General features: G+C 39.5%; 1 protein-coding gene across 1 annotated transcript; it reads left to right on the top strand.

Moving 5' to 3' along the window:
• The first annotated feature begins 18,246 nt into the window (after positions 1-18,246).
• Positions 18,247-39,849, top strand: LOC123750732 (uncharacterized). The gene is made up of 3 exons (XM_069313234.1): positions 18,247-18,356; positions 32,540-32,649; positions 33,684-39,849. The coding sequence occupies exons 1-3, from the start codon at positions 18,300-18,302 to the stop codon at positions 34,030-34,032; spliced, it is 516 nt and encodes a 171-aa protein (XP_069169335.1). The 5' UTR covers positions 18,247-18,299; the 3' UTR covers positions 34,033-39,849.
• Positions 39,850-72,089: the final 32,240 nt, after the last annotated feature.

Below are 72,089 nucleotides of genomic sequence, written 5' to 3'. Positions count from 1 at the left end.
AAATATTTATAGGAGAGCAATACTGTTTTTATTGCATATTTCGACGTTTCAGCCGCGGGAAAAGAGCAGTTTACGTGTACATCTTCTCCCGGTAATATTAATGGAAAACCACGAACATTTTCGTTAGTTCTAATGAAAACACGTGATTTTATAATATGTACTGAGAACAACATTTTCATATGCCCTTTAATACTCTATATAACACGAAACCTCGCTGTATGATTTGAAGTAAAAATCCCCGAATATGGTAATATAGTTACTTTTTTCACGTTTTCATGTTTTGTGAATTTAAGCAAATATATTCGAATTTACTAATAATTCGATACTACTTCATGTTTCTCGTGATATGTGATTTAGCAAAATATTGCTAAATTCGATGATTTTTAGCACAAAACAAAATGTGAGAAAACTACTTTAAAAAACGCAATATTTACGAAATTCTGAGATTTGTAGGCCAACTCACATATCGCGAGAAAAACGTGAAGTAGTATTAAAATATTTGGAAATTAGAATATTTTTACCTAAAATCACTCCACATAAATAACGTGAAAAATGTCACTATATAACCAAATTCGAGGATTTTTACTTCAATTCAGCGAGCGAGGTTGCATATTTTTCTGAGCATGTGATCAAACCCCCTTAAACGTCATATTTCGACGTTTAAGCCGGATTAGAGCGGATTTACATGTACGTCTTTTTGCGGTAATAAACGGAAGTTCAGGAATTTTTTTACAAATTCAGGATAAAAGATGTAACCTTAAAACTGCTTTAATCCGACTGTAACGTCGAAATATGCAATAGAGAGCAGAAATTCTCTCCTAATCATTTTTTTACTCACTATTTTAACGAGGTAGAAATAGCTGATAGAAAATTAAGTATTTAAAGTTTATTAGCAATCAATTACGTGTTTGCATTATATATATCATATTTATAATGAATTATTGACAATAGACTAAAAATGCTTAAAATCGTGGAAAAACTGCAAAATATTGCCTAAAACGTTGATACTTAGTTTAAATCTCATTAAGGAAAAGGGGTGATTTACGTCAAAATATTGCTAAGTTTGATGATTTTCAGTATAAAACAAAATGTGAGAAAAATGATTTAGAAACGCAATATTTTGCGAAAATTAACCTTAAATACTTGATTATCAGTCAACTATTTACACCTCGTTAAAATAGTGAGAAAAAATTGATTAGGAGAGAATTTCTGCTTTATATTTGCATATTTGATATTTCAGCCTGATTAGAGCGGTTTTACGTGAACATCTTCTATCAGTAATATAAATGGAAAATCATCAACTTTTTAGGTATTTCTAATGAAAACACATTGATTTTTATCGTTTGCATTGGAAACAACATTTTTATGTGCCTTTTTAATGATCAGAATATATGCAACCTCCCTCTATGATTTGAAGTAAAAATCCTCGAATTTGGTTATATAGTAACATTTTTCACGTTTTTCATGTGGAGTGATTTTAGGTTAAAATATTCAAATTTACTAATATTTTGATACTACTTCATGTTTTCTCGCGGTAAGTGATTTGGCCTACAAATCTCAGAATTTCCCAAAATATTGCGTTTTTAAACAATTTTTCTCACATTTTGTTTTATACTAAAAATCATCAAATTTAGCAATATTTTGACGGAAATCACCCCTTTTCCTTAATGAGATTTAAACTAAGTATCAACGTTTTAGGCAATATTTTGCAGTTTTTCCACGTTTTTAAGCAGTTTATTGTCATTAATTCATTAAAAATACGAAATATATAATGCAAACACGTAATTGATTGCAAATTAACCTTAAATACTTGATTTTCAATCGACTATTTGTACCTCGTTAAAATAGTGAGTAAAAAATTGATTAGAAGAGAATTATTGTTTTTATTGCATCTTTCGTCGTTACAGTCGGATTAGAGCATAATATATAATATGAGGTTAAAGTTACATCTTTTGTCCTGAATTTGTAAAATGTTCCTGAATTTCCATTATATATTACCGCAAAAAGATGTACACGTAAATCCGCTCTAATCAGGCTGAAACGTCGAAATATGCAAATAAAAAGCAGAAATTCTCTCCTAATCAATTTTTTCTCACTTTTTTAACGAGGTGTAGATAGTTGAATGATAATCAAGTATTTTAGGTTAATTTGCAATCAATTACGTGTTTGAATCATATATATCGTATTTTTAATGAATTAATGACAATAAACTGAAAATGTTTAATAACGTAGAAAAACGGCAAAATATTGTCTAAATCGTTGATATTTACTTTAAATCTCATTAAGGAAAAGGGATGATAAACGTTCAAAATATTGCTAAATTCGATGATTTTTAGTACAAAACAAAATGTGAGATAACTTGTTTAAAAACGCAATGTTTTGCGATTTTCTGAGATTTGTAGGCTAAATCACATATCGCGAGAAAACATGAAGTAGTATCCAAATATTAGTAAATTCGAATATTTTTACCTATTATCACTCCAGATGAAAAACGTGAAATATGTCACTATATAACCAAATTCCAGGATTTTTACTTCAAATCATAGAGCGAGGTTGCATATTATTCTGATCATTAAAAAGGCACATAAAAATGTTGTTTCCAATGCAAATGATTGATATCAATGTAATTTCTTTAGAAATAACTAAAATGTTCCTGAATTTCCATTTATATTATCGAAAAAAGATGTACACGTAAAACCGCTCTGAACCGGCTCAAACGTCGAAATATGCAATAAAAACAAAAATTCGTTCCTAATCATTTTTACTCACTATTTAAACGAGGTACAAATAGTTGATTGAAAATCAAGTTTTTAAGGTAAATGTGCAATCAATTACGTGTTTGTTTCAAATTTATAGTTTTTTAATGAATTATTGACAATAAACTGAAAATTTAAAAAAATAGGAAAAACGGCAAAATACTGCCTAAACCGTTGATATTTGGTTTAAATCTCATTAGGAAAAGGGATGATAAACGTCAAAATATTGCTAAATTCGATGATTTTTTGTATAAAATAAAATGTGAGAAAAATTGTTTAAAAACCGCAATATTTTGCGAAATTCTGAGATTTGTAGGTCAAAACACATACCACGAGAACAAATCTAGTAGTATCAAAATATTATTATATATATATATGAATATTTTTACCTAAAATCACTCCATATGAAAAACGTGATAAATTATACTATATAACCAAATTCGAGGATTTTTACTTTAAATCTTAGAGCGAGGTTGCATATTATTATGATCATTAAAAAGATATAAAAATGTTGTTTCCAATACAAATAATCGAACTCAATGTGTTTTCATTAGAAATACCTAAAAAGTTCCTGATTTTCCATTTATATTACCGAAAAAAGATGTACACATAAAACCGCTCTTATCAGGCTGAAACGTCGAAATATGCAATAACAACAGTAATTTTCTTCTAATCCATTTTTTTCTAACTATTTTAATGAGGTTCAAATAGTTGATTGAAAATCAAGAATATAAGGTTAATTTGCAATCAATTACGTGTTTCCATCATATATATCGTAATTTTTAATGAATTAATGACAATAAACTGATAATGCATAAAAAGTAGAAAAACAGCAAAATATTGCCTAAATCGTTGATATTTGCTTTAAATCTCATTAAGGAAAAAGGATGATAAACGTCAAAATATTGCTAAATCGATGATTTTTAGCACAAAACAGAATGTGAGAAAACTAATTTAAAAACGTAATATTTTGCTAAATTCTGAGATTTGTAGGCCAAATCACATATCGCGAGAAAACATGAAGTAGTATTAAAATATTTGGAAATTAGAATATTTTTACCTAAAATCACTCCACATCAGTAACGTGAAAAATGTCACTATATAACCAAATTCGAGGATTTTTAGTTCAATTCAGCGAGCGAGGTTGCATATTTTTCTGAGCATGTGATCAAATCCGGCTTAAACGTCATATTTCGACGTTTAAGCCGGATTAGAGCGGATTTACGTGTACGTCTTTTTGCGGTAATATAAATGGAAATTCAGGAAAATTTTTACAAATTCAGGATAAAAGATGTAACCTTAAAACTGCTCTAATCTGACTGTAACGTCGTAATATGCAATAGGGAGCAGAAATTCTCTCCTAATCATTTTTTTACTCACTATTTTAACAAGGTAGAAATAGTTGATAGAAAATTAAGTAATTAAGGTTTGTATTCAATCAATTTCGTGTTTGCATTATATATATCGTATTTATAATGAATTAGTGACAATAGACTAAAAATGCTTAAAAACGTGGAAAAACTGCAAAATATTGCCTAAAACGTTGATACTTATTTTAAATCTCATTAAGGAAAAGGGGTGATTTACGTCAAAATATTGCAAAATTTGATGATTTTTAGTATAAAACAAAATGTGAATTTTTTTTTTTTAAACGCAATATTTTGCGGAAATTAGCCTTAAATACTTGATTATCAGTCAACTATTTAAACCTCGTTAAAATAGTAAGAAAAAATTGATTAGGAGAGAATTTCTGCTTTTTATTTGCATATTTCGACATTTCAGCCTGATTTACGTGAACATCTTCTTTCAGTAATATATATGGAAAATCATTAACTTTTTAGGTATTTCTAATGAAAACACATTGATTTTTTATCATTTGCATTGGAAACAACATTTGTATGTGCCTTTTTAATGATCAGAATAATATGCAACCTCGCTCTATGATTTGAAGTAAAAATCCTCGAATTTGGTTATATAGTAAAATTTTTCACGTTTTTTATGTGGAGTGATTTTAGGTTAAAATATTCAAATTTACTAATATTTTGATACTACTTCATGTTTTCTTGCGGTATGTGATTTGGCCTACAAATCTCAGAATTTCGCAAAATATTGCGTTTTTAAACAATTTTTCTCACATTTTGTTTTTTACTAAAAATCATCAAATTATCAATATTTTGACGGAAATCACCGTTTTTCCTTTTGAGATTTAAACTAAGTATCAACGTTTTAGGCAACATTTTGCAGTTTTTCCACGTTTTTAAGCAGTTTAAGTTTATTGTCATTAATTCATTAAAAATACGATATATACAATGCAAACACGTAATTGATTGCAAATTAACCTTAAGTACTTGATTTTCAATCGACTATTTGTATCTCGTTAAAATAGTGAGTAAAAAATTGATTAGAAGAGAATTACTCTTTTTATTCGACGTTACAGTTGGATTAGAGCACTTTTAAAGTTACATCTTTTGTCCTGAATTTGTAAAATGTTCCTGAATTTCCATTATATATTACCCCAAAAAGATGTACACGTAAATCCGCTCTAATCCGGCTGAAACGTCGAAATATGCAACAGAAACAGAAATTCTCTCCTAAACATTTTTTTGCTAACTATTTTAACGAGGTAAAAATAGTTGATTGAAAATCAAGTATTTAAGGTTAATTTGCAATCAATTACGTGTTTGCATCATATTTATAGCATTTTTAATGAACTATTGACAATAACTGAAAATGCTTGAAAACGTGGAAAAACGGCAAAATATTGCCTAAATCGTTGATATTTGGTTTAAATCTCATAAAGGAAAAGGGATGATAAACGTCAAAATATTGCTAAATTCGACGATTTTTAGTATAAAAAAATGTAAGATAACGTGTTTAAAAAAACAATATTTTGCGAAATTCTTAGATTTGTAGGCCACACCGCGAGAAAACATGAAGTAATATCAAAATATTAGTATATTTGAATATTTTTACCTAAAATCACTCCACATGAAAAACGTGAAAAATATCACTATATAACCAAATTCGAAGATTTTAACTTCAAATCATAGAGCGAGGTTGCATATTATTCAGATCATTAAAAAACACATAAAAATGTTGTTTCCAATGAAAATGATTGAAATCAATGTGTTTTCATTAGAAATACCTAAAAAGTTCCTAATTTACCATTTATATTACCGAAAGAAGATGTACACGTAAAACCGCCCTAATCAGGCTGAAACGTCGAAATATGCAATAAAAAAGTAATTCTCTTCTAATCAATTTTTTACTCACTACTTTAACAAGGTAAAAATAGTTGATTGTAAATCAGGAATTTAACGTTAATTTGCAATCAATTACGTGTTTGCATCATATATATATCGTATTAATAATGAATTAATGACAATAAACTAAAAATGCTTAAAAACGTAGAAAGACGGCCAAATATTGTCTAAATCGTTGATATTTGCTTTAAATCTCATTAATGAAAAACGATGATACACATCAAAATATTGTGAAATTCGATGATTTTTAGTACAAAGCAAAATGTGAGATAACTTGTTTAAAAACGCAATATTTGGCGAAATTCTGAGATTTGTAGGCCAAATTACATTCCGCGAGAAAACATGAAGTAGTATCCAAATATTAGTGAATTCGAATATTTTTACCTAAAATCACTCAACATGAAAAACGTGAAAAATGTCACTTTATAACCAAATTCGAAGAATTTTTACTTCAATTCAGAGAGCGAGGTTGCGTTATATTTTAATCATTAAAAAGACACATTAAAATGTTGTTTCCAATGCAAATGATAAAAACAAAGTGTTTTTTTAGAAATAACTAAAATGTTCCTGAATTTCTATTTATATTACCGATAAAAGATGTGCACGTAAAACCGCTCTAATCAGGCTGAAACGTCGATATATGCAATAAAAACAGAAATTACACACAAAGATCACACTAACGTGATGCATCAAATGAACAAATCCACAATGGCCGTGACGAGGATTTGAACCTGCGTCCGGAAGCATCCCAGACACTGCCTTAATCGACTGAGCTACGACAGGGTTGAAAAAAAGAAATTCTCTCCTAATCAATTTTTACTCACTATTTCAACGAGGTACAAATAGTTGATTGAAAATGAAGTATTTAAGGTTAATTTGCAATCAATTACGTGTTTGCATCATATATATCGTATTTTTAAGGAAGTAATGACAATAAACTGAAAATGCTTAAAAACCTAGAAAAACGGCAAAATATTTTTAGTACAAAACAAAATGTGAGAAAACTTGTTTAAAACCCGCAATTTTTTGCGAAATTCCGAGATTTGTAGGCCAAATCACATATCGCGAGAAAACATGGAGAAGTATCAAAATATTAGTAAATTCAAATATTTTTACCTAAAATGAATGAAAACACATGAAAACCTGAAAAATGTCACTATATAACCATATTCGAGGATTTTTACGTCAAATCATAGAGTAAGGTTGCGTAGTATTTTGATCATTAAAAAGACACTTAAATATGTTGTTTCAAATGCAAATGATAAAAATCAATGTGTTTCATTAGAAATACGTAAAAAGTTCTTGATTTTCCATATATATTACCGAAAGAAGATGTATACGTAAAACCGCTCTAATCCGGCTGAAACGTCGAAATATGCAATAAAAAGCTGAAATTCTCTCGTAATCAATTTTTACTCACTATTTTAGCGAGGTGCAAATAGTTGATTGAAAATCAAGTATTTAAGGTTAATTTGCAATCAATTACGTGTTTGCATCATATTTAACGTATTTTTAATGTATTATTGACAATAAACTAAAAATGATTAAGAAACGTGGAAGAACGGCAAAAATATTGCCTAAATCGTTGATATTTGGTTTAAATCTCATTTGGGAAAAGGGGATGATAATCGTCAAAATATTCCTAAATTCGATGATTTTTGGTATAAAACAAAATGTGAGAAAACGTGTTTAAAAACGCAATATTTTGCGAAATTCTGAGATTTGGAGGCCTACCCCATCAACTTCTGCCAGAAAAACAAACTGCCGGTCAACAGTATCATGGAGTGAGGATCTATGTGGGCAACTCTGTTCTCAATGTATTTAATCTATATGCTCCAGCAGGAAAGTTAAATTATATTGATCTTCCGGCCTGCGCTCAAGCAGAGCCAACCATCATTCTTGGTGATTACAATGCTAGGCACAAGGAATTTGGTGGCTCTCGCTTCAGTAACGGTAATGGGAATCAACTGCTGTCGCTACTAAATAGTCACCAAGATGTGCAGATTGTGGGTGACCTTGAACCCACGCATATTTGTGGAGGCATTCTAGACCTCTGTGTTGGTTTCAACGTCTCTCACGTCTGGTGCACATCATCTATTGTAACAGATTTGTTGTCAGATCATCACCCTAGATTGACTACTCTATGTATAGGAAATACCATCCTGCCCGGTGGGACTTTCAAACGCAAACGGCTCAGTGTTCCTCCTGCTCTACGTGAAGACTTTGTTGCTCATGTGTCAGAGTGGTACAGCACTTATGATCCCACAGTCCAGACATTCAACGACGATCTAGTACAGAGCATTCAGATGTTTACTGACCCTTTAGGTCGGCCCCCTGCACCATGCAATAGTCGGAACGATATGAAAGGTAATAAACGCCATGCCTATTACAATGACGCCAAACTGCGTACTTTGAAACGCACTGCCAGACGAGTTGGGCTTGCATATAGGGAAACATGTACGCCAGCAATGCTCAAGCTCTTTCAGAAAGCCCTAGCCAAGGCGAGGGAGCGCATGACAGAGCTCAGGCAAGATAACTGGGAAACTTTTGGTAGCAGTCTCAACTCTCACACCCCCCTCAGCCAGGCATGGAAGGATATTAAAAGAATTAAAGGCGATAAGATCGGCCAAGTAGCACACCCTCACCCTCTACACAGAGCAAACGAGTTAGTCGATGCTTGGGCAACCTTCTCTAGCTTCAATAATCTTCCCCCAGACATACAGTTCAGATTAAATGCTGGTTACGGAGATCGAGAAAGGCTCGTTGACTTCATGCTCCACAAGAAAGATGAATGCAACGTGCCATTTACTGAGTTTGAATTACTCGCGGCCCTAAACAAAGGCAAAGCCACATCCCCGGGTGAAGATGGTATCACTTATGACACATTGCGTCTGCTCCCTTTAGTACCAAGGAATCACCTGCTTGAGCTGTATAATATGAGCTATGTTACTGGGGAACTTCCTATCTCTTGGACCAACAATATAATCATTCCAATACCCAAGCCAAATCAAGAGAATGCTTTCCGCCCAATTTCCCTTACTAGCTGCATTTGCAAAACGTTCGAGAGAATGGTCCTAAACTGTCTCCTCCATAGAATAAGAACCATGCTATTCCCCCAGATATATGGCTTCATGCATGGAAGGAGTGTGCATCATTGCATCACCACCTTTCTTACCCTGCACACTGAAAAGTCATATACCACCTTCCTAGATCTTAAGCCTGCCTTTGATATTGCAAATAGACATGTTATCTTGAGTGAGCTTGCAAGAATGAATTTGGTGGTCGGCTTCTTTGTTGGATTCAGGGGTTACTTATCCAACAGGAAGTCATCTGTATTTTTCCAGGGGCATAGGAGTGTAACAAGAGACTTCGAACTAGGTACCCCGCAGGGTGTGTCCTCAGTCCTACCTTATTTAATATCCTAATAAACACGCTGTTTAACTCTATACCGAGCAAACCCAACGTCCACATCATTAGCTATGCTGATGATATAATGATACACACCACTGGGTATGCTAACACGCAGAACACTCTTAACTCTGTATTAGACTCATGTCAGGACCTAGGTTTAATTATCTCAGCAGAGAAAACAAAGATACTAAATCGGCGCCCACCCAGGCAGGGAGGAGCTGTTCGCAAGATGCACATATCTGATGGCTCCCAGCTTGACTATGTAAACAGATTCAAATACCTTGGCCTTGAGGTGCCACTGTATGGTCCTGTTGTATTCAGACTCTGTCGTCAGTATAAAGAGAGGCTCCGGGCTCTCAAGGCTGTTGCAGGTTATCACTTAGGCTATGGTGCCAATGTCAGAATTGTCAAAATGATGTACCTTGCATACATCAGATCTTTAGTGGATTATGCTGCACCTCTGCTTTTTTTGATGCCTGAAAGAAAGCTTGGAGGGCTTGAAAAATTGCAGAACGAAGCCTTGAGGATAATCCTTGGGTGCCCTCGTACCACAAAGATACTTAATATGAGAAAGGAACTTAATATTCCGAGCGTTGTTGATCGTGTTACTGAAATTAACTGTCAAATTGGTATAAAAATGCTTTGGATAACTCATTCTAATCCTTGCACAGAAGCCCTACAGAATTTCTTTGTTGAAGATCAGCACTGTTCCAAGTGGATAACAAAACTGGAACGCGACTCAGAATGTATCAGGTTCATGATTTGTACCAAGAGAAACAACAACGGCACTTTCCTGCACCGTGGGAGGTTACACCCTTTCCAGTTTTAATCCCTCCCTTTCCACCCAAGAAGCAAATTAGAGATCAGCCCAAGCTTCGCCTTGAGGCAAAGCTCAACGCCTTAAGCCATACCGATGCTCTGTCCACAGAACATTCTCTCTCTCAAATCATATACACTGATGGTTCCCTACACCGCACCACGGGTGCAGCTGGAAGTGCAATTGTTCTGACAATGGGCGATGACTTGTACTTTGAGTGGGGAGTCCGTATAAACAACTGGGCCTCTACCCTTCAGACTGAACTATTGCCTTGCTCCTGCACTGAAATGTGTACAAGTCTCCATATTTGATACATTAATTGTAAGTGACTCCTTATCATCCTTAAATGCTCTCAACTCTTTAAGACATGTAACATGCTCGTGTCCGAAGCTAGACACAAATACAACAAAATTATTAAGGATGGTAACAGAGTCCATTTCATGTGATCTCCATCTCATGTTGGCCTCCGAATGCATGATAGAGCTGATAAGTTAGCCAAAGAATCTGCCTTTAAAAGAGCCGTTGAGTGTAAACCTTGGATTGTCAATGAGCAATCTGAGAGCAGCAGTACACCGAGAACTTCAACAATATCTTGTAGATCTTAGGCAAGTGAAATTGACACCAGTAATTCCATCTATCATCATACTATCATGCAAGAGGAGCCACCCATCTATGGATCATCCAATAAAATCAGCAAACTTCCAGATGTTACTACTGCTCGGCTTAGACTCGGTTACAAGTATCTCTGGGAATTCTCATTATCTGCTGATGTAGACCTGACCAATGTAAACTGTGTCAACAAAATTATTCGCGCACCCTCCGTCACTATGTGATGGAGTGCGAAAGATACGTGAATTTAGAGACAATTCTATAGTTCAACTTCAACTTCAAGTATGTTTATTGAGATAAGCAATAAATACATCTCAAAGGGATAGAGTAGCTTAGGCTATTTCTACCCCCCTCTACTTCAAGTCCCTCAAGGGGCGCACAAATTCAGTGAGTACAAATAGACATATAACATACAAGAATCCCATTTAACATTGCATACAGTAAGTACAGCATATAATTGTTACATTCTTGGGGCAAAATTCTTGTAGCTCCTAAGTATACTGTCTATTATACCATTATCACACATCCAAACAATTTGATGTGGTACACTATTTATTTCCTTATTTCTATATTTTTCAATAAGGTGACACTCTAATACATAATGTTCTAAGGTGTGGGCGTGGGCATACTACATAATTTACACTCCTTATCTTTTTCACTGACATCAACACCGTATTGCCAGATATATTTATATCCTAATCGTAATCTCATGTAAATTGAATCCTTCCAAGTAGACTTTCCTTTACCATAAGTGAAGGACGAATTTGTATTTATTATTGAATAATTCTTAAGTGTGTTACTACTGTCCACCATTGCCATTCTCTTTATCATTTCTTCACCCTCCTGAATCACCTTGATTCTTGTTTTTATTTGTTTCAAGGTTAACTGACATACAACATCAACAAGAGTTTTTCAGTGGCTCTCTTCGCTATGTCATCAACTACCTCATTCAACACTATTCCCACATGTGAAGGGATCCACATGAATCTTACTTTATACCTAGTTTTTTCTAATTTCTTAATATTCTCTTACACTCTATTACAATATTCTGATATACTGGGCGTCTGCTATTTAAAGACTCTAACGCTCCCCTGCTGTCAATAAAGAAGCAAGCATTTTTACCATATTTGACTACTTCCTGTAATCCTGCTAATACACCTTGGAGTTCAGCCTGCGTTGAAGAGACATTGTCAGTTAAGCGGCGTCCAATAACAGTATCTACAGTGCCGATGTCAGTGTACTCCCTGATCAAGACTCCACATCCAGCCTTCCCATCCCTAGCTACTGACCCATTACAATATACATGTAGAGTGTTTTCATTAGGCAGTTTTCTAATTATACAATCATATGTTGCCCTCAGCTCTCCTATTTCATACATACTTTTTTCTTTTGCAAGGGAGTAATTACTACATCTACATTACAATCCTCCATGGTGGTGTGAATTTTCTCTTGGGCACAGCAATACACTCTGTAATAACATCATACTTTATGGTATTAGAACATAAGTTATTCATATAAACTCTTTTCTTCATCATACACTGTTCACTACTTCCCACCTTTTGAAACCGAGAGGATTAATTCATTAGCTCCCCACCTCTCATTAATCTAATGGCAGAGGCTACATTTATCTCTACAATTCTATCCCCAATACTCTGCAGATTCAACTTCATCCTCATTATCTCAATCATAGCATTTCTTGGGCATCCTAAGATAATTCTCATGGCTTCATTTTGTACCTTCTCCAACTGGCCCATCCTACCTTTACCAAAACAAGAAATGACAGGTGCAGCATAATCAATAAGAGATCTTACAGTACTCAAGTATATCATTCATAGCACAGGGACTCCCACTCCCCTTTCCACAGCATGCCAAGGCCTTCAGAGGTTGTAATCTCTTCCGATATTAACCCAACAGTCTGTTCATCTCAGCTTCCAAACTCTCATGGGTATATCCATCATATATGCCTAAATATTTATATATATTAACTCTCTCTATATTTTTACGGTTTATTTTCAATACAATGGGCCTCCGACTTCTACATTCAACTTAGTTTTGTTTTCATTAACCACCAGTCCCAGATGGTGACACAGGTTTCCGAAATTGTCCAACACTGTTTGAACCTTTGAAATATCTTTGGCCTGAAACAAAATATCCTCGGCATATATGATCGGAGTTACCCAATTTGAGTATCTCTCAGATTCTATCTTAGTACATTAAACAGGGTGGGACTCAATACTCCTCACTGAGGTGTGCCGAGTTCGAAAGACCTCACACCTGACATACAACCTTGATACCACACCTGAGCCTTCCTTTCGTAAAGATAATCCCCTATCCAGCGCAATAATCTCCCTTTAACACCAAGACCAGCTAATTCATATAAAATAACCTCTTTGTTGGCTTTATCAAAAGCTCCTTGTAAATCAATAAAAATTCTATAATAATCATTTTCATTATCTAGACATTTAATAATACAATCAGAGGTACTTTTTCCTTTGAGGAACCCAAACAAATTACTAGACAGCTGATCACCTATTATATATAAAAGTCTATTTAAAATGATCCTCTCCATCATTTTACAAAAACACGAGGTTAAAGACACAGGTCTGTACTCTCCATTAGCTTTAGGGATAGGGATGATCATAGCTTTTTTCCATTTACTGGGAATACTGCCCTCTTTATAACTAATATTAAGGAGGTCTAAAAGTGGGCTTTTCGTCATAATGGCAAGTTCATTAAGTATTTCATAAGTTACTCCATCCTCCCCAGGGGCAGTAGATTTCCCACACTTTAATCGCCGTTATTAGTTCTTCTCTGGTAATACCTGTGCAAGTGACATCACCACTGTTACCCTGCTGTAAGTATAAAATCCTTTCTTAGATCTTTCCAAGAATCGAATGACTCTCTCGTTACATCGGGTAATGAACTAAGTTTGGTAGCTTCTGCCCATTTATTTATTTACGGGACCATTTGCAATTCCTTGCGGGTCAGGATGTGAAACAAAATTATGCTTTTTACCCCTTATTTTGTTTACGTCTTGCCAGATTTCCTTCAAGTTTCTGTTACTCCCAACTTTCTCTGCAAACTCCTGCCAATACTTGCTCCTAATTTCCTTTCTCTTCTCCCCCACATAGCCTAGCAACTGCCAGTAAAGCATTCTTCCCTTCCTCAGTCCTACCATTCCTATTCCAATTCCTGTGAGCTCTCCTCATTGTTAATGTCCACCCCTTAAGCATCTTGTCATGTGTATAATTTTCTTTTCTGGGGGGATGCATTTTTATATTAGATGTTTTTCCGGTTCAATGTTGCATTAAATACATCTACCTCCTTAATTAAATCTTCATAAATGCTTCTGCCGAAACTGGCTTATAAGTATCATAACAAGTCTTAATATGGTCAACAAGACCCCTTAATTCTCCCTCATTAAACTTTAACCTTTTCCTCTGAAGGCAGGCATGCTTTTTATTTAGTTTAAGCTGTATTTGTAATGCAAAATGATCACTTAGCATTTCATCCACAGTAAGACAATTCCCCTCTATATCCTCAGCATTTATCAAACAAGCATAATCAAATCTCCCTCCCCTCAAATGAGTAGGAGAGGGCTCGCCCAGCAATTGAACATCTTCATGTTCCTGCAAAAACTGGTACCATCTGCAACCATTTCTATTTGCTTTACCCCTTGATCCTAAAGCTGGATGTCTGGCATTAAAATCCCCTACCACAAGTGTATCTTCAGAAAAGTAGGAATCTGGCAAGTATCTTAAATCAAGGGAGCTATCAGAGATGTGTGCATTAATGAAATTCAACTCTCGGTCCTTTAATTGTATCCGCAAGCTAATACTTTCAATACCTCTATATCTCTGAGGGATTCCAGTTATCTCGGCAGGTATGGTACTTTTGACATAACATGAGACCCCTCCCCTAGTTCCTCCATCAGCATATAAGTGAAAACCTCTATAGCCATTTAGTCTCAGAATGCTAGCATCCCTATCCCCAGTTTCCTGGAGTGCTACTATGTCAATATCCTCTCTAAGAGTATAATAGTGTACATCCACCGCTCTAGTTTTTAATCCATTAACGTTCCAAGATAATATTCTCAATCTACTTTCATCCATGATTAGTAATAAAACTACCTTTGCCCTGTCCGTCACATTCCATGAGATACGAGAGTACCTTAGAAACTTCCTTCAAACACCGTAACATTTTTTTCTTTCTCCTCACTTGCACAACTACTACTAACATCGAAGGTAATATTATTCATATCTATTTTCTTTGTTATTTCTGTATACCGTTTTACTTTAACCTTTCTTTCAACATTTGTCACAACAGGAGGTTGAACACCGCGAACACTACTAGAAGGTGTATTCTCCTGACTATCCTCTATCATCGTTACGACATGCACATCATTACTTTCTTCTACGCACGTTTCACTTTCCATTTCACGTCCTGTTTTACTTTCAATTACACGTCCTGTTTCACCACCATCTTCACCCCGTCTACCCACCATAGTCAATTTATCCAATGCCTCAATCCTCTTATCTAGTTTTTTTAGATACTCCAAAATTTGATTACCAACCTCAGAGGTGACCATATTGTCCTGAACCTTGTCCTCACAAGGTTTCAGTTTTTCCACTGCATGATGTATTTTCCCTAGGCTCCCCTTCATTTTCTCTGTCCCTTTTTCCCACACATTGATCATAGGGGCTGTCTTTGGCTTCCAGCTGTTTCCTCCATGTTCCTCTTGCACAATCTTTCCTTGCTGCGAGGATACATCTATCCTGCTTGTAGGACCCGTCCTAGTCTCTTTCAAATGAGGCTTCATGGGACATAGAGAGAACCAGCATTGTGGCTGCCTCGACAGTTGCAACAAAATGGGACGATTTTTTCACTTCTTTCAATCTTGACTCTACACTCTCGCAAGTCGTGTTGCTTCCCACAATACCGACACCTGGAGTCAAACTGGCATTTCCATGCCATATGTCCCCAACGTGAACACTTCATGCACAGTATGGGCTCCTCAATATATTTTGCAACGTTCCTATAGCCTAGTCCTTGCACAAAAATTTTCTCCGGCGCCTCACCCTTTACCAAGGCAACAACCTGGCTTTGTTTGTCACCACGAACACTGTTCCTCTTTGCCCAGACAACATTATCATTGTTAAGAAGAAGACAGTCAGGATCTAAATAAGTTGGAAACTTGAAAACTATGATCTTTGTGTGCAACATACCTTCTTCTGGAGGAACCATCACTACATTTTCAAAACCAACCGTCGTGAGGCATTCCACGGCCTGTTCAGTCCCAACTGTTATGTAGGGCCGGTGAAGACCCTCCTTGAAGAGTGGTTCGTATGCCAAGCATTCTTTAGCCAGACGAACCGTCCACTCCAGCGAGGAGACATTCACATATGGGACTAATAGAACAAGAACCCGGCAATGTGATGTTATAGTGGCCAGAATACGCCTGGGATATAGACGTATCTGGCAGCTTTCTCAAAACCCAAGTGTCGAGTACACAATGTGTCAACTTTGTGAAAGAGAAAACATGCACTCTCTTGAACATTATATTGTAGAATGTCCCATACTGACTGACTTTCGCCCTCCTGGGCTAAGGTATGCTGAACTCTGTAGTTACTATATGACTACTGGAACACTTGATGATATATTGGACTTGTATACAAGATTGACCATGTAATATATCAATCATACAATGTATATATATGATGTAACTATATAACCTGAGCTTGTAAAAGCACCTTCATCACCTTCAGTGATTAAGTGCTTAATTGCACACTAGTTTCTTTATCAGCTACCTCACCCTGTAAGAGTAAATGAGACAAATTTATGTGAATGCATGTGTGTGTGTATATATATGTATGTGTGTATATATGTATGTATATGTGTGTGTATATATGTATGTATATGTGTGTGTATGTATATGTATGGGTATAAAGTATATATGGAAGCTGATCAGAATTACATTTCATCTTTGTGAATGTACATTAATGACACTATGTAAAAGACACATCTAACACTTTATGTATGGCATACGTAAATCTGTGTATCTATGTATTTACGTATGTAGGTTAGCTTAGCATTTTAATAGCACCGAATAACCTTCTGTGGTTGAGTGTTCAATAAACCCTTGAACTGTATGTTTAACACTTCTCTAACCCTGTCCATGGAGGACAGAAGAAAATGTATATATTCTGGTTAGCATTGTAAATGTGTGGCCACGTCTGTGGTAGAAAATAATAAAAAAAAATCCAGCTTTTGGTGGAAATTCAATTGGCATGTTGTAGGGAACAACAGCCTCTTCCTGCTATTAAATTGCTTGTCTTGAGTCCTGCTGAGTAAGGTCTCATTCTTTGGTCTCTTTGAAATTTCATCGTCACTCTCACTGTCTCGCTGTCTGTTAATATTTCTCCGTTTCTTTTTGTTCATTGCTACTTCAAACGGTCTGTTATCATCTTGTCTGTCCTCCTCACTACCACTTAGGCATACCGCTTCAGCCATTTTCTTGACACTCGTAGGCACTGTCAACAATCGAGAACAAATTCACAATATCCTGTATCACCACGTGCAAAGACGAAGAGTGTGGGGGCAATACTCCACCTCCCACCAAGCAGCAAACGCCAAGAGCGCCAACACTGCGACCGCACACGACCGTGATCTGGTCACAACTGACAATTCTATAACCAATGTTCCAGCGATGTGTAAATATTTCATTCAAAATGATCTGCTACCAGAAATTTTAGCCAAATATCCCCAGTTTGCTAACTGTAGGTAGTAACTGAGTGATTTTAACCTATCCACCGCTGCCCACTGGATGGGGGGGGGGGGCGGTGTGCAGGACAAACATATAAATTGTGACACTAGCTCTCCACATATGTCAGTTGCTTAATTTAGAACCTGCATTTGAGGTCGATCTCGAACCTATTGTTGATGTGACGACTTATATTCAATTTTGTAACTAGCTCATCAAGATTGTAACTTGCTTAGCTAAATGAATTGTGGGGTTCAGTCCCTGAGCCCATTATGTGCCTCTGTAACCCTTTCCACTACCGCCCACAAGATGGGTATGGGGTGCATAATAAATGAACTAAACTAAAAAACTATCACCTGTTGCAATTTGAACAGACCCATCAGGGTAAGCATAGCCAGATACGTCCCAGACGAGTTGCCCACCTCTTACTTTATTTCCAAACACACATAAACGTCCACTAACCCCTTCATGCTAGATTTATTTTTATTTTTATTTAATAGTAATAAAAACATTACCAGTTTTACCAATTTAATTAAAAAAAATACAAATTTTTAACATTTTGTGTGTGTGCGCGCGCGTGAACGCATTTGTGACGAGTGACGAGTACGAGCTCAGTACGACAAGCTTCAGTAAACAAAGCAGCGTGTAGAGGAGAGGGTGTTCAAGGTTGGCAGTCGGTTATCATGGCAGATAAGCTTTCTACCAAAATCAAAGGCTTGTTCGAGAGTGATAACACGAAGGTATGACCAGTTTAATGTTCCAGTTAATACAAAATTTTTGTAATGCAATGATTTGGGCAGCCAGTTCCATTCCGGTGCCTTAGGCACGTTTCTTTACACCTAATGCCAATGTTCACCTAGCAGTAAATAGGTAGTCTAGAGTTAAGCAATTATTGTACTCGCCTAGTTGTGCTTGCGGGGGTTGAGCTCTGGCTCTTTGGTCCCGCCTCTCAACCGTCAAGCAACTGGTGTACAGATTCTTGAGCCTACTGGGCTCTATCATATCTACATTTGAAAATTGTGGGTTGCATTTTGGGGAAGTTCAATAATAGTCCTAATTGGACCTCGATAAGCCTAGCAGGCTTCCTGTTCCCGAAAATGTAAACCAAACTATGAAGTCTACCAAGACTGGATATGCTAGGTAAGAGACATTGCTTATATTCAGATTAAGTGCGTTTCAAAAACCGGTTGCTCCATCCTGGTGCTAAATATAAATAGTCTTCCAGGCTTGGTGCCTTTTGATTATTACTATGCATACTTGGTCATGTCATACATAAATTATTACTGTTACAAATTATAATTGTATTTTGTAATGATTTTGTTGCTCTACATTATATAATATTCTTCACACGTTGCTATTGGTGGTTTGGGGGCTATGACATCACCAGGTTGTATGATGGCACAAACAAAGGTTGCACTTATGGTCAAATCATACATGAGTGTTTCAACCAAGCTCTCTTTTAATTGTTAAATCAAAATATATATCATTAGGTTAGGCAGTATTAGCTTAGGTGGGTTGGATTATGATATTTTTTTTAATCCATTGGTGAACCTTCTTGGGTATGAAGTGACTTATATCTAGTTGCACAATGCCTAGGGGGTCATATAAAGGTCATTTGTCACCCTCTAACGATATTGCTGACTATATCTGAAAAAGCTGACCAAAGGCTGGGTGTTTCAGTTAGTTTTAAGATTTGCCAAAAAATGTTGTTCATGATTAGTGGCACTATAACAAAATATTTTAATGCAGTTTCAATTATGTGTAATGTAATATGTATGTATTTTGTATAAATTATAATATTATTCCATACACAGAGAAATCACATTAACGTGATGTATCAAAGAACAAATCTTCAGGAACCTTGATGAGGGTTTGAACCTATGCATATCAATTATTTACACATGTTATATCAATGTTAAGTTGAGTTCTGTTTTATAGGTCTATAGAATTATTGATATTGTACATAGACACTTCACACACAGCTCATTTTCTAATTTAAAAAAATATACAATACAGTATATTATTAGGGTGGGTTAGCTATGATTAGCTATGGTATCCAAATGCTTCACACACATGTTATTTCATCTGTAAAAGCTAAATTTAAAAGCTCTATTGTATTTTAGTTTTCTAGTGTCAGGAACAGGAAACTCATGGAATTTAATATTCATAAAGAAATGTAATGTACCAATAGTGTGAATGCTCAATGTAATTATGGAAAAAGTGCCTGGAGGCAGGGGAGATACCAGCAGCACCTAAATCAGCAGATATAGCTCCTCTCCACATGGGTAGTAAGTAGTAAAGCTTTGGCAAAAAATTATAGACCAGTTGCACTATCATCACATAATAAGTTTTTTAAAAGAGTGATTAGGAATCAAATTTATAGTTTTATAGAAAATAATGAACTACACAACCCAGGATAACATGGATTTAGAGTGCGAAGATCCTGTTTGTCACAGTTTCTCAACCACTGACAAAATCACAAAAGCCTTAGAAGAAAGGCAAAATGTAGATGATGTATACACAGACTTTGCAAAGGCATTCGACAAATGTGACCATGCAGTGATAGCCCATAAAACGAGATCAATAGGAATAACGGGTAAAGAGGGTGTTGGATTTTCAACTTTGTTAAACAGAATACAGAGAGTGACGGTCATTCAAATAAGATATAGTCCAAGTGCAGTGAAAAACTGTACCCCAGGGCACAGTCCTTCCACTACTGCTATTTTTCATTCCTATCCCAGATATTGACAAAAATATGAGTCACAGCTTCGTGTCATCCTTTGCAGATGGTTAAAAAATCAACATGAAAAATTTCTCTGTAGAAAATACTGAAAAATTGCAAGCAGATATTAGTAAAATCTTTGATTGGGTAACTGAAAACATGATGTTTAATGGTGATATATTCCAGGCACAGTACTTAGGTATGATGGAAACGAGGAACTTAAGTGAAACACAGGGGTAAAGGACACAATCAGACCTACTCATGGAAGGAAAGCAACGTGCAAAAGATCTAGGAATTATGATGCCTGACGACCTGACATTTATTGAATATAACAGAGCAAATATAGTACAGTAGCGGCCAGGAAAATGATAGGATGGATTATGAGACCCTTCAAATCCAGAGACCCCACAGCAATGCTAATATTATTTAAATCACTGGTGCTATCCTGTCTTGAGTATTGCTCGGTACTCGCTTCCTTTTTCAGAGCAGGAAAGATCCCTGAATTTGAGGGAATACAGAGAACACATACGGCATGCATAGAAATAATAAAACATCTAAATTATTGGGACTGTCTCAAAGATCTCAAAAGGTACTCTTTGGAAAGGAGATGAGAAAGGTATCAAATAATATATAAAGTATATGAAGGCCAGGTCCCAAATTTGCACAGTAGAATAATACATACTAGAACAAAAGATATGGAAGGAAATGCAAAATAGAACCAGTGAAGAGTAGAGGTGCCAGAGGCACAATCAGAGAACACTGAACATTAGAGGTCCACAGCTGTTCAACACCCTCCTAGCAAGCATTAGAAATACTGCTGGAACAAAGGTGGATGTGTTCAAGAGGCACTTAGATAAGTTCTTGCAAAAAGTGCTGAACCAACCAGGCTGTAGTGAATATGTGGGCTTGCGGACTGCTCCAAGCAGCGACCTGTTGGATCAAGTTATCATAAGTCTAGCCTGGCCTCAGACTGAGCTCGGGGCAGTAGAAGAATTCCCAGAACCCTCTCCAGGCATGCCCTATGTATGGCCTCCACAGAATGCAACCCACAATAATTGCAAACTCCAGGGTACATATTTATTGCTAAGTGAACAGAGGAATCAGGGTAAAAGAAACTTTCCTAAATGTCTCTGTCCTGGCATATGAATCAAACCAGTGACTTTTTGGTTGTTTTGTACATAAACATTACATATGCATCACACATTATCACGAGACGAGTTAGTTACAAAAAATCTGAAGTCCCGAAATCATCTCAAGATAACCTCAAGATAACCTCAAGATAACCTCAAGATAACTTCAAGATAGCCACCTCGTGTATGAAGTGATGTACATCCATTTACAATTTGAGACTGCAGCATTTGGATTAATGAATCTTTTGTAATTTGCCATTGGAAAGGACAAACAATTGGTGACCTTTATAATAGTGAAATAACCCATGAAACCATTAAAAATTTATGAATACCTCTGATACAGGCCAGAGGGAGGCTACATTCTATAAATACAGTATGAGGCACCTTCTCATTTGAATACTGCTGATACAACATTTATATCTTTAGTTTTTTCATGATCAAGTTTTAAAAATAAGTCGGCTTTTGTTCTCTCCATTTTTATGTATACAGTACTGTAACTAGATAGGGTGCCCAGCTGAACCTGAGTTTGTCTTCCCTCTCTTTTTTTCTCTTTCCTCCTCTCTCTTTTTCTCTTTCCCTCTCTCTTTTTCTCTTTCCCTCTCTCTTTCTCTCTTTCCCTCTCTCTTTTTCTCTTTCCCTCTCTAACACTGTAAGTGATTTTTAGTTACATATTAACATAAGAGTTGAGTCTAGCATGAGAGGGAATTGCAGGCACCAGACATCCTGGCATTAGACAATGGTAACTCATATCTTCAGTGTGCGAAATTGCACTTTGACCCAAAAGTCAGGTCATAGGGACCACACATTAATGACAAGTCAGATACCATGACTCACTCATTGGATAATTGTGAGTCACCAGTGCCAGCTTGCCTTGCTCCCTTCCATGAAAGAGCAGCCACCTGTCCATTGTTCAGTAGCAAGATAGCCTCAGGCTATCTGGAGCCGGTCGGCCGAGCGGATAGCACGCTGGACTTGTGATCCTGTGGTCCTGAGTTCGATCCCAGGCGCCGGCGAGAAACAATGGGCAGAGTTTTTCACCCTATGCCTCTGTTACCTAGCAGTAAAATAGGTACCTGGGAGTTAGTCAGCTGTCACAGGCTGCTTCCTGGGGGTGGAGGCCTGGTCGAGAACCGGGCCGCGGGGACACTAAAAAGCCCCGAAATCATCTCAAGATAACCTCAAGAAGAGGCTATCTCATGTAGGTGGGAATTAGCTTCTTGGTTACCAAATAAATATCAGAGCAAGCTTGAAGACAAAGTAGGGAGATCTACACTCAGTGAGAGCGCTTCAGTGTCCACCATTGTAGACCCAGACCCAAGCACGAGGCCCTATGTGGCCTAGGTATTGAGCCACCCCCATCCCCTCCCCCCTTCCTTTCCGGTTAACTCATTATTTGCGACCTGGACGAGTTGTGTGTATACGGGGTGATATATAATACTGTGGTTCCCATTTAAATGTTTTGTGAATATGTCAGGGACAGTCAGTCATGCCATTTTCTCAATTTTCCCTCAATGACTTTAGCTTGGGTTGGTCTTTAATATTGATACATGTAGAGTAAATAATTAATAAATGTCAGCTATTAACTTTTGAAAGCTTGTTTTTAAATGCAAATATCCTACATATTGAATTCTTCATAAACTCATGCGTGGTGTAAGGAAGAGTGAAGGGCACTCCTCAGTTTTACTTACTGATTAGATTTATCATGAGATTAATGTTATCCATACATGGAGATAACGAGTTTGAAAGACAAATATATTTTTGCCTATAAAGTTAAATGAATGTTGGTAGCATATTTACCTTCCACTTTAGCCCTTTTTCTTCTTTATCTCTAATTTCCTGTTCTATGCTGTTCTCCTTTACTCCTCTACGCCTTTCTTCATTTCTTTCATATTTCTCACATCACACACTTGATTGTTGCATCTCTTCCCCTCTCCCTCCTCCATTAATCTTTTTTCCTATTGCCCCTCTCTGATCTTTTTTCCCCTATACCCTTTCTTCCTCCTTATCTGTTGACTACCTGTTGATTACTCCAAGGATCAATGTCCTCACAGCCCGCCTTTGACTTGGCCTCCTGGTTGCTGGTCTGATCAACCAGGCTGTTTGATGCACCTGCTTACAGTCTTATATCCTAATCTCAGCCTAATTGATCAGGGATCCTTTGAAGGTGCCTGTTGAATTCTTTTGAACGCTGCAAGAGGTCGGCCAGTTATGCCCTGTATGTGTAGATGAAATGTGTTCATAAGTAATTTATATTGTTAAAATTTTTCCAGCTAAATGTACAAGCATTAATAAAAAATAAAAGTAATTTTTGTTACTGTATTTAATATTTTATAGCTACTGAAAACGTTAGTGGCACTAAGACACTGCTGGCTTTGTATGCTCATTTTTGGAGACTGAGCCCCATAACTGTATGTAAACAAAGAGCACATGGTTGTATGGTATCACATAAAAGAAATCTGTACTGGACTCGGTAATATGTGCTTATAAATACTGTACAATATTTTAATGTGCTGGCATGAACTTCAACTAATATGGTATGTCTGAAGTAATTCCTTTAACTTCATAATTATTTTGTACATTTTTGTCATAAATTTAATCAGTAAATGTAAAAGCAAGATTTCCTGCAACAGATTGATTATTCATTAAATTCCAGTTGACGTGAACAACGGTTTGAACTCGCAAAATAGTGTATTGTAATCTGAATTGATTATACACTCTACTCAACCTAAAAATGTTTAGAATAATTAGTTCCAGACCCATTCCAAACTTTAAAATACATAATCAGATTCAGATTAGAAAGAACTGGAGTGAAGAGGGGTGTTTCTTGTCAATAAGTTAAGAGATAATGTAGTAACTGTAAGAATAATAGACATTAGTTTAAGATGTTTAATGTGTAGTGAGGAAAGTGTATGGTAGGAGAGTGGAAAGGTACAGGAAATAACTGAGAAATTGTTCAGCGATGAACAGTGTATACATTAGCTATTTCCATTGAAACAACTCAGAGAAGGCATCTTAACAATATTGTATGATGTACATGGCATTTATGAATTTTGAAAATGCATACAACAAAACTAATAAAGAATGACTTCCAAGAGTGATGAGCAAGTATTAAGTTGGCAGTGCTGCTAAAGGCTAGGGAAATTTTCTATGTAGGCGTAATTAGTGATTTGACATTAATATAGGTGTTCATCATGGTTGTCCCCCCTCCCCTTTGAGCTCGGGGGACAGTATGGTGCTTCTGTAGTTGCCTCGATTCTTTCCTCCTTCTGCGATAAGTTCTGCTTGTAAGGTGTCCTTGGTGGTGACCTTCTTTTGTGTCTCGAGGTCGAATATGTCATCCAACAGGATTTCCAACTCCACTTTCCGGGCCATCTCACATGGTCTGGACATAACATGACAGTTTATACCCAGATTTAGGAGAGTGACTTGGTCCTCAGTGAGGTTGATTCCTGCAAGGTTCAGGAAGCCGTGTCTCGGTCGTGGAATTGCCATAGGTCCTCCATATAATGTTAGTTTCTTGATTATCCTGGTTTTGGTGCTGAGGTGATGTCGATCTGTGAGGATGTCGAGGTGTTGCTCGATGCGAGTACGGAGACTTTCGTCGATGATCTGATTCGAAATCCGATACACAAGGCAGAAAATGAAATCAAAGACAACAAAACGCAACTACTTCATGCTACAAACCAATGGAACAGCAACATCGACGAAAGTCTCTGTACTCCCATCGAGCAACACCTCGACATCCTCACAGATCGACATCACCTCAGCACCTGTGGTTTCTGTTCTAGGTTCTAATAACAAAAACAGGAATCTCTTTAAGCACCAACGTATATGCTAAGCCCACCAACATAGGATTATGCCTGAACGGTAGAAGTGAGTGCCCCCAAAGATACAAAGCCAGTGTTCTCACTGCTTATATTCGTCGAGAGTTTGAAATAGTAACTCGGGTATGTATTGGTGAACAACGGATATAGCAACGCGGAAATAAACGCTGCTATAAGAAGACACTTGGACCGTTGGTATAATCCTGAACCTTGAACAGAAACCACAATACCTCCAATCAAATTATATTACAAATCAACCATGCACAGTGAACATATAAAAGAGGAAAGAATAAAGAAAAAAATAATCCGTAAAGGAGTAAAAAACATTACTCCTAACCAAATCATAAACCTGATAATATTCTACAAAACCAAGAAGATTTCCGAACTCCTTATCAAAAACAGCCCGAAGCCGACGGAGAATCCTCTACAGCAGTCAAGCGTTGTATACATATACACTTGCCCCCATGAAGGATGTAACCTTCAATCTAAGTACATAGGTATGACGTCGACCAAGCTGACGAGGCGTTTGACAAGCCATCTTCAATCCGGTGCCCCCAGGAATCACATGAGACAAGCCCAAGCCTATATATTTATTATAATAATATATGCAGTGAAAGAAATCGCCCAAAGAATGTGTTATGTTTACCATATTTCTCTGGGTTTGAGAATATTGTCAAGGCCTTGAAACTTTTTAATATACATGTATTGTTTAGCTACGAAAATACTGTTGGTAAGCTATTAGTTAGGAACAGCCCTCGCAGTGATATTTGTCATCTATAAAATACCTTGTAAAGACTGTAATAAGTTCTATGATGGGCAAACATCTAAAGATTTGAAATGTAGAATTTCGCAACATAAATACTCTGTAAGACATGGCCAATTGTCTAATGCTTTGTTTGTTCATCTGTCAGAAGATGCTCACCAAATTGATTGGGAGATGGCTTCTTCAGTAACGAATTGTAAAAGCACCTATAACAGAAAAATAATTGAATCTGCTTTGATACAGATCACAAAAGAAAGTAATTTGAACATTAGCAGTGGTTTATATAACTTAGATCCATTTTTAATAGATCAATTAAAGGGCGATTTAAGTAGGATCATTGGAACACATTTCTCACTAATTCATTGTAAATATTTACTATTTTATGCTATAATTATCCATGAGTTGGGCCTGTGCGTGGTTGCTGCATCGGATGGGCCAATAGGCCGTCTGCAGTGTCCACGTATTGTACCTCACCTCACTCCACCATTCTCTCCTGCCTATTTATGTCCAATACCCGACCTGTAAAATCACTCCTTCTGAAAATGTATTAATATACGAAAGTACTTAAGGAAATTCCTGTGTCAATTTTCCTCCGTGGTCTGACACTGTTATATATATATATATATATATATATATATATATATATATATATATATATATATATATATATATATATATATATATATATATATATATATATATATATATATATATATTTATATATATATATATATATATATATATATATATATATATATATATATATAACAAATTATATATATAATTTCTTATAGTATATTTTTATACTATAAAAAGAATAGTTATTAGTAATAACTATCTTAGTTATTTTTTATAGTATATATTTTTTTTCTTTATATTAACGAAATATTTTAAATACACGGTAGGTTAAAATTTGAGACAAGCATAAACTGAGGATGTGTTGCTAGGCTGATGGTTAAGAAAAGGCCAATATTAATGTGCCTTAATTGGCAATAAAACGCCCCAATTTTGACAGTCTAGTAATTTCCGATAACTATGCTATCTATTAGATGAGATGGCAGGTTAACTATTAGTAGTTAGTATTAAGAACAAAGGTAACTGCAGAAGGCCTATTGGCCCATATGAGGCAGCTCCTATTTATAACCACCCAATCCCACTCATATACATGTCCAACCCACGCTTGAAACAATCGAGGGACCCCACCTCCTCCACGTTATGCGGCAATTGGGTCCACAAATCAACAACCCTGTTGCTGTACCAGTATTTACCCAAGTTTTTTCTAAATCTAAACTTATCCAATTTATACCCATTGTTTCGTGTTCTGTCTTCTGTTGATACTTTTAATACCCTATTAATATCCCCTCTATGTCCATTCATCCACTTGTAATCCTCTATCTTGTCACCCCTAACTCTTCGCCTTTCCAGTGAATGCAACTTAAGCTTTGTTAATCTTTCTTCGCATGAAAGATTTTTAATTTGGGGAATTAACTTGGTCATCCTACGCTGGACACGTTCAAGTGAATTTATATCCATTCTATAGTACGGCGACCAAAACTGATCTGCATAACCTAAATAGGGCCTAACCAGAGCTAGATATAGCTGAAGAACCACACCCGGTGTCTTGTTACTAACGCTTCGATTAATAAATCCCAGTGTCCTATTTGCCTAATTATGAACATTCATGCATTGATCCTTTTGTTTTAAATTCTTACTAATCATAGCTCCCAGATCCCTTTCGCAATCCGACTTCGCAATCTCAACACCATCTAGCTCGTATCTTGTAACTCTATCATAATTACCTAGCCTCAGAACTTTACATTTATCAGCATTAAACTGCATCTGCGAATCCTTTGACCATTAGGATGGAATATCCGAGTTACAGCTCCACTCCTGTGCCAGGTAAGTTCACTACAGGCTCACCATACAGCCCGCACTACTTGAAACTTTTTGTTCCCAGTAGCTGAATTTTAAACAACTATGATGGAATATCGTTAGCCTACATTTTCATAAATTTTAATGTGCAATATTTTTTTTTTTTAATGTAAATATTGATGTTCTACAATATTTTATAATTTTGTGCATAGTTTGGCTGACAGAAATATTTGAACGTAATATGTATATGTAAATGCTTTTCATTCAAAAACACCTTTACCTTTACATGGGGCAAGCTGCAGGATTTACAAGCATTTGACCAATGAGCATGGGATAGAATTGACTGCAAGAGATGGGGGGGGGCCAATCTCTTGGAGTTTATTTGCTTGCAGTTTGTTTTGTAGGAGGGATGTTTGAAGAAAGGGAAGGAGAGAAAATGGAGAGGTGGTTTAAGGGAGAGAGCGGGACCGTGTGTTACATGGAGAGACGGTGGGAGGGGAGGGGGGGGGAGATGTCAGAGAAAGTTGAAGGCAGGAAAGGGGGTTTTAGAAGACAGTTTTCAGGGAGTTGGGAGGGAGAAATGCAGGCACAGCCGGGACCCCCCCCCCCCCCAGTCAATAATTATAGACCAGATGAAATGAGATAATATCTCTAGCAACTATTTCAGTCACTAACAGATACTAAACGATATCCATATAGTCGATCTTCGCAATACGTGCAGTTTGCATGAAGGGTTTTTCCTCCTGACGACTGACTAGTGGTGATGTTAAAAGAAGACTCACTCACAGTGGTGCATCAATGTTCATAATTTGGCAGAGATTGGAAGTTATCGATGTCGGAAAGGATGGCAATTCAATTTCTTACTTTATTTTGCACCCTATACCCATCCCGTGGGCGGTAGTGTAAAGGATTACAGAGGCACATAATCAGTTCAGGAACTGAACCCTCTAGTTCGTTTAGCTAAGCAATAACAATTTTTGACGCTAGTTACACAATTATCAACATTATATATACTGTACATGTACACATACTCATGCATGTATCCTCGTATGGGCCAATAGGCCTTCTGCAGTTACATTTGTTCTTGTGTACATATATATATATATATACATACACATATTTAATCACCTACACAAATACACACACCAATAGTCTTTTGTATGACTTGTGATTATTGGGAAGAGGCTCACAACAGTCACTATACAAGGCACTTTACATCTATGGTGAGTCACACAGTTACTAGTCTTGCTCCACACCCACCCAACTGGGCGGTAGCGTTACAGTCATGTGCATGCATTACCTACAGTAAGCAAATTTTGGATACTTCGCTAAGATTTCGGGCAGCACATCATTATGAATGATGTACATACACATTTCTTGGACACCATTGATGGTGTTATCTCTAAATTGAAATGGCAAAGATGAAGAGTTGTGTTAAAGCTTACAGTCTATAAGAAAGAACTTTACAATAATAACAATAAATAAAAAAATGGGGATTTCTAGATTCACGGGTGAAGGAATCCCGGCCCTATTGATTTGGACCGGCCCATTCGCCAAGTGGAGCTCTCCAGAGAGGGGTTAAAGGGGGGGGGGTTCCACTAATTTCCTTTTCCATAACATATTTGTTAATTACTTTCTTTGGAAATATCGTGGAGTATTACACGTTTATTGTGTTTGACAATCACTTTACCAAATCCTTGTAAATAAAAACTTTTCCCATAATTTCGTCCTATGGTTCCAGACTTGTGATTCATAGTACAGTCGGGTGCGTTCTCGACTCATAATCGGGAACTCTGGGTTTGATTCCTGGTCGGGACAGAAGTGGTTGGGCACTTTTCCTTTCACCTAGCAGGAAATATGTACCCTGGAGTTCGGCAGTGTTGCGGGGTTGCATCCTGGGAAACGTCGGCAGTTTGACCTTAGAGGAGGAACTCGATATAAGCCTAAAGTACACGTGTTTCATGTCCCCGACGTTATTTCTGACTTATAGGACCCGCTTTACTGTAGATTACCTATAGAAATTTGCCTATTTTTTTATAATAAACTTAGGGCCTACGCATACGAACATGTAGCACTCCCGTTACCCTTAGCTATACCAGTGTAAGAGGTTACAGAATTATTGCAAAAAGTTATAGCTACATTTACCTATTATTCCTGTATCGCAAGATGGAATGTCATCCACAGAATGCAAGTTGGGATTTTACTAGCCTGCACTTCCAAATGGTGTTACATAGTTTTCCCGGCTTAATGCCTTTTTGTTACTTTGCTTGTACGTGATATGTCTGCCACTGATAATCCTGCACTCCCCAGAGTTCAATTCTCTCCCACAAAACGTATAACAGTCCCGATCTTGCTGAAATTCTTGTTACTCGCGCTGAAAATGCACTAGAAAAGACGCTGGACCGATTCCTAAATTTTTTTTTTACCCAAGTAAACCAACCCATCTCTGAGGCTGACCCAACAAACACCCCCCCCCCTCCCAATCGACATCTACAATGACATCCGCCCTAACACAGCTACCATTGCTGGAAATCCAGCGTTTGAACTGATGCTGGAAAACCTCCTAAATGACTTTGCAGCACGCCTTACCAAAGTTACTCCCAAGGCTAACTTGCCACAAACTCGAACCACCGGCACCAAGAGTAAGAAAACCCCAGTTGTACAAACCTCCCAACGACCTGGCACTCTGACTGAAAAAACACACAAACCACATACTCCCACGACACATTCTCCAACCACCCCCATATTCAACACGGTGTACTACTGGCACGTCAAAGAAGACCGATGTATTCACATCTCAGGCGTAAAAATCCTTAATACAACACAACCCATCTTACCATAACCCAACCTACCCCAAAGTACTTAATATACTCTAACTTACCATACCATAATCTACCCTAACCTATCTGAATTGCGACTAACTCCCAAACCTACTTCGACTCACAATCTCAGTCTCTTGACTAAACCACACACTTTTCATAAAACAGCAACAATGATACCACCATTAAATTAGAATATTGTTGTTTTTTAATTGTCTAGTATACATGCCTATAGCGTATGGACGAAAAAATCGGGTTGAGAGTAACGCACACGAACCAGTGTATCATTGTACCTCCATATGTGTTAACATAAAATATATTATTTATTATAAATAATAAAAACAAATGAACTTTGTATAAATACATGTGTTAATTAGAGCAATGTAAGTTTCTCAAGTTAAAGTTCAAGTGTTTATTGAGACTTAAGTCTCTCATTGTATGGGAGTGGCAGGAGTGGGGCCTCGGCGTGTGTAGGGGGCGGGAGGGGGGTGTTCTCGGGTGCGTACCAGCGTATAGTGCGTCAGAACACGTTGGGGAGGCGTGGTGTGTAAGGTGATACATGAATAACGAGAGCCATGTATTAATTGACACCAGACAAGGTCTGGCACAGTTGGTGAGATTGAGTTCTGTTTCTGTCGCCCAAGCGGTACAGGTTTGAATGTAAATAGCCACATGAGCTGGGAAAGTAAAAATAAAAAAGAAAAGAAAATTGAAGCTTTCATGTAATTAAATATTCTTGTATAGAGATGTCTTAGCGTTTTGCTTTGTTTTTTTCGTTAGTTATATTTCTGTTCATTATTTTGAATATCTCGTATTAAATTAAAGCATAAATGAGCTTTCTAAATGGTTATTGGTCATTCCTTATTCGTATTGCTTCTACCCGGTTATTCATAACACAACCGTTGAAAAGATAGATGGCTAGGAATTGCGGATAACAAAATTAGTACAATGCTGTACTATTAAATTGCCTTCCTCCTCCTGCCGAGATATTTAGACCCTTTTTGCTTGTTTACTTTTTTTTTTACAGCACCGCTCCTGTGCCAGGTAAGTCCACTACGGGCTCACCATAGCCCGTGCTACTTGGAACTTGTTCGAGTAGCTGAATCCATAACAACAACAACAACAACTTTGTTTACTTTGCTGTTGTCACAGACGGTGATCAATAGTCTAGTAGGCTTGATGCCTTTTGATAATGGCTTGCTATTAGTCAGCGTACAAGTACACACGAAGTCAATGGTATATATTTTAACAAAAATAGAGTAGCATGAAATCATAAAAATCAGGTTGAAATTAAATGGTGTAGTTCTAAGAGTTCATCACATATTGAAGAAACTCATTTTGCTTGAGGTACCCAGCAGTGTGTACTGGATACCAATGTTGAAGGATTTTATCATGTTCCAGAGAGTTTCTGAAATTGAGTTTCAGTGGTAGGCGTAGTTTATTTGTCAGTTACTTTATAACATTGGATTGAACTCCAATCACACTTGGGGTTGGGGTTCAAGAGTTGGTATAAGAAGCAGTAAGAGGGTCAGGAGACATGGGAATAGGCGAATGACTGACTGGGGCCCAGCAGCTGAAATTTATCTTGTAAGCACAGGCAAGTTGGTACATAAACGCGCACAGTAATCTATGTGTAGTGATTTTTGTCTACACGGTTCAACAAAATACAGCACAAAAGACAAAACATGTGGTACTGCATTAGATGTTTTGTTTCTTGGACTGCAAAATGCATGTTCCTCTTTGTACAAAGTATCATTGTATTTTTCATGATTTAATAGATTGATATTTTTCAGGTTCAGCAAAATCAACGTGGCGTGCCTACCGATAAGAAAGAATTGTTTGCATGGCGCAATACAAAAAAATTTATTTATCTACCTCCAAGAGGACAGGAGGCATTCTTTAAGTAAGTTTTACATCATTGTAATGGGAACAATTGCAGAGTTTTATGTAACCTTGTACAGTGGCACCTCGACATACGATTGTCCCTACTTAAGATAATTTCGAGTTACGATGTAAATTTCATTGAAAAATGCGACTCGACATCCGATGGTGTCGTCGACTTCCGATATTTGTTGGTACACGTTCGGGTCGACCGAGCACGTGGTTCCCAGTCACGCGGCCGACCTGCCTCAGTTTACTACAGCTGCCCGCTTAGTGACGATCGCGCCTATAAGAAATTCTGCTTTTATGGTGATTTTTTGCATTTTGAACATTAAAGTAATTATTATATAACACGCCATGAGTCCCAGGAAAGTCAGTGGAAAAGCTCAACATATGAAAACCCATGTAAGGATGACCATAGAGCAGAAACAAGAGTTCAGAATGTCTCTTCCTCAACGATTAAGAAAATGTGTGCAGCATGGGAAGAATTGCAAACCTTTGCTGAAACGACTTGCCCAAATCAAGCTGCAGTAGGTCGTTGCCTTAACCTATTCAATGACACTGTGATGCATCATTACAGACAAATGTTAAAATGAATGGAAAAACAAATGTCTCTTGACAAATTTGTAGTGAGACAAACAAGCACTGAACCACAACTAGGTCCTAGTGGTATTCAGGCAAAACGTAGGAGAGAGAGTACCCCGGAGAAAACATCACTGCCTGATGTGATAATGGAAGGGAACTCCCCTTCCTAACAGCAACAACTCTCCTCCTCCCCCCTTCATCACCATCTTCCATACACCATCAAGAGCCCTCCATAAAGGTAAGAGACACTTTGGTACTGTACTGTTAGAAAAAAAAACATTGTATTCAGTATAAAATATATTTGTATGTTAATATTTTGGAGGGTGGGGAACGGATTAATTAAATTCCCTTTAATTCTTATGGGAAAAATCGCTTCGACTTACGATACGTCTCTGGGAACGGATTAGCATTGTAAGTGGAGGCCCCATTGTAATGCAAGTAATTGTCGCTATGCTTTTTCTTGTATTTCAGATATCTTCGAGGTGACAGTTATTCGGAAGATAAAGACATTATAGATATAGATGTCAGAGCATCAGGAGTGTCACATGATGCTAGAAGGTATCAGTTTTGGCTGAAAACAAAAGAGATGCATTTATCAAACCTTTTTAACAGTTATGTTTATGATGATACCCGTTTATTAGAAGTTGACAAAATTTTACCTAAACCCACAAATGTTGATTATGCTGAGAATGCTAGGAATATTGATGATTTTGTAGAGAAATTAATAGACATGATGGAACCATATCTAGATCAGAAATTTACTGAATTTAAGGAAGCTCTTGAAAATTTATATGGGAAGAATGGAGAAAATATAAAATAGTGTTTTTTAAATAGTAATAGTGGTTTTTAAAATAGTAAAAATAAAGTTACTAAGAAATTTGAATGAATGCATTAATTCTATTCCAAAACCAATACAACTAGCTCCCATGATTGTAGTGCATTTTTTCTAGTGATTGAAACAGGTGCTTGTGATTTTGAAATATAAACTATGAATTTCCCAGCAAGTTTCAACTAAACTTTTCTTTTCAACATGGTTATTTGAAAGGAAACTGAAATATTTTCCTTGCAAGTGCTTTCTGTGGTTTAAAAAATGTTTAGAATAACTAGACTAAAAATGCTCTCCATGTGTGCATTTTAGATTACAAATCAAATCACTTATATTCCATAAAATTGCTCAGTCATAATGTTCAGTTTTATATTAAGTATACAGTATAGAAATATTTTCTACTTTTCTGGAAATGTTTATAGCCAGTTATGTTGGTGAGATCATATGTTTGTAATTTATTTTTAGTCATTGCTTTTAATATTCCATCCTAAAAGGTTTTATGGTTGGGTTACCATTGTGACTAATGAGAATGTAACTGTAGAACACACATTAGCACACTTAACAAATGAAACAATTAAGAACAAAGAATTGTATAACTAGGTATATTTCTTGTATATTTTATCATAAGAATTGCCATGCAATTCTTATGATAAAAAGATGGGAATCTTGATAAAGATGATAAAAAGTGCAGAATCAGCCTCGGATCTGAGGCTTGCACTGGGTCCAAACCTTTAATTAGCTCAATGTAGCGATGGCGTGAACATTGTTTCCTAAAAATTCTTGCATCTTCAGTTTTGTCTCGTTGGTTTGCTTTTTGTTTTCACTGAACTTCTGTAATAAGAAAGATTTTTTATTTTTGCTCTTGTCTGCCTCGTCTTAAATATCAGGGCTCACTTTAGACCTTTAATTGTTATTGTTTGATCCTTAGGCCAGTGTGTTCACTCTTCTTTTGTGCCCTAATAACAGTTGTTATATCACTTGCATGTAAATAGTCACCTACTAATATATTTCTGAAAATGTTCTCTGCACATCAGACGGCTTCTTACTCATGTCTGGGTCTAAACTTGGTAGAATCAGCAGCCATGTGCAGATAAGCAATTCTACAATCATACTTAACTGCAGTTTATTTGTATGTTTCATCGGAGAGTCCAAAGCATTGTCAGAGCTGTGATATCAAATAACCAGCAGGGTTGGATATCAATGAATGAATATAGTTGGTCTCCATACATTCCGTAAGTTAGCAATCAGAAAATGTAATTTTTAAGTCTGCAATACAGCACATGCTTGCATTTGGTTTGTTACTCAGGTCTTGATAACCATTACTGTCTTGTCATATTAACAAAGTTTACATTTTTATCTGCATCTGCCAATTTCATGAATGTTAAGTATAAGAAAATTATATGTACTGTAATGAGAAATTATGCAGGAATATTTGACAGTACTGTATAATTTAAATTTTTCAAATGTTCAACAAAGTTATAATTGTTTCGTCATAAGAAATTCATTCTTAAATCCAAGTGATCATTACAAGCTTGAATCATACATTGGAGCAGATAGTGAATTGCAGGAATATTCACTTAAATGAATTGCAGGATCTCTAAAAGGCAGCGATACTAGAAACTTTTAGATAAGCAAATAATGTTATATAAATGTTAGGATTTAGAACTGAATCTTGATAATTATCTTGAAATACCAGGCTTAACTGAAAACTGATAACGATAGTTTATATTTATTCATTTGGGTCACTGACTGTGTATACCTGTTGTAATAAAAGATATGAAAAGGGTTCAGTATTTAGTGTCGAGTCTGTTGAATCCAATGACCATAGAGCTGGTAAGAAGGGAATGGAAGAATGGATGAGGATGCACTGAATGGGATGTGAGGTGGAGGGGAAAAGTTAGGGTGGTGGCCCAGTCACCATGGATTAGAGCTTGCTGACGATAATAGGTAGGCATTTGAAGGTTACATGACGTCTTGCGGCAGATGTCACACAGGAGGTTCTGCTTTGCTGTGTTAGCCAGCTTCCTTCTTGGTGGTGTCGGGTGCCTGATTATTACATTTTCTTCTGTCTTTGTCCTGCATCTATTTGGCTGGTTACTGGAGAGGTTACTGTTTGGGTAACATTTGTAGCACATAGGGTTGAAGATTTCTTGGTATAGTACAGTAGTGTCGCAACCAGTGAATTGTCTCTGCTTCGACATACCACTTAAGGGGTAGACCCAGTTTCTTGTCTTCCCTGTAACTCTTGTTGTAATCTCTGGACATCTTGTCCTTTAGCACCAAAGTATAATTGCACTTAGTTGCGTCCATTATTATTTCCATCCACCAGCCATCTCATGTCCATATGAAGTTGATGGGGGGTGGCCTTGATGTAGTCTGAACGAGGTGTGGAGTGTATGGCTGTCATGTCAGCAGTTGTGGATGTGTGCTGGTGACGTCCACCGAGGCATCAGAGTTGATTGTAGAGTAGGACTCTTCCTGATTAGATATTGGCAGGGTTGCTGGCTCAGTTGCAGGATCAGCTGTAGGTAGGTTCCTCAGTTGTTGGAGTGGGCAGTCTTGCAGTGGGATGAATTACTAGGGGTCAGTGATGAAGGACCTGTTGCAGGAACATGGGACACTGTGGGTGAGGCTGCAGGTGCTGTTGCCAGAGTGGGAAGGAGGTCATCAGGTCGGTTGCCAATTTGCAGTGACCAGCCTGTTTATGGCATGATGTAAAGGCTGATGTCTTTGCCAGTCATTTTGTCGGCAAGGTGGAGAAGTGCATAAAGCAAGGTGATGGTGGTGGTGGCTGCAGACGTCGCTGGTGGTAGTAAAGTTGGTTGGTTGTGGGTCACAACCACTGCCCAGGGGCCAGACGGTGGTGAGGTAGCTGCTCGAAGTGTACTGCCGGACAGGGCAGGGAATGCTTCTGATTGCCAGTTGGCCAGGCGTGGAGCATTGGAGGCTGCACTCGCCACCATTTTAAGTTCCTCCTGTCTGTAGAGGCAATCAGGTGACAGGGCAGTTTTCTTGCCATTGCAAAGTAGGCAGCATTGGTGGTTGGCTGTACAGCTCAACATGTGTAAATACTGCATTTCCCTATTGCTATGTGCATTTCTTGAAGTGCATACACTGGTAACACTTAAAGCACTACCTCAGCTCTGTGTACCTTTTCTTCATGAAGGTGGGTGCCATTGGAATTCTATAGCATGTAAGGCCATTTTCAGTGGCAGAAACCGCTGGCAATGAGTTTAGCTGCGACTGCAGTCAGTGCTAGGTTCTGAGAGTTGATGTTGGTGACGATTCCACCGTTTTTTTGGATGGTAATCCATGAGCTGATGCGTCTGGCAAATATGGTCCTATCTGCCAGGTAGTGCAGTAGTAGAGCGAGTGCAAGGTTGGCAGCAAGCAGGGCGGTCTGAGTTGGTGTGGAGAATGGTTTGTAGAGGTCCTTGTCGCTGGAGAATAGTAGTACTGTATTGTTTAACACTGCCTTTGCCTTCTTGGATGGTGAATATTGGCAGTATTGGAGATTTTCTTCAGTATTTTAGTCTTGGCGAGCGAGTGGTTATCACGGAATTGAACTTTTAAGTTTTGCACTGTGGTAACAGTAGCCCTGTACTATAGATGCACCGATAAACAAATCACTCCAGCTGCTACCCCCTCAGCAGTGCACAGTAGCGAAGGATGGTGGTGTTTGTGTTGAAGACGGGAGGAGCAGTGTCCTTTCATGTGTCCTTTTGATTAACTGTCTTGTGATCATTTAGTGTTATCAGGAACAAAAGTTACTATGGGGAATGCAAGAGCCTGATTTTTCTTTCAAAGTACTATACAGCAATAGTCATGCCATTTCCAGATACAGTAGTTTATACTGCTGTTAGTGTTAACTAATTTTAATGTTCAGATAATTCTAGATGTCTTTGAAATACGTTTTCTTTAGTGTTTCTTATTTCAGGTCTTAGAACATTAATGAATAATAACGTGTAAAGCTCCTGAAGGATGATCCTCAAAGTAAATCAGTTTTTCTTCATGGACTTTGTATCCCTGATGTATTATGCTTTCTCATAAAACGGTAAGTAGTACACTATTATGTACCACTAGATGAATCGCAATCATTTTCAAAGCTCCTGTACATTATATACACCTTCATATACGAAGGTGTTAGCAGTGATAAGTAAGTTTTCACCATACTGTACATTAAGTAATGGTGGTTTCACCATTACTTAAATGTACAGTAATGTACAATGTACTTCACCACATTGTACATTTAAGGTGGCCCAATATTTGTTCAGTGGTTATACTTCTGAAAAAGCTAAATAAAATTTCCCAGTGGGGACAACTGGTTGAAAGTGACCGACATGACATATTATAAACAGTATGTCAAGTCGGCCACTTTCAGCCAACGATGCCCACTAGGTTAAATGTGCAGCACAGTACTGTATGTGGGGAAAAAATAGGGTTCAGTACCAGCGAATTCCAAAACGTAACTTTTTCCATTCTCAAAACACCTATTTTAGTATGGATATTTAATAGTCACACAATATTCCAGCCACAAATTTAGTACTGTACATAATACAATCCAATGCTTGGGATGTGCAGTAATGCATAAATACAACTAAAAAATCTTGTAGATCGCAAGAATGTAGGGTGTGAAGGATTAGCATAAAGTATACATGCTATAGAAGTTTCACTCCTGTAATTTCGTAATGTGGTACTAGCATGCTTGACTCCGAATCTGCGTCATTCAACACTGCAGAAATTTCAGGCCACCTGTAATTATTGCAGAAAATAAGTACTTATTTATGACTAATGTGAAAAAATATATGAAATAATTTCATGTACTTAAATGCAATCACAGTACTTTTTTATCAAGTCATTTTTTAGTTTATTATAATGAACATGGATGGTGCCATGCTAATATTTGTGCAATTTATGGTTTAACATTAGGCATCTTGGGTCAAGTGCAACTCTTAAGGAAAGTTTTGTTTATTTAGACAGTATATTTCAATCCTTCTAAAAGGTTAATGAATTATCGTGCAATATACACACATTTGTAAAAAAAAAAAAAGCCTATACTGTAATAATTTTCAAGGTGATAATACCTGGTTATTGTACAGATAATAAGGACAAATTATGATACATTAGATTTGGACTTTGTCCCTTTCATTTGAATTCATTCTTTATCCTTTGTATATATATTTCACAAGGAATTTTGTTGCAATATCAGTGTGTATATTGTAGTGTTATAATACTGTATTCCATGTCTAACTTTTTATTTGGTAAAGCTTAATATCTATTACCATACAGTATTTTTAGTGCCAGAAGGACAAGATATTAGAGATCCACCAAGCTGTTTTGAATGCATATGCTTGTCTATTTTATGTTTATTCATTGCACTGTAATTGTTGCTATGCAACTAAACCATGAAATATATTAAATGGCAGTTTATTATGCCCATGTATCATCACCAGAGGATGAGTGCTAGACATTACCAAAAGTATTTTTGAACTGAAATGTGATATATTTACATATTTTGATTTGAACCTATGATTTTTTATAGTATAATACATAGTGCCATTTATTGCTTTCAGTATTCAAGTTACGTTATCATCCCTTCTTTGGATTGATATGCCCAGAAATTACTTGACAGACGAGTTTCTAGTGTTACTTTATTTTAAATTCATCCAAGTAATGCAATTTGTTTTTAAAGTTTTTATACTGTTGAAGTTAGAAAGTGATTGTTATCCTTTATGAATCATTGATATAATTTTATAATATATTCTATTTTGTCAGGAATTTTTTTAAATGTTAATTAAAATCATTTTTTGACATGGTAATGTTATTGAGCCCTTTATACTAAATATAATCAGGAATCATTACATCATTTGCTGCAAGTTTGCCATCACAATTTTTTTTAGTAGTTGCTACAATTTCAATGATTATTTCAGTCATTGAGCAGGACAAAAGACAGGCAGCCCTGAAACAGTTGCCACCTCATGACACTAGAGTATGCAGGAACGACAAAGGCCACACCAAGCCCTAAGGGGAAAAAAGAGGATTGTCCACTAGCCAGGACAACTCTGGGACCTTATTTTGTAACCAAAACCCCCCTCACTGTCTGGCTCGTTGTCGCCGTGAGGGGGCTTGGTGGGCAGCTGCCGGAGTGTGATGCTCCATAGGTCAGTCCTCTGTCCTTTTGCAGCCTTATGCTCCTGCTGCTGCCTTTACCAATTTTGCCAGGCCCCTTTTCCTTTTACTCGTGTTTCATTTTTCACCCCCCCCTCTTCTCCTATCAAATTGTCATTTCCTGCCGACCTTTTGCCTGTTTTGATTATTCTTTCGACCTTCTTTTGTTTTGACGCTCGGGTGTTTGAGGAGGCATACTCTTGCACCCGTAGAACTGTAGTACCCAACGTCTCGAGCGAGGGGAACCTTTTATTGTCAATCCTCCTTTCGTCACTGAACCCGCTCTCGACGGACTGACGGTTCTTAAGGTGGCGTTTGTGGGGCGTATACTCACGACGCACCCCTAGGGGGCCCCGGCAAGATCGGCGATAGCTTCTTGTTGGGTGTCCTGCCTCTAATTGTGGCTCCATGTGGGGGCACATTCGTGAATGAAAGTTTTTCCTCGTTTTCATGGCTGATAATGTTTCACTTGTATTTTCTCGGGCTCGTGGGGTGGGCGACCAAGCCCCCGAGTCAGACTGTGTTACCAGGCCCTGTAGCCCCTGCTGCATTGGGCCCCGACGACCTGACTACTCCCCTCAGCTCCCCTCCCTCCTCTGCGGTAGGGTCGAGTCCCCAGCCCCCAGTGGTGACCACCTCGTCCCCTGGCATGGCTCCGTCTCTCATTGTGACTACTGCGCCTTTTACCACCATGAACTCCGGGGGTTCTCAACGCCGTTCCCGCCACGGCCGCACTCGCACGATCCCTTCCCGTAATACTACTTACAACGCTTTGTTTGGTCCCGCTACGTGGGCTAAATACTTTGATCTCCACCATCTGGATTCTACTCCTCCTGACGATTTCTCCCTCCATAAACACCTTGTTGATTCAGTAGATGCCTCTGTTACTTTTAACTCCACCAGTTACGGTACGCGTGTCGTCGCTGCTCCTTCTCAGGATGCAGCTACTCGCTTAGCCGCTTTGTCCTGCATTGGAGAGACCCCTGTTCGGGTCTCCAAGAATGCTCGGTTAAATGCCAGTGTTGTCACTGTTCTCCTCCCGCACCATGTTGCAACTGGTGTTCGGGACTTCAACGATTGCCATGAGGATATTAAACATATCCTCGAAGCCCAAGGCCATTCTGTCCTCCAGGTGGACACGTTTACTCGACCCCCTCGTGGTCATCGCCGTCAGCCCCTTCGAGTTGTAAAAATCACCTTTGATAGTAGGACCCTTCCGCCCTCTATTATTCTTGCTGGTGCCAGATGCTCCGTTCAGGAGTACATTCTCTCTCCTAGACTATGCAATAAGTGTTGGAAGTTCGGGCACGGTGTCCTCAAATGCACCAGTACTGTGTATCTGTGCCCCTTGTGTGGGGACGATAGTCATTCTAAGTCCGAGTGCACTTCTCCCCAGGCTCGCTGCCACAATTGCGGTGCAGCCCACCCTACCTTCTCACACTCATGTATGCACTACAAACTCGAGGAAGCTGTCCTCAACTTGAAGCACCGTGATCGTCCGTCTTTTCCAGAAGCGGGACGCCAAGTTCGTCGTCTCGCCCCTTTCGCGGGCGTCTCCTACGCTCGCGTGTTGCGTTCTACATCTCCTCGTCCTTCCCGTCTTCCTCAGTCTCACAACCGTTTCCAGGCCTTAAACCCGACCACACCCACCACTTCCTCCCCTATTCCTTTGCCTCCTGTCCCGGATGGTCCCCCTCCCGGTTCTCCGTCTGGGATTTCCCCCCCTTCCTACCCAGTCTGCTATATCTCCTTTGTCTTCTTCCCCATCTCCCCCCACTCTTTCTTCCCGACCCTCCCCCCAGTCTCTTGACCCTCCACGCCACCTGTCTGTCCAGGCTGATATCCATCATTCTCCCAGCAATCTTCGTGTTGTTCGCTCTCGTTCCTCTTCTCCTGCTGAGACCATTGAGTCTGTCGCCCGGTACGTTGTTACAGGAACGCCTGTCTCTTTGAGCCAGAAACGCAAGCCTGGCTTCTCTCTTTCTTCCTCTCCGGCGGGTAAGAAGGTTTCGCTTTCTTCCTCGCCCCCTCCCTCTGACTCTGTCACTACATACCCTCCCATTTCAGTAGTCGAACCCCCTGTCTCTGATATGGAGGTTTCTTCCGCCCTCGATTCCCTCTCTGTTGCTGCCCTTCCTGAGGTGCACTCCCTGATTTCTGACCCCCCTTCTCCAACTGTCCTTGCCTGCCCCTCTCAGTTGTCCCCTCCTCCTCCGGACCCCGTCAGTCCGCCTCTGGTCTGTTCTCTCGCTCCCTTCCCTCTCTCCTTACTAAGTTTACCCATGCCCCCTAACCCTGATTTTGCCGACCCTGCTCCTGATCCAGACCCTGATCCTGACCCTGCTCCTGACCCTGATCCTGAGATCCTTTAGTAAACTGTGTTCCTCTTTCCCTTAATTTCTTTCTTGTTCTCTGTTACTGTCCTTTCTCTTTGATAATGTCTATTCTTCAGTGGAATATTCGTGGATTTTATGCCAACTTCCATGAACTCCAACTTCTAATTACACAGTTTACACCACTTTGTGTTTGTCTCCAGGAACCAATGCTTGGTGCTCGTCCTGCTCACTTTCGTGGTTATTCCTTTCTTCCCCCCCCCAGCTCTTGCTGTGGCCCATAACTCTACTGCTCTCTTAATTCGTTCTGATATTCCCTTCGTCCCCCTACTTCTTCCATCCCCTATCCATTGTTCTGCTGCCCGTGTTTTTGTGGGTAAATGGTATACAGTCTGTTCCATTTATCTCCCTCCAAATGTCCCTCTTTCCCTTCCTGATCTTAAGCACCTCCTGGACTCCTTGCCAGAGCCGGTGATCATTTTGGGTGATTTCAACTGTCGACATTCCCTCTGGGGTGATGTTCTGACAAACACCCGAGGCCGTCTTCTCGAACCGTTCGTCCTCGCTTCATCTCTTCTGAATTCTGGTGAGCGCTCTCATGTGGACTCTCGAACTCGCACCCTTTCCTGTCTTGATTATTCTCTCTGCTCGTCGTCTCTCTACTTAGATTTCACGTGGCAGGTTCTTGATGACCTCCATAACAGTGATCATTTCCCCATCCTCGTTTCCTTTTTCTCTTTCCACCCTCCTCTTTCCTTCCCTCGGTGGCAGTTTGCCAAGGCTGACTGGTACCTATTCACCCCTCTGCGCTACTCTCTCTGACCTCTCCTCTGTGCCTCTTCCTCGCGCTCTCCTCCTTTTTTATGACACTGTCTTCAGCGCTGCCCTCAGCTCTATCCCTCGCTCTTCCTCCCGGGGCACATGGAAGTGTGTTCCCTGGTGGAATGCGGACTGTGCTCGGGCTGACCGCTGTAAGCGTGCAGCCTGGAAAAACACCGCCGCCGGCAGACGGCTGATTCTTTTATTCTGTTTCGGAAGGCAAGTGCGGTGGCCCGTAGGACCATCCGTACTGCTAAACGTGAGAGTTTGAAATCTTATGTTTCCACCATTACGTCCGATACTCCTCTACCGCAGATCTGGAAGAAGATCCGCAAGATTGCGGGCAAGTTCGTTTCAGAGATCTCGCCTGTTCTCCTCCTCTGTGGGACTCTTGTGGCGGATCCAGTGAAGGTTGCGGCCGAACTGGGTTAGCACTTTTCTTCTGTTAGCTCTGGTTCTCATCTTCCTCACTCCTTCCTTCTTCGTAAGCCTGTTCTTGAATCTTCTCCTTTACATTTCCACACTCTTCTCCGCCTTCCCTATAACGATCCTTTCTCTCTTTCTGTACTTCGGTCTGCCCTGGCCCTCTGCGGATCTACGGCAGCGGGCTCGGATGACGTTCATTATTAGATGCTTCGCCATCTCCCTCCGTGCACGTTTCAGTATTTACTGAATCTGTATAACCAGGTCTGGGAGTCGTCGTCAGTCCCTGAGGACTGGCTCGATGCCGCTGTACTCCCTATTCGGAAACCAGGGTCTCTCGGTACGTCCCCTAAGGACTTCCGCCCTATTGCTCTCACGAGTTGTGTTTGCAAGCTGTTTGAGCATATGGTAAATGTCCGTCTGATGTGGTTCATGGAACACCATCACCACCTCTCTCCTTCTCAATTTAGTTTTCGCAAGTGCCGCAGCACGACTGATGTCCTGGTGAACTTGGAGGTCTATATTCGTACTGCTTTTGCTGCGAAGACCTCCGTTGTTGCTGTCCTTTTTGACCTGGAAAAGGCTTATGACACGACTTGGAGATACCATATTCTGTCCCAACTTCGTTCTTTTGGCCTTCGTGGTAATCTCCCTCTCTTCCTTCAAAACTTTCTCTCTCGTCGTACCTTTTGAGTCAGGCTTGGTGCCACTCTCTCTGCCTCTTTTCGGCAGTATGAAGGTGTGCCCCAAGGTAGTGTTCTGAGTACTACTCTTGTTCTGGTTGCCCTCAATGGTCTCCTTTCCTCCCTTCCTTCTGGCATCTTCTCGGCTCTTTATGTTGATGATCTTACTCTTTGCTGTTGAGGTGATGATTCGCCTCTCCTTCAACGGCGGCTTCAACTTGCGATTGATGCCGTGTCATCTTGGGCCAGCGATCATGGCTTCAAGTTCTCTACTACTATGACTTGTGCCATGACTTTTACTCGGAAGCGGGTCGTTCTTCGTCCCTCTTTGTCACTTTATGGTCATCCCCTTGAGTACAAAGATTCCACGAAGCTTTTGGGGTTATTCATTGACACTCGTTTGTCTTGGTCGCCCCATGTCTCTTACCTCCGTGTTGAATGCTCTAAGGCCCTTATCCTACTTAAGGTTTTGTCCCATACTTCTTGGGGAGTGGATAGGCGCACGCTCCTCTATTTGCATTCCTCTCTCGTCCTGTCTAAGCTCGATTATGGTTGCCCTGCATACTCTTCTGCTTCTCCTTCTACTCTTCGCTGTCTTGATCCTTTGCACCATACTGGGTTGCGCCTCAGCTCTGGTGCTTTTCGTTCAACTCCTGCCCTCAGCTTGTACGCTGACACTGGCTTCTGTCTCTCCAGGATTGCCGTGATCGCTACAGTCTTCGCTACCTTGCGCGATCCTTACAGCATCCTCACTCTCGCCTCTATCGTGCTTTGACTTTTACCCCTCCTGTAGTTCCTGTTCCTCTTCACCACCTTCTTCTTTCTATCCGTTTGTCTCGTTTACAAGATTCTCTTTCGGTTCGTCTTACTAATGTTTCTCCTCGTATTGTTCCCTCCTTGCCCCCGTGGAGAGCCCCCCTTCCCAAATTTTGTACTTCTCTGACCCGCATCACTAAAGCTTTTACACCTCCTACAGTTCTGAAACGCCTCTTCCTTGAGCACTTTTCTTCTCACTCCCACTCCGTTCCCATCTTCACCGACGGGTCGAAGTCTGCTGACGGTGTGGGCTACTCTTGTTGGAAATTTCCAATACTAACAAACTACTATTCCATTATAATACATCATCATCATTATATACTAACTACAGTAGTTAATAATTTCACTAACGGTAGTGTAAACATAAATTAAACCATTTCATCTGCGTATTAGTGCTAGAAATCTCATGAAGTCGAGTAGCAAAATTGCGTCAGATAATGTCTAGATAGACACGTTTATTACCAATGTGTTAGAGAATTGAATGTGGTTCTCTAAAATTATCAGTATTCCGTGTAATAATTACCTACGGATAATATGACTCCCGATAACCTAAAACCGACAGTTATTAACTGAAATTATTATCAGCAGCAGCTTTATCTGTTACGTACGAATGCTATGGAGATAATAAAAATCTTTTCCATTTCTCGTTTAACACCATTAAACGAGAATATGATAATAATTACGTCCCTATAATTGCAACCCAGTTCTCATTAACGTATTACATCCATAATTACGCGGAAAAGAATTATCCGTGATTAATAATTTCTGTGGTGAATGTGAGAGACGGGTTGAGTGAAGGCGGAGACGCCATTGGTCACGAGGCATCCCTGGCGAGAAGAGTGGCGAGACACGTGTTAGCGACTGGGGAGTTTTTATCGACAAGAATTACGTTGATACCCGTTCAATAGTCGACAATTACCTATTCACGTGTTTTATAGTGCCCTGCCAGTTAATAACACGTCAACAATTGAAGCCACGACCCGTAATTACGCGTACACAGCAGTGGACGTCTGGGATTGGCTGACGCGGTTTCGGCAGACCTTAGTATTTGATACGCTCATGTTAAGTATACCATTCTTGTTGATGCACCATCCTAGATTGTATATTTGTGGGTAGTCTGTCGTTATACACCATGGATACCTAATACACAACGTTAGTTTATTTTCCACATGTTCTCAGTGTTCATGAATATTTGAAATAATTCGTAGCCTAATCAAATGCTACTTAAATTTCTCTGATTTCAGCGTGTATACGAGGAGTCGACAAATTGTTTCTCATCATTCGTGATAATCACCTCGGGTTCTTTCTTTATTGGGATCCTGTGACCACGAAGACGAATGATGAAATGGCGTTACAGAAATCGTCTTACAGATAAGACATTTATTTCGTACAAATTTATCTTAGATTATTACTGATTTCCATATAATTCATATAGGATCTTTACAGTGAATAATTTATTACCAGAAATGATGATCTAGTAATTAATGTGTTTGCTCTGACTGTTGCTCAGTAATTCATAATCTATAATATTCATAATTTGAGTTATCATATCTTTGAATCTATTGTAGTTTAGATTTACTATGCTACTAACTCAACAATGAACTAGTGACGAACCACACTGGTTCCTAGATATATATAAACTTCTAGAAATACCCCCCCCCCCACCAATGTTGATATTTAATGCTTTGACTTTAATTAATTAATAATACAGTCTATTCATTATTTTCAAGTGATTATTCATTTAATTATTATCCATAGACACTGGTTCTCTAGTGTCATTCTAATGATCACTTTTACTCGTTTTCCCTCTTTTTTCAAAAGTGGGTGGTCCTTCGATTTATTTAAATACAATAAGTAAATAATTAAATATATGAGTCAAGCCCCAGAAATCCAACAACTGTTGTTTTTCCTGACCACACTTATATGTGTCGCCTTCCTCCGGAGGCTAGCATCTTCACAGCAGAACTCTATGCTATTCTCTATGCTCTTCGTCTTCTGCTTTCCCGGAGGCAATCCTCCTTCGTGGTAGTAGTTTACTCTCACAGTGCCCTCATGGCTTTAGGGTCCTTTAATCCAGTCCACCATGTGGTCATCGAGATTCAACATTGGCTGTTTCTTATCTCCAGTAAATTTAAGTCCGTTACGTTTTGCTGGGTTCCCAGCCATGTTGGTGTCTCTTTAAATGAGCGTACGGATGCTGCCGCTAAGGACGCTATCCGCACTTGTCCCATCTCCCATAAAGGTGTTCCTTATTCTGACTTTTACCCAGTTATTCATGCCTCCATCCTTGCCCGATGGCAGAGTTGTTGGTCTTCTGTTCTTGGTAACAAACTGCGTACTCTTAAGAGTTGTGTGTCCCAGTGGCCTTCCTCCTGCCACCGTAACCGGCGGTGGGAATCGGTTCTGGCTAGGTTACGTATTGGCCATACCCGTTTAACTCACGGTCACTTAATGGAGCGCCGCCCTGCTCCTTATTGTCCGAATTGAATTGTCCCTCTTACGGTCGTACATATCCTTGATGAATGTCCTGACTTCCAGGACGAGCGTGAGTCTTGTTTTCCGACTGTCCCCCACGGTCGCTTGTCCCTTGATAGAATTCTTGGCGACTCTGATACTATTGATATCGTTTCCTTATGCGTTTTTGTTCTCGTATTGGCATCCTTGGTGATATTTAGCACCCTCTGATTATCCCGCACTTTAATGGTGCTACATAGCCTTCCTGGTTTGGTGCCTTCTATTGATAATTACTTACTTACTTTGTAACCAAACGGTGGAACATGATCCAAACTCAAGAGGAGCAAGGTTCATTAAGCAGGTATACTCTGGGTCACACCGGAGGTACAGTACTTAGTGAACCTGACAGCACTTGGAAGTGAACCCTGGGGGAAGCCACATAAAATCAAAATCATACAAGGAGGGGAGATATAAAAATGCCTTCCCTAAGTAAAAGGCCCTCATCCAAAGGGACCAAGGGAATTCAAGGGCCCCTATCCAACTCTCCTGAGGAATCAGCCAAGAAGGACCCCAGAGTAGAACTAGCCCAGGATAGAAAAGCAAGAGTTCAAGGGAGAGGTTTCAGAAAAAGATACTGATTGGGAAAAAAAATCCCAGAAATCTTGATGGGGTCAGAAAATGCCCTTTTAGATGTTTCCGGGCCAGAAGCATGGGGAGGAAGATTAGAGGCAGTGCAAAGCACACCCGAAGGGGCAAGGAAGAGGATGTGCAGACAGAGCCAAGGTAGAGTTCACAAGCACCTCTAATTATGGGTCCCTAAACACATGGTGGGCCAGCTACACAACACAAGACTGCTGCAGATGGGCGAAAATATAGCCCATCTGCCGAAGTCTATATGGCCTATATCAGCAATAGCCACCTGATATGCATGAACCTTACTGGAAGGGTATGATAAAAAAAATCACATGGGCCGTATAAACCCCCACAGGATTCTGGGTCATATGCATCTTTGATCTAACATGTTGCATGGTGGAACGAGAACAAATTATTGTCACTCTATGGTATGGACAACAAGCAACCCTGAAATTTGCAAAAGGCAAGAATGATTTTGGGAAATTATCCATTGACCACACTGAACCCATAAGCAATTTCTAGGGCCTGACAGATGTACCAAGCAAGACACCCAGGCACTGAGGATGCTACACTGGACCTAAAAGTAAGCCAATACAGCCTCGGTTATATGGCTACGAAGGCTGACCTTGGTGTGCCATAAATACAAACACATGAGCTACCAAAGTACCCCATCAGCCAATGCTAGCTCCTGACCCGAAACAAGACATGCAGAGACACCTCCAAGCAGGAAGGACCTCTAAGAGAGCAAACTTCTGAACACACCAGAGAATAAAACTGTCAGTGCAGGGGAAACACTAGAAACCACTTAGAGAAGGTAACCCTGAGCACATACAGTCTAAGCACACTAAAAAGGCCATGCCAGGCTGCACCAACAGTGTAGAAGACAAACCACACAAGATGACGTCCAACGAGGCACTTAGCTGAAAAGCAACAGGGTTAGGCCCTACTGCAGATGTGAAGCACGACCTGCATCACCAGAGGAGCTGATGCATTGAACCAATAAACAGCATGAGCCCCATTGCCCTCTCCCTCCCTCTCTTCAAACAAGTGGGAGGGGTTGGAGCATACGAGTGCACACTTGTTTTGAGAGATTTTTTATTGTTTAGACTGTTGGAGTTCATTCATTCACAGGTAATGAGGCTTTGGTCTTTTTTTTTTTTGGGGGGAACCCAGCATATTGGTTCTCTGACTTTTTGGGTGTCTTCCCTGGTGAGGTGGTGGAATGTCACCTGTTTCCTGCGCCTCTGTAAAGGGGCAAAGTTCTGGCACTGGTCCTCATCAGGCCAAACTAAACTTCATGACTGATGCAATTTAGTAGTAGAGTCATCTCGGAAGGAGTTTCATGGAGCAACAAGGGGCGCCCGATAGAAAAAAAATATTACCAGAATCAATACACGAAATCAGCTGGCAGACTAGGGACGAAGTCTAAAATAAAATTGCCGAAGCAGATGTGAGATGCCTGTCACTTAACAGTGAACCGATACAGGCTGATGTACTGTGAATAATATACTGTATGACCTAAGCAGCCAGTAGCTTTCTATTTTCCATTCACCTGATGCCTATCTTCATCTGACAGTAAATGAGTACCTGGGAGTTGCAGTAAAGAATTATATAGTAATATACTGTACAGTATTCTGATTTGAAAGAAAAACAATACAGGGGTACCTCAGTTTAAGAGTTTAATCCGTTCCTGGAGACAGCTCGTATTCCGAAGCTAATTTCCCCATAAGAAATAATGGGAAATGAATCAATCCGTTCCTGACTACCCCAAAAACCTCACATCAAACTAAATTTTTATACCTAATTCATCTAAATAATCCTACAAAACTATGTTCAAGTTATTACTTACCTTGCTGTTCCCCCTCCCCATCCGGCCCGTTGGCGCCGTGAGGGGGCTTAGTGGACGGCTGCTGGAGGGTGATGCACCGTGGGACAGTCCTCTGTCCTTTTGTGGCCTTGCACTCCTGCTGCTGTCTTCTCTAATTGTGCCGGATCGCTTTTCCTTTTCCTTACGTTTCGTTTTTCTCCCCCCTCTTCTCCTATCTGCTTGTCGTTTCCTGCCGACCTTTTGCTTGTTTTGGTTATCCTTTTGAACTTCTATTTTGACGCCCGGGTGCTTGAGGAGGCACACTCTTGCACCCGTAGAACTGTAGTACCCGACGTCTCGAGCGAGGGGGGAACCTTTTATTGTCAATCCCCCTTTCGTCGCTGAACCCGATCTCGACGGACTGACGGTTCTTAAGGTGGCATACTCACGACGCACCCCTGGGGGGCCCCGGCATGATCGGCAATAGCTTCCTGTTGGGTGTCCTGCCTCTAATTGTTGCTCCATGGTGGGTATGGGGGCACATTCATGGATGAATTTCTTTCTTCGTCTATATGTCGTTGAATGTTTCTGTTATACCCTCTTAGGCTCGTGGGGTGGGCGACCAAGCCCCCGAGTCGGCCTGTATTGGAAGACCGGGCTCTGTAGCCCCCGCTGCATTGGGCCCCGACCTTGCTCCTCCTTTGACCATCCTGACTTCTTCCCCCAGCTCCCCTTCCTCCTCTGTGGTTGGGTCGAGCCTCAAGTCCCCAGTGGTGACCACTTCGTCGTCTGGTGCGACTAAGTCTCTCATTGTGACTACTGCGCCTTTTGACCCCTCTCTCTCTGGGGGGTTCTCAACGCCGTCAGCGCTACGGCCGCACTCGCTCGTTTCCTTTCTATACTGATGCGTATCAGGCCTTGTTTGGTCCTGCTTCATGGGCCAAATACTTTGATCTCCTCCCTCTTGATTCTGCGCCTCCTGACGATTTCTCCCTCCATAGGCAACTCGTTGATTCCGTGGGTGCGTCTGTTACCTTCAACCCCACTCGTCTCGGTACACGTGTCGTTGCTGCTCCTTCTCAGGATGCAGCTTCCCGCTTGGCTGCCTTATCCTGCCTTGGCGAGATCCCTGTTCGGGTCTCAAAGAACGCTCGGTTGAATGCCAGTGTTGGCACTATTTTCCTCCCGCCCCATGTTGCAACTGGTGTTCGGAATCTGCAGGACTGCCACGATGACATTCAACATATCCTTGATGCCCAAGGCCATTCTGTCCTCCAGGTAGACTCGTTTACTCGTCCCCCTCGTGGTCGTCGCCGTCAACCCCTTCGGGTTGTGAAGATCACCTTTGATGGTAGGACCCTTCCATCCTCTGTCATTCTTGCTGGTGCCAGGTGCTCTGTCCAGGAGTATATTCCTTCTTCTCGGCTTTGTAACAAGTGCTGGAGGTTTGGGCATGGTGCCCTCCGCTGCTCTGGGACTGTCTCTCTCTGTCCTTTGTGTGGGGGTGAAGGTCACTCTAAGTCGGAGTGCACTTCTCCCCAAGCTCGCTGCCTCAACTGTGGTGAGGCCTGTTAAGAACCTTACCTCCTGTGGAGGTTGGTTTAGGATGTAAAATGTTGGTGAACACAGGGAGAGTGTATATTAGTATAAATCCCCAGCTGAGATCAGAGAGGCCGCGAGTCATCATTATCTACTCCGCCCAGTAAAGTAGTGCCATCTCAGCTGGAGATCATCAGAAATAATGTGAACTTGAATAGCTTTACTATGTAAGGGAAAAATGGACTCTATAAAAAAGTATGCATGGGGGAATATAGTAAATAAAAACATTAATGTGTTTGATAGCATATGTAAAGAGTAGAGTATTAAGGGGCGATGAGGCAAGAGAGGTGGACGCCATCTTGACTGAAGGGGAAGGTGTATCGCTGCCGACCGTTCCTCCTATTTGAGGGGTTTTCTCCGGCCGTACAGTCAGATAAGCCTATCCATGTCTATATCCAGGGTTGCAAGATTGAGTAGAGTAATATTGCAGAAGTTGGAGAGGTTTTATAAGAGTCCAGGTTTCCTAGAGGCAAAAATATGTGTCGTTGGATGGTAGTGGTTTGAGGCTGGGTGCATGACACCAGGAATGGGACAGTGAGCCGTGGGGTGGTCAGAGCCACTTGAGTTATAATACATAGTGACCTTATGTTGTAAGGAAAACGCCTTGTTAAATGTAATCCTGTGACTTGTACGTATAAACTTGTGACTTGTGTACTAGGCTGTTTCCCTTACTCCTCATACACCTTAGACAGCCTGGTAAGGACCACCACCACCAAACTCTCACTAGCTCTCTATGACAACACAAATGTATCACGGCTTATAACATCAGTAACACACGCCCCGTGATAGAAGTGGGTAGCCTGTCCGAGAGCACCTTACATATTGAGCAGCCTGATCGAAAGCCTACTAAAAGTGGATAGCCTGTAGATGTAACCTGATATAAAAATTGTGTAGCTTATTTTTTTTACTTTAACTTGTGTAGAAATTTAGAATATTTTTAATATTGGTATAATATGAATATGTACTTCATAATTTATTTATGTACATTTGATTAATCTTTATGAAAAGTGTTTTAAGAATTTTTGTGCGTGTTCTCGAGTGCAAAAAAATTACCACTTGCCAGGGTAGTCAAGTAAACTAAGCATTGTCCTTATCAGTTTTCAAAACAAATTCTCAGCTTAACTCGATTACCAGCAAGGTCATTCCCCACAATTCAACCGGTTCTCACACAAGACAGCACATATATGACTTAATGCTTAAAGTCAATATGTTGAATGTGATTTAGTACATATGTGATATATTCCCAGTTACCTTATTTACCAAGGCCCAAACTCTTCCTCACGTACCAATTTACGTCTCACAGTACCCGTCCATCAACGTAGATAGCAGAATAGTCGTGATTGGTTCAATTATAATGAAAATTGTAGTTTTCAGGTCTCACATGGGTTGTGAAATTTACCTACTATTGTCCATGCTCTTAGAATATTACAGATCAGCTACATCCTATTGAAGGCTCGTAGTTTTGTTTTGAGAAATATTAGTTGTTCTTAGTAAATTATAATAAGCACTATAAATTATTACATAGAATAAAATTGCTTCACCAATCAATATTTTATACCATAGTTTGTGCTTTAAAAATCTTTAAAGAATGTTTTGTAGGAACGCTAACATAAAACGATGTTACGTTGGAATGTTTATGGGGTAAACTACTGCAAACAGCATTGAATGGTGTCTCCTATACCAAATATAGGATGAGTATAGGGTCCACTACCACCTGTTAGGTGGGTAAAGGGTCTAATACCAACCGCAGGATGGGTACGGGGGTCACATCCACTCACAGGATGGGTATGGGGATCACTTCCACCCACAGGAAGGGTATGGGGTCCAATAACACCCACTGGATGTGTATGGCGTCCATTGCCGCCCACAGGATGAGTTTAGGGTCCAGTATCGCCAATAGGATTAGTATATAGGGTCCACTGCCGCCCACAGGGTCGGTAGGGGGTCCAATACCGCCCACAGGGTTGGTAGGGGGTCAACTGCCGCCCACAGGGTCGGTAGGGGGTTCACTACCGCCCACAGGGTCGGTATCGGGTCCACTGCCAACCACAGGGTCGGTATGGGGTCCACTGCCACCCACAGGGTCGGTATGGGGTCCACTACCGCCCACAGGGTCGGTAGGGCGTCCACTACCGTCCACAGGGTCGGTAGGGGTCCACTACCGCCCACAGGATTGGTAGGGGGTCCACTGCTGCCCACAGGGTCGGTAGGGGGTCCACTGCCGCCCACACGGTCGCTATGAAGTCAACTACCGCCCATAGTGTTTGTATAGTGTCCACTACCGCCTATAGTGTTATTATGGGGTCCACTACCCCTCATAGTGTCGGTATGGGGGTCCATTACTACCCACAGGGTGTGACTGGGGTCTATTTTTTCTGTATAGCAGAGGTGGCAATACTGCTTTTCCAATCTCATTTGTTGTTCAATGTAAAATATTTGTTGCTCGACTTGCAACAATTTATATATATATATATATATATATATATATATATATATATATATATATATATATATATATATATAAATATATATATATATATATATATATATATATATATATATATATATATATATATATATATATATATATATATATATATGTGTGTGTCGTACCTAGTAGCCAGATCGCACTTCTCAGCCTACTATGCAAAGCCCAATTTGCCTAATAAGCCAAGTTTTCATGAATTATTTGTTTTTCGACAACCTAACCTACCTAACCTAACCTAACCTAACTTTTTCGGCTACCTAACCTAACCTAACCTATAAAGATAGGTTAGGTTAGGTTAGGTAGGGTTGGTTAGGTTTGGTCATATATCTACGTTAATTTCAACTCCAATAAAAAAAATTAACCTCATACATAATGATATGGGTAGCTTTATCATTTGATAAGAAAAAAAATAGAGAAAATATATTAATTCAGGAAAACTTGGCTTATTAGGCAAATCGGGCCTTGCATAGTAGGCTGAGAAGTGCATTCTGGCTACTAAGTACGACATATATATATATATATATGTCGTACCCATTAGCCAGAACGCACTTCTTAGCCTACTATGCAAGGCTCGATTTGCCTAATAAGCCAAGTTTTCCTGAATTATTATATTTTCTCTAATTTTTTTCTTATGGAATGATAAAGCTACCCATTTCATTATGCATGAGGTCAATTTTTTTATTGGAGTTAAAATTAACGTAGATATATGACAGAACCTAACCAACCCTACCTAACCTAACCTAACCTATCTTTATAGGTTAGGTTAGGTTAGGTAGCCGAAAAAGTTAGGTTAGGTTAGGTTAGGTAGTCGAAAAAACATTAATTCATGAAAACTTGGCTTATTAGGCAAATCGGGCCTTGCATAGTAGACTGAGAAGTGCGTTCTGGCCGAGAACACACTTCTCGGCCTACTATGCAAGGCCCGATTTGCCTAATAGGCCGAGTGATTTTCTTTATTTTAAATAAAATCTTTCCAATTAGTTTATTTGAATTATTATTATTATATTATATTAAGAACATAAATTATTGACTTAATTGTGTTAGTTTAGGTTAGGTTAAGATAGGTTAGGTTAGGTTAGGTAGGGTTGGTTAGGTTCGGTCATATATCTATATTAGTTTTAACTCAAAAAAAACAAATACTCATACATAATGAAATGGATAGCTTTATCATTTCATAAGAAAAAATATTGAAAAAATATGTAAATGCAGGAAAACTTGGCTTAATAGGCAAATCTGGCCTTTCATAGTAGGCCGAGTAGGACGTTCTGGCTACTAGGTACAACATATATATATTGTGACAATCTCTTTCAAGAGAGATTGAGCCTGCTCTTCCCTTCATAAGTATGTCAATATACAAGACTATATAGAAGATACGTCCACCAAGTATCGCCAAACGTTTTGCCCAGAGAGCAAATCGTACCCAGCATACGGTGACACCTGCTACTGCCGCCGTAACAAGCTAACTGCTCATCCTCTGCCTGCCTGTCGCTGATTGGCTGGTGTCCCGTCGCACCTGCCCTCCGCCTCCGCCACAAGTCGAAGTCTGGGCTGCAGTGCGCCAGTATCGTCAGAATATCTCAGTGCTCCAAGCAGTTGACATCTCTCGCTGGTAGACTAAGCCTTGGCTTTCGTGTACTAAGGGAGGTGGCAGCTCGAAGCCAGTATTCCAGCACCACTTATATTTTATTTTGCTATCACTGTACTCACTTGTCTTAACGTAACTTTTCATTTGCCAGTGATTATTCACATTATTTTGTTTGTTGACTTATCTTGCATATTTTATGTGATTAACTTTATTCATGCCTTTTTTTCTATAGTAATTAAAATTTCATTGTTTATATACTTGTGTTTTGTGTGTCTTCCCAATACCTTAACACAGACGAAAGGACCAACTTTCTCTTTTTTTTGATTATGTGACAAGGCCCTGCCCCTAGCTTTTGAAACAGCCGAACACCAACGCTTTACCGTCACAATATATATATATATATATATATATATATATATATATATATATATATATATATATATATATATATATATATATATATATATATATATATATATATGTGTGTGTGTGTGTCTTCCCATTACCTTAACACAGACGAAAGGACCAACTTTCTCTTTTTTTTGATTATGTGACAAGGCCCTGCCCCTAGCTTTTGAAACAGCCGAACACCAACGCTTTACCGTCACAATATATATATATATATATATATATATATATATATATATATATATATATATATATATATATATATATATATATATATATATATATATATATATATATATATATATTAGTATATTTTGGTAGCAGTCTTTCCTGTAGACATATATTATTAAATATGACCGAAAAAGTAAGATTAATAATTCTAACACGAATTTTCTCAATCTTTCGTACATTACGCTTCACTGTTGGAGGTAAATCAAAAATCAATTCTCCAAAATTCATTTTTATTTCTAGTCTGACGCGACACGGGCGCGTTTCGTAAAACTTATTACATTTTCAAAGACTTTAGTTCACAAATACACAACTGAATAGAACTTACGTATCTCCGATTTTATATCTACATTTGAGTGAGGTGGAAGGGGTGATGTGGCATTAACACAAGACAGAACAAAATGTGGTATTAATAGGGTATTAATTTCATCAACACAAGACAGAACAAGAGTATTAATAGGGTATTAATTTCATCAACACAAGACAGAACACGAAACAATGGATATTGAATAGAAGTGTTTGTAGAAAGCCTATTGGTCCATATTTCTTGATGCTTCTATATTGGAGCGGAGTCTTGAGGTGGGTAGAATATAGTTGTGCAATAATTGGCTATTGATTGTTGGTGTTGACTTCTTGATGTGTAGTGCCTCGCAAACGTCAAGCCGCCTGCTATCGCTGTATCTATCGATGATTTCTGTCTTGTTTACTAGGATTTCTCTGGCGATGGTTTGGTTGTGGGAAGAGATTATATGTTCCTTAATGGAGCCCTGTTGCTTATGCATCGTTAAACGCCTAGAAAGAGATGTTGTTGTCTTGCCTATATACTGGTTTTTTTGGAGCTTACAGTCCCCAAGTGGGCATTTGAAGGCATAGACGACGTTAGTCTCTTTTAAAGCGTTCTGTTTTGTGTCCAGACACAAAACAGAACGCTTGACATACCAAGCATGTCCAAGCTTGACATACCAGAAAATATTCTAAGGAAACTACTCCAAGCTTGTACTAAAGAGGCACCCTTCTTGAGCCCAGATGGGCACATGTATAAGCAAGTAGATGGGGTCGCCATGGGATCTCCCCTAGGTGTCCTGTTTGCAAACTTCTACATGGGTACCATCGAGCAAAAAGTCTTAGTCGACATGAACTTGAAACCGGCCATATACTGCAGGTATGTTGACGACATTTTTACACAGGTACCTGATGTCAGACATCTGCAGGAGCTGAAGGAGGCGTTTGAGCAGAGTTTCGCGCTGCGTTTCACTTACGAGATGGAAAAGGATGGGAAGCTGCCCTTTCTAGATGTAACACTCATGGAAAAGAGCGGAGGTTTCCACACTGCAGTCTACACTAAGGAAACGAACATAGGAATGTGCCTAAATGCCAACAGCGACTGCCCAGACAGGTACAAAAGGAGTGTTGTTAACGCATATGTCGACCGTGCTCTCAGCCACAGCTCAGAATGGAAGCAAATCGACGAAGAACTCTGTAGGGTAAGGCAGGTCCTAGTCAACAACGGCTTCCCAATGGTTTCGTCGAAGACATCGTAAGACGGAAAGTGAAACGCCATGCAACCTCTGAAGAGACAACTAACACAACACCTATACCCCCTATTAGACTATTTTACAGGAACTTCTTTTCCACAGCTCATAAAACGGAGGAAAGGGTCCTGAAAGATATTGTTAATAGAAACGTTATCCCTACAGACAAAAATCAGAGGATACAACTGACGATTTACTATAAAACCAGAAAAACGGCCAGCCTACTCATGAGAAACTCTCCAGAAACAAAGCAGAACGCTTTAAAAGAGACCAACGTCGTCTATGCCTTCAAATGCCCTCTTGGGGACTGTAAGCTCCAAAAAACCCAGTATATAGGCAAGACAACAACATCTCTTTCTAGGCGTTTAACGATGCATAAGCAACAGGGCTCCATTAAGGAACATATAATCTCTTCCCACAACCAAACCATCGCCAGAGAAATCCTAGTAAACAACACAGAAATCATCGATAGATACAGCGATAGCAGGCGGCTTGACGTTTGCGAGGCACTACACATTAAAAAGTCAACACCAGCAATCAACAGCCAATTAATGCACAACTATATTCTACCCACCTCAAGACTCCGCTCCAATATAGAAGCATCAAGAAATATGGACCAATAGGCTTTCTACAATCACTTCCATTCAATACCCATTGTTTCGTGTTCTGTCTTGTGTTGATGAAATTAATACCCTATTAATGCCACCTCACCCCATCCACCTCACTCAAATGTAGATATAAACAAATCGGAGATGTGTAAGTTCTATTCAGTTGTGTATGGGTAAACTAAAGTCTTTGAAAATGTAATAAGTTTTACGAAACGCACTCAAGTGTCGCGTCAGACTAGAAATAAAAATGAATTTTGGAGAATTGATTTTTGAATTACCACCAACAGTGGAAAGAAATGTACGAAAGATAGAGAAAATTCGTGTTATATATATATATATAAATATATATATATATATTTGGAATAATGTACCAATGTGTGTATATTCATAACCCATTTTAAATTCTTGAAAAATATATAACTGCATAGTGAATGCAAGTCAATGTATATTTATTTATTTATTTATTTATTTATTTATATACAAGAAGGTACATTGGGTTAGAGAGAATACATAGCATAGTATTTGCAATCTTGTAAAGCCACTAGTACGCGCAGGGTTTTGGGCAGGTCCTTAATCTAACAGATAATTTTAAGTAGGTAAATTCTAGCAGAATTAATAAAATTATAACAGATACTTTGCAAGAAAAAAAAATGAGATGAGAGAGAATAGTAAGTATATTAAAGCACATTGGTTTATTAAAGCTCTGGTTGATTACATTGACAACTTGATTGGTAATTTAAACAAGATTAACAGACACCGTACAGCAGATTGATAGCACATATAAGAAGACAGCAATGATCACGATGGTAAAGATGTTCGGATTGGGTACATAAAGATAGGGAGATTGGGTAGCAATAGATGCAGTGCAATTTTAAAGCAGCAAAGTAAAAAAAAACTATGCGGATGAGATTAGGTACTTTTTAGTTTTGTTTTTGAATGATGCAAAAGTTGGACAGCTTTTCAATTCATTAGGGAGTGAGTTCCATAGACTAGGTCCGTTTACTTGCATAGAATGTTTACACAGATTATGTTTGACTCTGGTGATATCAAAGAGATATTTATTTCTGGTGTGGTGATAATGGGTCCTATTACATCTGTCCAGGGAATGTTTCAGAGCAGGATTTGCGTTTAAGAACAGGGTTTTGTAACTGTAATTGACACAAGAAAATTTGTGGAGTGAGATTATGTTTAGCATGTTAAGGGAGTTAAACAAGGGGGCTGAGTGTTGTCTGAAAGCAGAATTTGTTATTATTCTGATAGCAGATTTTTGCTGGGTGATGATGGACTTGAGGTGGTTTGCAGTGGTTGGACCCCATGCACAGATACCATAATTAAGATATGGATAGATTAGTGCACAATATAGAGAGATGAGAGCAGAGTTAGGTACATAATATCTGATTTTGGAGAGTATCCCAACTGTTTTAGAGACTTTCTTAGTTATGTGTTGTATGTGGGTGCTGAAGTTGAGTCTCTTGTCTAGGAATAGGCCAAGAAACTTTCCATAATTTTTATTGCTAATGTTTACATTATCTATCTGAAGCTGAATTGCATTTGTAGATTTGCTTCCAAATAAAATGTAGTAGGTTTTTTTTATGTTAAGTGTTAGTTTATTGGTTGACATCCATAAGTGGACTTTTTTTAGTTCATTATTAACAACATCATTTAGTGTATGTGGGTTGGGGTTAGAGTAGATGAGGGTAGTGTTGTTCCGAACCATAATGGAAACAGACCCAACTATGGGATGGGTTAACCCAAGTATCGCGTTTCCAAAAGGGTCGCCCATGTTGGAAAAGACGAACGCCGAAAGAATACTGTTGAAAACATCTTGATGACTTATTAAACCAAAATTATTTATTAGTCAGAAGAAAGACAAAAACGCGATCTATATGTAAAACTTCTACCAGACAAATATTTTAAGTAAAACTGAAGATATTTGTAGTTTTATAAAAGGGGCAGTTTTCATCGCTCGTCGAGCTCGAAAACCGCCGCATACATCTCAGAACCATGCCTATTTCACGCAGATTCCTTAAATAAACGTAAGAGTTTTATATGTCACAAGAAAGATATAAATATAAGCTTCATTCTAAATACCTTACCATGGACATATTTAGATTTAAAGCGAAGATACGTGTACTTTTATAAAAGCCGAGCTCCGACCCCGGACAGATTGATCAACCGAGCAACACTCTCTCTCAGAACAATGTTTATTTCACGTGAATTCGTTAATAAACATATATGTTTTATATGTCTCAAGAAAGGCAGACATATAAGCTTCCCTTTAAACACTTTACCATAGACATATTTAAAGTTCTAATGAAGATACATGTATTTTAAAAATTACGGAGCTCCCACCCCGTACAGACTGAACGACAGAGCAACTCTCTCTCAGATCAATGTTTATTTCACGTAAATTCGTTAATAAACACAAATGTTTCATATGTCTTAAGCAAGATAGAAATAAGAGCTTCATTTTAAATACATTACAATAGACATATTTATAGCTCAAGTGAAGATACATATGTTTTTATAGTAGCGCTCAGTAGCTTGTCGGGCATGGAGTGCAGACGCCTACGCACTTGCCGATATATTGTATAATTAACAAAGATATGTTAATAAAGCCTAAAATCTTATATGCCTCCTGAAAGACCGAGATATGAACATTATTATGATTGCACCAAATGAAATGTATCATGTTCGAGAACAAAGATATATCAATTTTAAATTAAGTTTTAACTCTTGCTTGGGCGAGAGAGATGGGACGACTCTCGCCCCATCTATTGGAGATTCTGTCCACTAAAGACCCAAAGCTACTCAAACCCTCCTAGCATTATTTAAGTAATGAAGTGATATGGTATATTTACTCACTATAATGTGGGTTCTGAATGCATAACATGAGAAAACATATATTTACTCCAAACTAATATAATTTCATTATGAAATAAGTAGCATCAAAGGAAGTCGACGATCCAAGCTCCACAAGCATGTTGTGGAGCGACTTATCCAAGATATATCGTTGTTTGGAAAGTGTTTGTTGGCATATCCAGTTGTCGCACTTCTCTTCACAAATAACATTACTAGCCAGAAAACATTTAACATTTATTAAAAAATATATGTTTGGAAGTTAAATCGACTTCATAGGACAATAGTTTTGTTATATATACTCGTTATTCGTTGACATGCGTTCGCTACTTAAACTACCATGTACTGTACTTATGTAAAATCTCCCATGTCTCTTCGCTCATCTCACCGAACCCTACAGACTCTGTGGTATATTGTTTAATTAATTGACATTCACAAATAAAGCTTATAATTGTATATGTTATCAAAAAGGCTGAGCTTAGTTTAGTTCATTTATTATGCGCCCCATACCCATCCTATGAGCGATAGTGGAGTGTTACAGAGGCACATAATGGGCTCAGGGACTGAGCCCCACAATTCATATAGCCAAGTAAGTTATATTCTTGATAAGGTAGTTACAAAAGTCAATGCACATTGTCACATCAACAATAGGCTCGAGACCGACCACAAGTATAGTTTATAATTTAAGCAACTGACATATATGGAGGGCTAGTGTCACAATTGATATGTTTATCCTACACATAACCCCCTCTCCCCCATCCAATGGGCAGCGGTGGATAGGTTACAATCAAGTCGTTTTTTGTGTTTTATTCAGAGATTAGATCTTATTGGGTGAGGAAAGATATTCATATTTTAAAGAAGGCTTCTTGGCTGATGCTTTCCATTGATGGAAAATATACAACCTTTGAAAATCAATATTAGTTTGATCTAGATATTGTAATTAACGAAAGTATTTATGTCATCAGAAAGGTAGAAATATAGGCTACATTTAAAATCCTTTGTCATAAATATAACTGAAGTGAAAACGAAGATATATGCGTTTTGATAGTTACTTGATGGCTAGCTCTGAGAGTGTGAAGCCCTGCACACCAGCCAATAAATTGTATAATTAGTTTCCATATATTTGAATTAATCTTAAAAATCTATATGTCAGAAGAAAGGAAGATGTAGCCGTTAATGTGACAACATTTAAAAATATATATCTCTTAAGTTAAATAAATAATACCACCTTATCGCCGGTGTCCGGACACATGAAAACTACCTAGGTATCAGTATCCAGCCAGGCGGGGATCACAGGCTGCACAATACTGATAAATTATGTAATGCACTACTTGTGGTCGATCTCGAACCCATTTATGATGTGACGACTTATAGTGAATTTTGTAACTAGCTCATCAAGATTGTAACTTGCTTAGCTAAATGAATTGTGGGGTTCGGTCCATTCATTTTCTTTCTTTATTATGCACCCCATAATACCCATCCCGTGGGCGGTGGTGTACATGATTACAGAGGCACATAATCGGTTCAGAAACTGAACCCTCTAGTTCGTTTAGCTAAGCAAATAACAATCTTTTGACGCTAGTTACAAAATTATTAATGTACACATACTGATGCATACATGTACATATACATACGTATACATACACATACATATTTAATCACCTACACAAATACACACATCAGTAATCTTTTGTGTCACAAGTGATCAACAAGAGTCACTATACAAGGCACTTTACATTTATGAGGAGTCGCACAGTTACTAGTCTTGCTCCACACCCACCCAACTGGGCGGCAGCTTTACAGTCATGTGCTCCACACCCACCTAACTGGGCGGCAGCTTTACAGTCATGTGCTGCATACTTACCCAACTGGTCGGCAGCTTTACAGTCATGTGCATGCATTACCTACAGTAAGCAAATTTTGGATATTTCGCTAAGATTTCGGGCAGCACATCATTATGAATGAAGTACTTACACATTTCATGAACACTATTGATGTTGTTATCTTTAAATTCCGCGATTTTTTCACATTCCATTATATAATGACGCAAAGTATGCAAATAGTTCTGCTGACAGAGTTTACATTTAGTCAAATCTACATCAGCAGAAGTTATAAATTCGCAGAGGTACTTGTAGCTGAGCCTAAACCTAGCAGTGGTAATTAACATCTAGAAGTCTGCTAACATTATTGGATGACCCATAGACGAGCGATTCATCAACGTTTATACAATATTGTGAAATTAAGAGTCAGTGTAGTAACATAAATTGGTAAATCATAAATATTGTAAGTTAAGAATCTGATGCATGTGTGTGTGTTGGGGGGGGGGGGTTATACCCTTGGTAAGTGAGAGTGGAAAGTAACCTTAGACATTCTGCGGTCAATGTGGGGGGGGGGGAGGGTGGGAGAGTCAAAGCTGTATGCTGACTGGACGTGTATGTATGTATGTATGTATGTATGTATGTATGTATGTATGTATGTATGTATGTATGTATGTATGTATGTATGTATGTATGTATGTATGTATGTATGTATGTATGTATGTATGCATGTATGCATGTATGCATGTATGCATGTATGTATGGATGTATGTACGCATGTATGTATGTATGTATGTATGTATGTATGTATGTATGTATGTATGTATGTATGTATGTATGTATGTATGTATGTATGTATGTATGTATGTATGTATGTGTGTATGTATGTATGTATGTATGTATGTATGTATGTATGTATGTATGTATGTATGTATGTATGTATGTATGTATGTATGTATGTATGTATGTATGTATGTATGTACTCACCTAATTGTGCTTGCGGGGGTTGAGCTTTGGCTCTTTGGTCCCGCCTCTCAACTGTCAATCAACTGGTGTACAGATTCCTGAGCCTACTGGGCTCAATCATATCTACATTTGAAACTGTGTATGGAGTCAGCCTCCACCACATCACTTCCTAGTGCATTCCATTTATTAACTACTCTGACACTGAAAAAAAAAATTTCTAACGTCTCTGTGGCTCATCTGGGTACTAAGTTTCCACCTGTGACCCCTTGTTCGTGTCCCACCCGTGCTGAAGAGTTTGTCTTTGTCCACCCTGTCAATTCCCCTGAGAATTTTGTAGGTGGTTATCATGTCTCCCCTTACTCTTCTGTTTTCCAGGGATGTGAGGTTCAGCTCCTTTAGCCTTTCCTCGTAGCTCAATCCTCTCAGTTCCGGGACGAGCCTGGTGGCATACCGCTGAATCTTCTCTAACTTTGTCTTGTGTTTAACTAGGTATGGACTCCAGGCTGGAGCTGCATACTCCAGGATTGGTCTTACATAAGTGGTATACAGGGTTCTGAAAGATTCCTTACACAAGTTTCTGAAGGCAGTTCTTATGTTGGCCAGTCTAGCATATGCCGCTGATGATATTCTTTTGATGTGGGCCTCTGGGGACAGGTTCGGTGTGATATCAACCCCCAGATCCTTCTCTCTATTTGACTCTTGCAGGATTTCCCCTCCCAGATGATACCTTGTGTTCAGCCTCCTGCTCCCTTCGCCTAATTTCATCACCTTACACTTTCCCGAGCTGAACTTTAGCAGCCATTTTCTGGACCATTCCTCCAGTTTATAAAGGTCATCATGTAGTCTCTGTCTATCTTCATCCGTCTTGATTCTTCTCATAATTTTTGCATCATCAGCAAACATCGAGAGGAATGAGTCTATACCCTCTGGAAGATCGTTCACATATATCAGAAACAGGATGGGTCCAAGTACTGAGCCCTGTGGGACTCCGCTGGTGACATCTCGCCACTCTGATGCTCCCCTCTCACCGTTACTCGCTGTTTCCTGTTGCTTAAGTACTCCCTTATCCACTGGAGCACCTTCCCTTTTACTCCTGCCTGTTGCTCCAACTTTTTTAACAGCCTTTTATGGGGTACTGTGTCAAAGGCTTTTTGGCAATCCAGGAAAATGCAGTCGGCCCACCCTTCTCTTTCCTGCCTAATTTTCGTTGCCTGGTCATAAAATTCTATTAAACCTGTGAGGCACGATTTACCATCTCTGAACCCATGTTGGTGGTGCGTTACAAAGTTATTTCCCTCCAGATGTTCTACGAGCCTTTTCCTCACGATCTTCTCCAGCACCTTGCATGGTATACAAGTTAAGGAAACTGGCCTATAATTCAGTGCCTCCTGCCTGTCACCCTTTTTGTATATTGGGACCACGTTAGCTGTCTTCCAACTTTCTGGTAAGTCTCCTGTTTCCAGTGACCTGTTATTCACCATAGAGAGTGGCACACTTAGTGCTTCTGCACCTTCCTTTAGTATCCATGGTGAGATTCTATCAGGCCCAACAGCCTTTGTCACATCCAGCTCCAGCAGACACCTTTTGACCTCATCACTGGTGAGGTCAAATTCCTCCAAGGTTGCTTGGTTTGCCGCCTCCTCATTTAGTGCAGGGGCTTCTCCTTGTTCTATTGTGAAGACCTCCTGGAATCTCTTGTTGAGTTCTTCACACACCTCCTTGTCATTCTTTGTGTATCTGTTCTCCCCTTTCCGCAGCTTCATCACTTGTTCCTTCACTGCTGTTTTCCTCCTGATATGGCTGTGGAGCAGCTTTGGTTGGGTCTTGGCTTTACTCGCGATGTCATTTTCAAACTGTCTCTCTGCTTCCCTCCTCACTCTGATGTACTCATTTTTGGCCCTCTGGTATCTCTCCTTGCTCTCTGGTGTTCTGTTATTTCTGTAGTTTCTCCATGTTCTTTTACTCAGTTGTTTCGCTACCTTACATTCCTGGTTGAACCATGGGTTTTCCTGTTGTTTTTCGTTTTTCTCCTTTTGGACGGGGATAAACCTGTCTGCAGCTTCCTGGCACTTTTGGGTGACAAAATCCATCATGACCTGCACATTCTTGTCTCTAAGTTCTGTTTCCCATGGTATTCCCCTGTGGAAGTTCCTCATCTCGTCATATTTTCCTCTTCGGTAATTCAGTCTTTTCCCCTCCACTCCCATCCTTGGATAGGTTATCCCTACCTCCATCAAGTACTCAAAGGTCAGTACACTGTGGTCACTCATTCCTATGGGGGCTTCAACTTTGACTTTCCTTATTTCTGACTCATTCAGGGTGAATATCAAGTCGAGTCTAGCTGGTTCATCATTGCCTCTCACTCTTGTGGGTTCCTTGACATGCTGGCTCAGAAAATTCCTTGTTGCCACTTCCAAGAGTTTAGCTCGCCACGTATCTGCACCACCATGTGGGTCCCCATTCTCCCAGTCTATCTTTCCATGGTTGAAATCACCCATGATTAAGGGTCTTGAGCCATTCCTGCAGGCAACTGAAGCTGCTCTCTCTATTATATTAATGGTTGCCATGTTGTTCCTATCAAACTCCTGTCTAGGTCTTCTGTCATTTAGGGGAGGGTTGTAAATGACTGCCACTATTATCTTAGGTCCACCCATTGTTATAGTTCCTGTTATGTAATCTCTGAATCCGTCACAGCCCGGAATTTCCATCTCATCAAAACTCCAGTCCTTCCTTATCAGCAGGGCCACTCCTCCACCTCCTCTCCCTTCCCTCTCTTTCCTTACTATATAGTAGTCCTTTGGAAACACAGCATCTGTTATGACTCCTGTCAATTTTGTTTCCGTTAGTCCTATTACATCAGGGTTTTCTTCTTGCACCCTTTCTGCCAGTTCACTTGCTTTATTGGTAATCCCATCAATGTTTGAGTACATTACCTTGAAGCTCACTTTCTTATATCCAATTTCACCCACACTCCCTACAAGTGTAGGAGGTTGTTCTATGGTCATTGCTACTTGGGTAGGCTCATGTATGTATGTATGTATGTATGTATGTATGTATGTATGTATGTATGTATGTATGTATGTATGTATGTATGTATGTATGTATGTATGTATGTATGTATGTATGTATGTACGCATGCATGTATGTATGCATGCATGTATGTATGTGTGTATGTATGTATGTATTCCCAATCACGTTAAAGACTCCCCCTCTATCATCCAATTAAAGAGAAAAACAACTATGTACTAAATAATCAACTCCTTGTAACTTTAATTATACTGACCTTCCTATCTGTATTCAGACTGTGCCTACCATCATTATAGGTGATTATAACGCTAGGCATAGAAATATTGGTAATTCGCAGTTCAATAATCGTAACGGCAACCAACTGTTGTCACTATTAGGTAGTCACGATGATGCGCAGATTGTGGGTGACCTTGAACCGACGAATATCTACGGGGGTATTCTTGATATATGTCTCGGTTTCAACGTCGCCCACACCGTGTGTGCCTCGTCAATAGTGCCAGATATGGCGTCTGACCATCTGGCCATAGTAGCCACTGTAAGCATTGGAAGCTCTATCCTCCCCGGTGGAGTGTTCAAGCGGAAGAGGGTGGCTGTGCCCCTCCATCAACGAAACAATCTTGTTGCTCATGTGTCAGATTGGTGCAGTTCATCTGAGCCTTCATCGGTTGAAGATTTTAACAATGAGCTCACAGATACAATCGAGTAGTTTATAGAATCACTTGATCCAAACTCCAGGCCACGTAAATTACATTGGTCATAGCACTTATGCTTATTATAATGATTCTAAATTGCATGCACTAAAACTCACTGCCAGAATAATTGGACTAGCTTATAGAAGGACCCACACTGCTGAAATGCTTCGGCTCTTTCAAGCGGCTCTGGCTAAGGCCAGGGAACGTATGGTGGAGCTGAGTACAGACAGACTGGGAAACTTTTGTCCGTGGTCTCAATTCTCACACGCCACTAAGTCGGGCATGGAAGGATATCAACAAGGTCAAAGGGAAAAATGCTGCAGAGATCTCGTACCCTAATCCTCTGCACAGAGCAAATGAGCTTGTTGATGCTTAGGCCACGACTTCCAGCTTTGACAGTCTTCCTCTACCCTCACAGAATGAGTTAAATAATAGATATACTGATAGGGCAAGGCTCCTTGACTTCATGCGTCATCAAGAGGATGACTGTGAGATGCTTTTTACTGAATACAAACTAGATTCTGCTCTACATAAAGGCAAAGCTACATCACCCGGAAAGGATGGAGTTACTTACGGCATACTGCATATGCTTCTGCTAGTTCCAGGGAATCCCTTGCTTCAGTTGTATAATATGAGCTATGTAACTGGGGAGCTTCCTAAGTCATGGACCAACAGTGTTATTATTCCCAATCCTAAACCTCACCAGCCGAGTGCTTTTCGCCCGATCTCCCTCACTAGTTGTCTCTATAAGTGTCTTGAGAGGATGTTCTCAACCGTCTCCTTTACAAAATTAATAATATGTTGTCTCCCCAGATATATGGCTTTACGCATGAAAAGAGTGTACATCACTGTATTACCACATTCCTCACCCTGCATACTGATAGGTCATATACCACTTTTCTAGATCTTAAGTCAGCCTTTGACATTGCTAACCCACACGTCATTCTGAGAGAACTTGCTAAAATGAATATTGGAGGATGGCTTCTACGGTGGATAAGAGGCTATCTATCCAACAGGAAGTCATCTGTACTGTTCCAAGGGCATAGGCGTGTAACGAGAGATTTTGAACTTGGGACTCCACAAGGAAGTGTCCTCAGTCTTACTCTGTTCAATGTGTTAATCAATGCACTTTTAAACTTAGTAACTAGAAGGTCCAGCGAACACATCATTAGCTATGTGGATGATATACTGATCCACACCAATGGGTATACCAACACCCAAAATGTTCTGAACTCTGTATTGTACGCATGTCAGGAACTATGTTTAGTCATCTCAGTAGAGAAAACAAAGATCCTGAACCGACACCCACCCAGACGGGGTGGGGCTGTTCGCAAAATGCAGTTGGATGATGGCTCTCTGCTCGACTATGTTACCAGATACAAATACCTTGGGCTTGAGGTTCTACTGTACCGCAATGTTTTAGCCAGACTGGGTCGCCAATGTGAAGAGAGGCTCCGTGCTCTCAAGGCTGTGGCAGGTTGTGGCAGGCAAACACAACTGTACCGTACAGTGTTATATATTTATCACACCAATGCAACAATAAGGAGAGTGATAACAGTGCTTCACATTCGACAATGTTAAATTATTTAACAGATGACGAGATAATGAACATTGGAACAAATGTACAGCTCTGACCTTCATATAAAATCTGCATGTGACCTCATCAAACAAACTGTGCCTAGCGTAGAAGGCCTTCATGACCCAGCGTTGTAGCGGGACCTCTCCTGGCCAGTTACAATTGGTGAATTTATTCAAATTATTAAATCTTCAGTTTTACTTAAAATATTTGTCTGGTAGAAGTTTTACATATAGATCGCGTTTTTGTCTTTTTTCTGACTAATAAATAATTTTGGTTTAATAAGTCATCAAGATGTTTTCAACAGTATTCTTTCGGCGTTCGTCTTTTCCAACATGGGCGACCCTTTTGGAAACGTGATACTTGGGTTAACCCATCCCATAGTTGGGTCTGTTTCCATTATGGTTCGGAACAACACTACCCTCATCTACTCTAACCCCAACCCACATACACTAAATGATGTTGTTAATAATGAACTAAAAAAAGTCCACTTATGGATGTCAACCAATAAACTAACACTTAACATAGAAAAAACCTACTACATTTTATTTGGAAGCAAATCTACAAATGCAATTCAGCTTCAGATAGATAATGTAAACATTAGCAATAAAAATGATGGAAAGTTTCTTGGCCTATTCCTAGACAAGAGACTCAACTTCAGCACCCACATACAACACATAACTAAGAAAGTCTCTAAAACAGTTGGGATACTCTCCATAATCAGATATTATGTACCTAACTCTGCTCTCATCTCTCTATATTGTGCACTAATCTATCCCTATCTTAATTATGGTATCTGTGCATGGGGTTCAACCACTGCAAACCACCTAAAGTCCATCATCATCGAGAAAAAATCTGCTATCAAAATAATAACAAATTCTGCTTTCAGACAACACTCAGCCCCCTTGTTTAACTCCCTTAACATGCTAAACATAATCTTACTCCACAAATTTTCTTTTGTCAATTACATTTACAAAACCCTGTTCTTAAACGCAAATCTTGCTCTGAAACTTTCCTTGGACAGATGTAATAGGACCCATTATAACCACACCAGAAATAAATATCTCTTTGATATCCCCAGAGTCAAACATAATCTGTGTAAACACTCTATTCAAATAAACGGACCCAGTCTATGGAACTCACTCCCTAATGAATTGAAAAGCTGTCCAACTTTAGCGTCATTCAAAAACAAAACTAAAAAGTACCTAATCTCATCTGCATAGTTTTTTTTACCTTGTTGCTTTAAAATTGCACTGTATCTATTGCTACCCAATCTCCCTATCTTTATGTACCCAATCCGAACATCTTTACCATCGTGATCATTGCTGTATTCTTATATGTGCTATCAATCTGCTGTACGGTGTCTGTTAATCTTGTTTAAATTACCAATGAAGTTGTCAATGTAATCAACTAGAGCTTTAATAAACCAATGTGCTTTAATATACTTACTATTCTCTCTCATCTCATTTTTTTTCTTGCAAAGTATCTGTTATCATTTTATTAATTCTGCTAGAATTTACCTACTTAAAATTATCTGCTAGATTAAGGACCTGCCCGAAACGCTGTGCGTACTAGTGGCTTTACAAGATTGTAAATACTGTACTATTCAATGTATTCTCACAAACCCAATGTACCTTCTTGTATATATATAAATAAATAAATAAATAAATAAATAAACTATGGGTGGTAGTGGACACTATACAAACACTATGGGCGGTAGTTGACTTCATAGCGACCCTGTGGGCGGTAGTGGACCCCCTGCCGACCCTGTGGGTGGCAGTGGACCCCCTACCATTCCAACCCTGTGGGCGGTAGTGGACCAATACCGACCCTGTGGACGGTAGTGGACCCCCTACCGACCCTGTGGACCCCATAGCGACCCTGTGGACGGTAGCGGACCCCCTACCGACCCTGTGGGCGGCAATGGACCCCCCTACCAACCCTGTGGGCGGTAGTGGACCCTACCGACCCTGTGGACGGTCGTGGACGCCCTACCGACCCTGTGGGCGGTCGTGGACCCCATACCGACCCTGTGGGTGGCAGTGGACCCCACACCGACCCTGTGGGTGGCAGTGGACCCCACACCGACCCTGTGGGCGGTAGTGAACCCCCTACCGACCCTGTGGGCGGCAGTTGACCCCCTACCAACCCTGTGGGCGGTAATGAACCCCTACCGACCCTGTGGGCGGCAGTTTACCCCCTACCAACCCTGTGGGCGGTAGTGGACCCCCTACCGACCCTGTGGGCGGCAGTTGACCCCCTACCGACCCTTTGGGCGGCAGTGGACCCTATATACTAATCCTGTGGGCGATACTGGACCCTATTCTCATCCTGTGGGCGGCAATGGACGCCATACACATCCAGTGGGTGTGATTGGACCCATACTTATTCTGTGGGTGGTTGGAGCCCCATACCCATCCTGTGGGTGATAGTGGACCCCATACTCATCCTGTGGATGGTATTGAACCCCATACCCTTCCTGTGGGTGGAAGTGATCCCCATACCCATCCTGTGGGTGGTTGTGAGCTCC

The sequence above is a fragment of the Procambarus clarkii genome, chromosome 75, assembly GCF_040958095.1.
Source record: "Procambarus clarkii isolate CNS0578487 chromosome 75, FALCON_Pclarkii_2.0, whole genome shotgun sequence".
NCBI lineage: Eukaryota > Metazoa > Arthropoda > Malacostraca > Decapoda > Cambaridae > Procambarus > Procambarus clarkii.
The sequence above is the reverse complement of the archived record's forward strand: the minus strand, read 5'-3'. Positions and strand labels throughout refer to the sequence as shown.

Excerpts from the sequence above, each read along its gene's own strand:
- LOC123750732 (XM_069313234.1), top strand. The coding sequence starts at position 18,300 with ATGGCAGATAAGCTTTCTACCAAAATCAAAGGCTTGTTCGAGAGTGAT. Across the intron at positions 18,357-32,539 it reads TCGAGAGTGATAACACGAAG|GTTCAGCAAAATCAACGTGG; the intron begins GTATGACCAGTT and ends GATATTTTTCAG. Across the intron at positions 32,650-33,683 it reads GGACAGGAGGCATTCTTTAA|ATATCTTCGAGGTGACAGTT; the intron begins GTAAGTTTTACA and ends CTTGTATTTCAG.